Here is a 71,769-nt window from a genome sequence, read left to right as displayed (position 1 = left end):
ACCCCCGTCCCCCCTGTATATACCCCGGCCTCCATCACCGCCCCGTCCCCCCTGTATATACCCCGACCGCACTCCTATCACCCCGTCCCCCCTGTATATACCCCGGCCTCCATCACCGCCCCGTCCCCCCTGTATATACCCCGGCCTCCATCATCACCGCCCCGTCCCCCCTGTATATACCCCGGCCTCCATCATCACCGCCCCGCCCCCCTGTATATACCCCGGCCACACTCCTATCACCCCGTCCCCCCCTGTATATACCCCGGCCTCCATCATCACCGCCCCGTCCCCCCTGTATATACCCCGGCCTCCATCATCACCGCCCCGTCCCCCCTGTATATACCCCAGCCTCCATCATCACCGCCCCGCCCCCCTGTATATACCCCGGCCGCACTCCTATCACCCCGTCCCCCCTGTATATACCCCGGCCACACTCCTATCACCCCGTCCCCCCTGTATATACCCCGGCCTCCATCATCACCGCCCCGTCCCCCCTGTATATACCCCGGCCTCCATCATCACCGCCCCGTCCCCCCCTGTATATACCCCGGCCTCCATCATCACCCGCCCCGTCCCCCCTGTATATACCCCAGCCTCCATCATCACCGCCCCGCCCCCCTGTATATACCCCCGATCGCACTCCTATCACCCCGTCCCCCCTGTATATACCCCGGCCGCACTCCTATCACCCCGTCTCACCTGGACGCCCCCGCTGCCTCCCCGGAGACAGAACTGAGCGACAGGAGGAAAAGCTGACACTCTTATACCTTCAAAGAGCCAATCAGACGACTAGAAATCAGCCCTGCCCACAAGAGGGTCACATGACAGTCCCTGGCACTGGAGCACTTTGGAAACAGCTAACAGCCAATCAGAACAACTAAGAGAAGTCATGTGACATGCCTGCCTGCTTCCTCAGAAGCTGGATGGGCAATGACCAATCAAAGGAGCTCGGGGAGGGGGGGGGGGGGGTCACCTGACACATACCTCCATGCTTGACTTGTGACAACCAATCAGATTTCAGCGCACAGATTTCCAGCTGCATTCTGATTGGTTGAACCATGTGTGTGAGGTAAATCCGGAGATATGACGATAAATCATGATATTCAAGTATGTCAGGAAGCCCTCTCCTGGTGTCACCCCCCCTTTCCTTCACACAACTGGTTTAGCAACAAATCCCATGGCCATCTCCTGTGATATGGAGATGAGGTGGTGTGGGAACAATGGACACAGGATGACTCCCTGCCGTCACCCTGTAACAAGAGTTGTATCTCATTAGCAAGGCTATGGAACTAGCAGACAGAACGACTCCAGTAAAAAATGGTTCATATCTCGCAAGCCATATTTCCGATAAATATGGCAACCATAAAAATGGTGTCTCCGCATGCGGACGATGCCGGCACACCCTTTTTATGGGAGCAGGACATTGGGAAATGCCCCAGGCGTGATATCAGCCCATGGGGAACTGGCAGACAGGTCATGAGTCCCCTCGTTCTGTAGCTAAATTCATAACTGTCACAATGAGAGCATTGGCGTCCGCCTACGACGCTCCCAGGCAAAGTTATGGCCCATATTCCATGTTGGGATATTGTCCATAACTCAAGCCAGGGGTGGAGCAGTGCTCCCTCTGAGGTCACTAAGGTAGGAGGGGACCTGGATTTGCCCAGGTTGATAACCCTACTTCGGCCATTTTCCAGTGTTCTTTTCGCTGGGGGCACGTGTAGGAAACATCTGTGGGAAGGATCCTAGAAACCTGGGTACAGCGCCCCCCTGTGGCCAGACGCAACAAGGTAACTGCTGGAACTGTGTATGCCTGTTTGTAACCCATGCTTTGATTGTAACTGTACTCTGACATATGTATATTCTGTAGATTCCCTATTGTATATATTGTAGTTTCTAGTGTGCTTTAGGCGATTAAATTATATAATTAATCTTGGGCTGTTCTGTTATCTCGATCTTGAATCCCACGTCTGTGTGTTCGGCTAATAGTTACCGTAAATCGGTTGGTGGCAGCGAATTGTGCCAAGGATTATTGTGGGGAGGCCAGTGAGATTCGGGGAGATTTTATATATTCCGCCCGCGGAGGTCGGGGGAATATATACCTTACTCTCACCGGGGACCCTTCAATAATCGGCATAAGTAGTATAGCGGCCTCCTTGCTTATGGTCGGGCAATTCCATAATTGGCCTGACTATAAGAGGGGCGCTAGAGAGCGCGTCACGTGCTCTGTCTGTCGGTCGGGAGGTATAAAGGAGGGGTGACCCCCACTTGTTACCCCCCGATTGTGACGTACTGGTAGCCAGCGCGGGGGATTTCTGAGTGACCCCCCCGGTGGTTTGTGACATATTGGTGGCATAGCGGTGGGATCGAGATAATAGTGTGTGTGAGTGTGAGACCCATACTCCCAGACACTAAAGACTGCCTGCAGCAGCTGTGGCTGCTGGGGTCTTCAGACTAGCTCAACACTAGAGTGTCAGAGTGCAGATACTGTAAGGTGTGTGGAGGCATCAGGTGTCAGTTCTGTGTCAGTGACCAAAAGTCTGCAAGAATGGCTGATGGCACCAGGAGCAGAGCTATGCAACTGGCCAATGCTAAGGCAGGAGCCGAAGAGAGGGAGGACGGTGCTGTGGACAGCAATGAGGAGGTTGCCCACGAGTCCTCCAGGAGCTCGACGCCAGAAAACCGTTCTGCCGAGGACATTGCGCAACCTGGCACTGCTGGACAAGATGAGGAGGAGCTCACCCAAGGTTCCTCAACGAGCCAGATGCCAGCCCTCCGCTCTGAAAGGGACAGTGAATCGCCTAGCTCTGCAGCGTGCCGCAGATCACCACGTGCCATTCCACCGAGCCTGGGAGGCTCGGATAGCCTTCTTCAAATGGCTATGGCCCTTCTCCAGGCTGGAGACCAGAAGGGCTACAAGGAACTCCTGGCAGAGCGCAGGGCAGAGCGGCAGGCAGCGCGTGACGCTGAGGCTGCGGAGCGGCACGCAGAGCGTGAGGCTGCGGAGCGAGAGCGGCAGGCAGCGCGTGAAGAGCGAGAGCGACAGGCAGACCGTGACTACCAGCTGCAGCTAGCTCAGCTCCGGCCCTCATCAGCCACATGTGACCTTCGAGACACCAAACTTCCAAAGGTCCGTGTTGAGGACTTCCAGTGCTGGAGAAGGATGGAGACTTGGACTCTTTCTTGACTGCTTTTGAACGGACTTGCTTGCAGCACCATCTGGACAAGGACCAGTGGGCCAAATACCTGACCCCCCGTTTAAGGGGTAAGGCCCTGGATATCCTTGGGGACTTGCCTGCTGAGGCAGATCAGGGCTACGACACCATCAAGCGGGCCCTGATCCAACAGTACAACCTCACTCCAGAGTCCTACCGCAAGAAGTTCCGGAGCCTACAGAAGGGACCAAAGGACTCCTGGGCTGACCACCGGCGGGCACTTGCCCGAGCTGCCGACCACTGGACCCAAGGCCTGCAGCTTTCCACCGGACCGGAGATCCTGGACTTGTTCATCACGGAGCAACTCTTGTGGAACTGCCCTGAGGATCTCCGCCAGTTCATCCGAGACCAGAAGCCAAAGGGGTCCACGGCTACAGCTGCCCTTGCCGATGACTACACCAACAACCGGGCCCCTGAGGCCAGGAGAGCGGCCACCAGCAGCACCTGGAGAGGGGGTAAGATGAATTCTGCGACTGCCCCCACCTGCCCCTAGACTGCAGGGGGTGTCCCCCTCAACTCCCCTCTCCAGGCCCGTGGCGGAACCAAGACGGTGCCACCAGTGCAACCTACCTGGACACTTCAAGGCCATGTGCCCTCAGCGTCCCAAGGCCCCGGCTCCGTCCCCGTCCCAAGGGCCGCCCAAGGTGTATTGTGTGGGTGGGGGTGGTGGTAGGTCCCTGGACAGCTTCCAACCTGTCACCGTCGGCCGGTCTGTGACCATAGGACTGCGAGACAGCGCCTCGGAGGTGACTCTGGTGCGGCCTGAGATGGTGTCCCCCCAAGACTTGATCCCTGGAAAAACCCTCGCTGTCTCCGGGATTGGAGGCATTGACCCGGCGCTGCCTGTTGCTGACATTTATGTGGACTGGGGCGCAGGGCGAGGGGTGAGGGAGGTGGGGGTAACTGATCGGATCCCTGCAAACGTGCTACTTGGGACAGATTTGGGGCAGATAACCTCCCAGTTTGGGCCCCCCCCAAGGGCTGAACCTTCAGCCAGTACTGACATGACTCCTGACAATGTTAATGTGTTATCTATGAATGATGCTAGAGATGAGGAAACAAAAGGCGCAAATAGGGTCTTACCCGGCAATAACCGTTTAGAAAAACACGAATGAGAACACTCACCTGATGAGGTTGTGCCAGTCACAACCCCTTGAAAAGCCTGTGAGTGTCAGCGTGGTTCCAAGCAGCGGCCCCGAGATGATCGTGACAAAGATTTTTATATATGTATATACATATATGAGAAACGGGTTTATGCCGCGCTCAAGAATCACTGTATCCAAGGAATTTACTTTAAATCTCTTTTTTTATTTCAGTTCCAACGCGTTTCAGAGACATATACCGTCTCCTTCTTCAGGGAAAAGAGAAAATTTTCTCTTTTCCCTGAAGAAGGAGACGGTATATGTCTCTGAAACGCGTTGGAACTGAAATAAAAAAAGAGATTTAAAGTAAATTCCTTGGATACAGTGATTCTTGAGCGCGGCATAAACCCGTTTCTCATATATGTATATACATATATAAAAATCTTTATCTATGAATGATGTAAGGGAGGAGGGAGTGAACTCTGATATTTCTGCTTGCACAGACACCATAGACACACACGCAGCTGCAGCTGTGACAGGAGGGGAGGGGGTCAGATAAAGGTGTGACAATGCCTCTACAAGTAACCAGCCTGTGAGCTGGGATCTGTTGCCCTCTGCAGGGATAAGCAGAGAGCAGGGTGCTGCAGGGGGAGGACCAGTGTGTGGGGTGGGGGCTACCACAGCAAATGTGGGGTCCCCAGAGATTTCACAGCGGGGTTCTGTTGCTGCAGGAGGGGAACAGGCAGGTGAGATTGGGGCCGGTCCAGGAGCGGAAGTGCTCCCAGGTAAGATCTCGGTGCATGGTTCCCCCACAACCGGGGTGTCAGGAAGCCAGGTAGGTCTGCCTGAACCGGCGACTTGGTCAGGAACGGAGGAGGAGCAGGCACGACCCACGGTCGCAGCGGCTGTGGCCGCTGTCACCCGCAGTGGGAGTGCTGGAAGCCAAGGGGCCTCCCGGAGGTCCGATAGCTCTTCCCCTTCTGACCAAGTGGCAGCCGAGTCAGGTGGAGGCCAGGACACAGGTCCCGGGGTACTGACTGAAGATGTGACAGTCTCGTCGATTCTGGCCACATCTAGTCAGGGGTTTCAGGCAGCGTTAGAAGCTGACGACAGCCTGAAAGCTCTTAAGGAGCAGGCGGCACAGCCTCCCTCGGACTCGGACCCGGAGCGAGTGGTCTGGGACCAAGGACGGCTGTACCGGGCCACGGTCCAGCAGGGTTCACCGGAGGCGTGGCCCAGGGACCGACAGTTGGTGGTACCCTATCCGTTCCGGACGGAGTTGTTGCGGATCGCACATGAGATTCCGATGGCCGGACACCTAGGGATCGCTAAGACCAAGGCCAGGTTAAACCAGCATTTCTACTGGCCAAAAATGGGGGCCGATGTGGCTGCCTACTGCCGTTCGTGTGAAACCTGTCAGAGAGTGGGGAAGGCGGGGCCACGCCCCAAAGCCCCACTAGTATCTCTGCCAATCATCGATGAGCCTTTCAGGAGGGTGGCTGTGGATCTGGTCGGCCCGCTGGCCATCCCCAGCAGCTCCGGGAAACGCTTCATACTGACGGTAGTGGACTATGCCACCCGGTACCCAGAAGCAGTGGCCTTGTCGTCCATTCGGGCTGACAAGGTGGCCACCGCATTGCTGGAGATTTTCTCCCGAGTGGGTTTTCCCCAGGAAATGCTCACTGACCGGGGGACCCAATTCATGTCCCAGCTGATGGAGGCCCTCTGTAAGCAAGTCCAGGTGCGACATCTGGTGGCCAGCCCGTACCATCCACAGACTAATGGCCTGTGCGAGCGGTTCAATGGCACCTTAAAGCAGATGCTTAAGATGTTGGTCGACTCCCATGGGCGTGACTGGGAGCGGTATCTCCCACACCTGTTATTTGCTTACCGGGAGGTTCCACAGGCCTCAACAGGATTCTCACCGTTTGAGCTCCTGTACGGGCGACGTGTGCGGGGCCCCCTGGCTCTGGTGAAAGAGGCTTGGGAAGGGGATTTGGCCACCCCTGGAGTGTCGGTTATCGAGTATGTCATGCGCTTCCGGGACAAAATGCAGGCCTTGACGCAACTGGTACACGACAATATGGCTCAAGCCCAGGCCGATCAGAAGCGTTGGTACGACCAGAACGCTTGTGAGAGGACCTACCAAGTGGGTCAAAAGGTGTGGGTACTGGTCCCCGTACCACAGGACAAGCTTCAGGCAGCCTGGGAAGGCCCATACCTCGTGTACCAGCAGCTCAACCCTGTAACGTACCTGGTCACCCTGGACCCTGCCCGTGGAAGGCGGAAGCCCTTCCATGTGAACATGATGAAGGCACATCATGAGCGGGAGGCATGTGCGCTCCCCGTGTGCAACCTGCCCGAGGAGGGAGAAGCGGAAACCCTCTTGGATATGCTAGCCCAGGTTAGGGCAGGCGGATCCATTGAGGATGTGGAGGTTGGCCACCAGCTCTTGGAGGACCAACGGTCCCAGCTGTGGGCCACCCTACACCCCTTCCGGGGGTTGTTTACCAACCAGCCCGGAAGGACTGACTTGGCTGTCCATCACGTGGACACTGGGGATCATCCCCCGATCCGGCGTTCAGCATATCGGGTCTCCCTGGAGGTGCAGCAACACATGCGCCAGGAGATTGACGAGATGCTGAAGCTGGGGGTGATCCAGGCATCCAACAGCGCTTGGGCCTCGCCTGTAGTCCTCGTCCCTAAGAAGGACCGAACCACTCGGTTCTGCGTGGACTACAGGGGGCTCAATGCTGTCACGGTCGCCGATGCGTACCCAATGCCACGCATCGATGACCTGCTCGATCAGTTGGCCGGGGCTCAGTACCTGACCATCATGGATCTGAGCCGGGGATATTGGCAGATCCCCCTGACTCGCAAGGCCAGGGAACGCTCTGCCTTTATTACCCCATTTGGACTGTACGAGTCCACGGTGATGCCATTCGGGATGAGGAATGCCCCTGCCACTTTCCAGCGGATGGTCAACACCCTGCTCAAGGGACTTGAAGGGTACGCGGCCGCGTACCTGGATGACATTGCCGTCTTCAGTCCCACCTGGGAGGACCACCTAGAGCATCTAGCACAGGTGCTCAGGCGGATCCACCGGGCAGGTTTGACCATCAAGCCGGGAAAGTGTCAGCTGGCCATGAGCGAGGTCCAGTACCTCGGTCACCGGGTAGGTGGGAGAACACTGAAGCCCGAGCCTGAGAAAGTGGAAGCCATCGCATCCTGGCCCACCCCCAGGACCAAGAAGCAGGTGATGTCCTTCTTGGGGACCGCTGGGTACTATAGGAGGTTTGTTCCATGCTATAGTAGCCTGGCAAAGCCCTTGACGGACCTCACCAAGAAGAAGCTGCCCTCTGCAGTCGATTGGACAATGGACTGCGAGACAGCCTTCCGGGCCCTAAAGGACGCCCTGTCCAGCCCGCCCGTGCTACAGGCAGCCGACTTCACGCGGCCGTTTGTAGTACAGACCGACGCCAGTGACTTCGGCCTCGGTGCGGTGCTCAGCCAGGTGGACTCTGCGAGCCAAGAGCACCCAGTCTTGTACCTGAGCAGGAAGCTGTTACCAAGGGAAGTTGCCTATTCCACGATGGAGAAGGAGTGCCTGGCCATAGTGTGGGCCCTGCAGCGTCTGCAACCCTATCTATACGGGCGCCACTTCATCGTGGAGACGGACCACAATCCCCTCAGCTGGTTGCACACCGTCTCTGGGACGAATGGGCGATTGTTGCGATGGAGCCTTGCGCTCCAGCAATACAACTTCACCATTCGCCACAAAAGGGGCCGTGACCACGGTAACGCAGACGGGCTGTCCCGACAAGGAGAGGTCGCGGACGGGCGCACGGGGGAACACCGGAGTGTGCTGCCCCCTAGCGCCCTCAAAAGGGGGGAGGTGTGAGGTAAATCCGGAGATATGACGATAAATCATGATATTCAAGTATGTCAGGAAGCCCTCTCCTGGTGTCACCCCCCCTTTCCTTCACACAACTGGTTTAGCAACAAATCCCATGGCCATCTCCTGTGATATGGAGATGAGGTGGTGTGGGAACAATGGACACAGGATGACTCCCTGCCGTCACCCTGTAACAAGAGTTGTATCTCATTAGCAAGGCTATGGAACTAGCAGACAGAACGACTCCAGTAAAAAATGGTTCATATCTCGCAAGCCATATTTCCGATAAATATGGCAACCATAAAAATGGTGTCTCCGCATGCGGACGATGCCGGCACACCCTTTTTATGGGAGCAGGACATTGGGAAATGCCCCAGGCGTGATATCAGCCCATGGGGAACTGGCAGACAGGTCATGAGTCCCCTCGTTCTGTAGCTAAATTCATAACTGTCACAATGAGAGCATTGGCGTCCGCCTACGACGCTCCCAGGCAAAGTTATGGCCCATATTCCATGTTGTGGATTGTCCATAACTCCAGCCAGGGGTGGAGCAGTGCTCCCTCTGAGGTCACTAAGGTAGGAGGGGACCTGGATTTGCCCAGGTTGATAACCCTACTTCGGCCATTTTCCAGTGTTCTTTTCGCTGGGGGCACGTGTAGGAAACATCTGTGGGAAGGATCCTAGAAACCTGGGTACAGCGCCCCCCTGTGGCCAGACGCAACAAGGTAACTGCTGGAACTGTGTATGCCTGTTTGTAACCCATGCTTTGATTGTAACTGTACTCTGACATATGTATATTCTGTAGATTCCCTATTGTATATATTGTAGTTCTAGTGTGCTTTAGGCTGATTAAATTATATAATTAATCTTGGGCTGTTCTGTTATCTCGATCTTGAATCCCACGTCTGTGTGTTCGGCTAATAGTTACCGTAAATCGGTTGGTGGCAGCGAATTGTGCCAAGGATTATTGTGGGGAGGCCAGTGAGATTCGGGGAGATTTTATATATTCCGCCCGCGGAGGTCGGGGGAATATATACCTTACTCTCACCGGGGACCCTTCAATAATCGGCATAAGTAGTATAGCGGCCTCCTTGCTTATGGTCGGGCAATTCCATAATTGGCCTGACTATAAGAGGGGCGCTAGAGAGCGCGTCACGTGCTCTGTCTGTCGGTCGGGAGGTATAAAGGAGGGGTGACCCCCACTTGTTACCCCCCGATTGTGACGTACTGGTAGCCAGCGCGGGGGATTTCTGAGTGACCCCCCCGGTGGTTTGTGACAATGTGTTTATGCGTTTCCTATGGAGGGTTGTTTATGTGTCACCACGACAACCACAGACTGCAGGAATGGCCCCGCCCCTGCTGGTGAGCCGCCTGTGTAGGGAGCGACGCTCTGCAGCCGACCGGTGATGCTATGAGTCACAGCACGTCTGGCCGGGGGCAGCGGAGCCGGGTGTGCGCCAGCGCTGGTATGTGGAAACTATTCCACCCCTCAAGGCGCGGAAAATGTGTCACAGAAGAAACGTGGAGCGCAGCTCCGAAGCCACAGCGCAGCACACACGTGGAGCGCAGCTCCGAAGCCACAGCGCAGCACACACGTGGAGCGCAGCTCCGAAGCCACAGCGCAGCACACACGTGGAGCGCAGCTCCGAAGCCACAGAGCAGCACACACGTGGAGCGCAGCTCCGAAGCCACAGAGCAGCACGAGGGAGAGCATGCAGGCCAAAACCAGTCACCAGGAGTCCAATCTCCCACCCAGACGATGCCCTCCCGGCCACAGTCTACACGGCGGCGGCGCTGCTGCCCTCCCGGCCCCGGGTTCTAGACTCTACACCAGTGCTCCCCAGCTCCGGTCCTCTACACCAGGGCTCCCCAGCTCCGGTCCTCTACACCAGGGCTCCCCAGCTCCGGTCCTCTACACCAGGGCTCCCCAGCTCCGGTCCTCTACACCAGGGCTCCCCAGCTCCGGTCCTCTCCACCAGGGCTCCCCAGCTCCGGTCCTCTCCACCAGCGCTCCCCAGCTCCGGTCCTCTCCACCAGCGCTCCCCAGCTCCGGTCCTCTCCACCAGTGCTCCCCAGCTCCGGTCCTCAGGAGTCTCCGGCAGAGTCTCAGGATTTCCTTGCAGATGGATAAATGATCACCTGTGCAACAGTAAAGAAATCTCTGCCGGAGGCTCCTGAGGACCGGAGCGGGGGGAGCGGAGCGCTGCACCACACAATCTACTGGGCTCTTACACCCCTCATTTTTATCCCCAGTTTCTCTTCCCCCCTCCACTAATCCCTCTTATCCTCCCCCCCCCGGTCTCTGTTAATGGCGCCCGCTGCTCCCCGGTCTCTTTCCCCCCCTCCTCCGTTATTCCCCGGTCTCTTTCCCCCCCTCCTCCGTTATTCCCCGGTCTCTTCCCCCCCTCCTCCGTTATTCCCCGGTCTCTTCCCCCTCCTCCTCCGTTATTCCCCGGTCTCTTCCCCCCCTCCTCCGTTATTCCCCCGTTTCTTCCCCCCCCTCCTCCGTTATTCCCCCGTTTCTTCCCCCCCCTCCTCCGTTATTACCCCGTTTCTTCCCCCCCTCCTCCGTTATTCCCCCGGTCTCTTCCCCCCCTCCTCCGTTATTCCCCGGTCTCTTCCCCCCCTCCTCCGTTATTCCCCGGTCTCTTCCCCCCCTCCTCCGTTATTCCCCGGTCTCTTCCCCCCCTCCTCCGTTATTCCCCCGTTTCTTCCCCCCCCTCCTCCGTTATTCCCCCGTTTCTTCCCCCCCCTCCTCCGTTATTACCCCGTTTCTTCCCCCCCTCCTCCGTTATTCCCCCGGTCTCTTCCCCCCCTCCTCCGTTATTCCCCGGTCTCTTCCCCCCCTCCTCCGTTATTCCCCGGTCTCTTCCCCCCCCTACTCCGTTACTCCCCGGTCTTCCCCCCCCCCCTCCTCCGTTACTCCCCGGTCTCTTCTTCTCCTCCTCCTCCGTTATTCCCCGGTCTCTCCCCCCCCCCCTCCGTTACTCCCCGGTCTCTTCTTCTCCTCCTCCTCCTCCTCCATTATTCCCTGGTCTCTTCTCCCCCTCCTCCATTATTCCCGGGTCTCTTCCCCCCCTCCTCCGTTATTCCCGGGTCTCTTCCCCCCTCCTCCGTTATTCCCCGGTCTCTTCCCCCCCTCCTCCGTTATTCCCCGGTCTCTTCCCCTCCTCCTCCTCCGTTATTCCCCGGTCTCTTCCACTCCTCCTCCTCCGTTATTCCCCGGTCTCTTCCCCTCCTCCTCCTCCGTTATTCCCCGGTCTCTTCCCCTCCTCCGTTATTCCCCGGTCTCTTCCCCTCCTCCTCCTCCGTTATTCCCCGGTCTCTCCCCTCCTCCTCCTCCGTTATTCCCCGGTCTCTTCCCCTCCTCCTCCGTTATTCCCCGGTCTCTTCCCCCCCTCCTCCGTTATTCCCCGGTCTCTTCCCCCCTCCTCCGTTATTCCCCGGTCTCTCCCCTCCTCCTCCGTTATTCCCCGGTCTCTCCCCTCCTCCTCCGTTATTCCCCGGTCTCTTCCCCTCCTCCTCCGTTATTCCCCGGTCTCTTCCCCCCCTCCTCCGTTATTCCCCGGTCTCTTCCCCTCCTCCTCCGTTATTCCCCGGTCTCTTCCCCTCCTCCTCCGTTATTCCCCGGTCTCTTCCCCTCCTCCTCCGTTATTCCCCGGTCTCTTCCCCTCCTCCTCCGTTATTCCCCGGTCTCTTCCCCTCCTCCTCCGTTATTCCCCGGTCTCTCCCCTCCTCCTCCGTTATTCCCCGGTCTCTCCCCTCCTCCTCCGTTATTCCCCGGTCTCTCCCCTCCTCCTCCGTTACTCCCCGGTCTCTCCCCTCCTCCTCCGTTACTCCCCGGTCTCTTCCCCTCCTCCTCCGTTATTCCCCGGTCTCTTCCCCCCCTCCTCCGTTATTCCCCGGTCTCTTCCCCTCTCCTCCGTTATTCCCCGGTCTCTTCCCCTCTCCTCCTCCGTTACTCCCCGGTCTCTTCCCCTCCTCCCTCCGTTACTCCCCGGTCTCTTCCCCTCTCCTCCTCCGTTATTCCCCGGTCTCTTCCCCTCCTCCCTCCGTTACTCCCCGGTCTCTTCCCTCCTCCGTTATTCCCCGGTCTCTTCCCCCCCCTCCTCCGTTATTCCCCGGTCTCTTCCCCTCCTCCTCCGTTATTCCCCGGTCTCTTCCCTCCTCCGTTATTCCCCGGTCTCTTCCCCCCCCTCCTCCGTTATTCCCCGGTCTCTTCCCCTCCTCCTCCGTTATTCCCCGGTCTCTTCCCCTCCTCCTCCGTTATTCCCTGGTCTCTTCCCCTCCTCCGTTATTCCCCGGTCTCTCCCCTCCTCCTCCGTTATTCCCCTCTCCTCCTCCGTTATTCCCCGGTCTCTTCCCCCTCTCCTCCGTTACTCCCCGGTCTCTTCCCCTCTCCTCCTCCGTTATTCCCCGGTCTCTTCCCCTCTCCTCCTCCGTTATTCCCCGGTCTCTTCCCCTCTCCTCCTCCGTTATTCCCCGGTCTCTCCCCCCCTCCTCCGTTATTCCCCGGTTCTCTCCCCTCCTCCTCCGTTATTCCCGGTCTCTCCCCTCCTCCTCCGTTATTCCCCGGTCTCTCCCCTCCTCCTCCGTTATTCCCCGGTCTCTCCCCTCCTCCTCCGTTATTCCCCCGGTCTCTCCCCTCCTCCTCCGTTATTCCCTGGTGTCTCCCCTCCTCCTCCGTTATTCCCTGGTGTCTCCCCTCCTCCTCCGTTATTCCCCGGTCTCTTCCCCTCTCCTCCTCCGTTATTCCCCGGTCTCTTCCCCTCTCCTCCTCCGTTATTCCCCGGTCTCTTGCCCCCCTCCTCCGTTACTCCCCGGTCTCTTCCCCTCTCCCCCTCCGTTATTCCCCGGTCTCTTCCCCTCTCCTCCTCCGTTATTCCCCCGGTCTCTTCCCCCCTCCTCCGTTATTCCCCGGTCTCTTCCCCTCTCCTCCTCCGTTACTCCCCGGTCTCTTCCCCTCTCCTCCTCCGTTATTCCCCGGTCTCTTCCCCTCTCCTCCTCCGTTATTCCCCGGTCTCTTCCCCTCTCCCCCTCCGTTACTCCCCGGTCTCTTCCCCCCCTCCTCCGTTACTCCCCGGTCTCTTCCCCTCTCCCCCTCCGTTATTCCCCGGTCTCTTCCCCCCCTCCTCCGTTATTCCCCGGTCTCTTCCCCCCCTCCTCCGTTATTCCCCGGTCTCTTCCCCCCCTCCTCCGTTATTCCCCGGTCTCTTCCCCCCCTCCTCCGTTATTCCCCGGTCTCTTCCCCCCCTCCTCCGTTATTCCCCGGTCTCTTCCCCCCCTCCTCCGTTATTCCCCGGTCTCTTCCCCCCCTCCTCCGTTACTCCCCGGTCTCTTCCCCACTCCTCCTCCGTTACTCCCCGGTCTCTTCCCCTCTCCCCCTCCGTTATTCCCCGGTCTCTTCCCCCCCTCCTCCGTTATTCCCCGGTCTCTTCCCCCCCCCCTCTTCCGTTATTCCCCGGTCTCTCCCCTCCTCCTCCGTTATTCCCCGGTCTCTCCCCTCCTCCTCCGTTATTCCCCGGGTCTCTTCCCCCCCTCTTCCGTTATTCCCCGGTCTCTCCCCTCCTCCTCCGTTATTCCCGGTCTCTTCCCCTCTCCCCCTCCGTTACTCCCCGGTCTCTTCCCCCCCTCCTCCGTTACTCCCCGGTCTCTTCCCCTCTCCTCCGTTATTCCCCCGGTCTCTTCCCCTCTCCTCCTCCGTTATTCCCCGGTCTCTTCCCCCCCCCTCCTCCGTTATTCCCCGGTCTCTTCCCCTCTCCTCCTCCGTTATTCCCCGGTCTCTTCCCCTCTCCTCCTCCGTTATTCCCCGGTCTCTTCCCCTCTCCTCCTCCGTTATTCCCCGGTCTCTTCCCCCCCCTCCTCCGTTATTCCCCGGTCTCTTCCCCTCTCCTCCTCCGTTATTCCCCGGTCTCTTCCCCTCTCCTCCTCCGTTATTCCCCGGTCTCTTCCCCCCCTCTTCCGTTATTCCCCGGTCTCTTCTCCCCCTCTTCCGTTACTCCCCGGTCTCTTCCCCTCTCCTCCTCCGTTATTCCCCGGTCTCTTCCCCTCTCCTCCTCCGTTATTCCCCGGTCTCTTCCCCTCTCCTCCTCCGTTATTCCCCGGTCTCTTCCCCTCTCCTCCTCCGTTATTCCCGGTCTCTTCCCTCTCCTCCTCCGTTATTCCCCTCTCCTCTCCGTTACTCCCCGTCTCTTCCCCTCTCCTCCTCCGTTATTCCCCTCTCCTCCTCCGTTATTCCCCGGTCTCTTCCCCTCTCCTCCTCCGTTATTCCCCTCTCCTCCTCCGTTATTCCCCGGTCTCTTCCCCTCTCCTCCTCCGTTATTCCCCTCTCCTCCTCCGTTATTCCCCGGTCTCTTCCCCTCTCCTCCTCCGTTACTCCCCGGTCTCTTCCCCTCTCCCCTCCGTTATTCCCCGGTCTCTTCCCCCCTCCGTTATTCCCCGGTCTCTTCCCCCCCTCCGTTATTCCCCGGTCTCTTCCCCCCTCCTCCTCTGTTATTCCCCGGTCTCTTCCCCTCTCCTCCTCCATTATTCCCCGGTCTCTTCCCCCCCTCTTCCGTTACTCCCCGGTCTCTTCCCCTCTCCTCCTCCGTTATTCCCCGGTCTCTTCCCCTCTCCTCCTCCGTTACTCCCCGGTCTCTTCCCCTCTTCCCTCCTCCGTTATTCCCCGGTCTCTTCCCCCCCTCTTCCGTTACTCCCCGGTCTCTTCCCCTCTCCTCCTCCGTTATTCCCCGGTCTCTTCCCCACTCCTCCGTTATTCCCCGGTCTCTTCCCCTCTCCTCCTCCGTTACTCCCCGGTCTCTTCCCCTCTCCTCCTCCGTTATTCCCCGGTCTCTTCCCCTCTCCTCCTCCGTTATTCCCCGGTCTCTTCCCCTCTCCTCCGTTATTCCCCGGTCTCTTCCCCTCTCCTCCGTTATTCCCCGGTCTCTTCCCCTCTCCTCCGTTATTCCCCGGTCTCTTCCCCTCTCCTCCTCCGTTATTCCCCGGTCTCTTCCCCTCTCCTCCGTTATTCCCCGGTCTCTTCCCCTCTCCTCCTCCGTTACTCCCCGGTCTCTTCCCCTCCTCCCTCCGTTACTCCCCCGGTCTCTTCCCCTCTCCTCCGTTATTCCCGGTCTCTTCCCCTCTCCCCCTCCGTTATTCCCCGGTCTCTTCCCTTTCCTCCTCCGTTATTCCCCGGTCTCTTCCCCTCTCCCCTCCGTTATTCCCCGGTCTCTTCCCCTCTCCCCCTCCGTTATTCCCCGGTCTCTTCCCCTCTCCCCCTCCGTTATTCCCCGGTCTCTTCCCCTCTCCCCCTCCGTTATTCCCCGGTCTCTTCCCCTCTCCCCCTCCGTTATTCCCCGGTCTCTTCCCCCCTCCGTTACTGCCCGGTCTCTTCCCCTCTCCTCCTCCGTTACTCCCCGGTCTCTTCCCCTCCTCCTCCGTTATTCCCCGGTCTCTTCCCCCCCCTCCTCCGTTATTCCCCCGGTCTCTTCCCCTCCTCCTCCGTTATTCCCCGGTCTCTTCCCCTCCTCCTCCGTTATTCCCCGGTCTCTTCCCCCCCCCTCCTCCGTTATTCCCCGGTCTCTTCCCCTCTCCTCCTCCGTTATTCCCCGGTCTCTTCCCCCCCCTCCTCCGTTATTCCCCGGTCTCTTCCCCTCTCCTCCTCCGTTATTCCCCGGTCTCTTCCCCTCTCCTCCTCCGTTATTCCCCGGTCTCTTCCCCTCTCCCCCTCCGTTATTCCCCGGTCTCTTCCCCTCTCCCCCTCCGTTATTCCCCGGTCTCTTCCCCTCTCCTCCTCCGTTACTCCCCGGTCTCTTCCCCTCTCCTCCTCCGTTATTCCCCGGTCTCTTCCCCCCCTCCTCCGTTATTCCCCGGTCTCTCCCCTCCTCCTCCGTTACTCCCCGGTCTCTTCCCCCCCTCCTCCGTTATTCCCCGGTCTCTCCCCTCCTCCTCCGTTACTCCCCGGTCTCTTCCCCCCCTCCTCCGTTATTCCCCGGTCTCTTCCCCTCTCCTCCTCCGTTATTCCCCGGTCTCTCCCCTCCTCCTCCGTTATTCCCCGGTCTCTTCCCCCCCCTCCTCCGTTACTCCCCGGTCTCTTCCCCTCTCCTCCTCCGTTATTCCCCGGTCTCTTCCCCTCTCCTCCTCCGTTACTCCCCGGTCTCTTCCCCTCTCCCCCTCCGTTATTCCCCGGTCTCTTCCCCTCTCCTCCTCCGTTACTCCCCGGTCTCTTCCCCCCTCCGTTACTCCCCGGTCTCTCCCCTCCTCCTCCGTTACTCCCCGGTCTCTTCCCCTCCTCCTCCGTTATTCCCCGGTCTCTTCCCCCCTCCGTTACTCCCCGGTCTCTCCCTCCTCCTCCGTTATTCCCCGGTCTCTTCCCCTCTCCTCCTCCGTTATTCCCCGGTCTCTTCCCCTCTCCTCCTCCGTTATTCCCCGGTCTCTTCCCCACTCCTCCTCCGTTACTCCCCGGTCTCTCCCCTCCTCCGTTATTCCCCGGTCTCTTCCCCTCTCCTCCTCCGTTATTCCCCGGTCTCTTCCCCTCTCCTCCTCCGTTATTCCCCGGTCTCTTCCCCTCTCCTCCTCCGTTATTCCCCGGTCTCTTCCCCTCTCCTCCTCCGTTATTCCCCGGTCTCTTCCCCTCTCCTCCTCCGTTATTCCCCGGTCTCTTCCCCTCTCCTCCTCCGTTATTCCCCCGGTCTCTTCCCCTCTCCTCCTCCGTTATTCCCCGGTCTCTTCCCCTCTCCTCCTCCGTTACTCCCCGGTCTCTTCCCTCTCCTCCTCCGTTATTCCCCGGTCTCTTCTCCTCTCCTCCTCCGTTATTCCCCGGTCTCTTCCCCTCTCCTCCTCCGTTACTCCCCGGTCTCTTCCCCTCTCCTCCTCCGTTATTCCCCGGTCTCTTCCCCTCTCCTCCTCCGTTATTCCCCGGTCTCTCCCCTCTCCTCCTCCGTTATTCCCCGGTCTCTTCCCCTCTCCTCCTCCGTTATTCCCCAGTCTCTTCCCCTCTCCTCCTCCGTTACTCCCCGGTCTCTTCCCCTCTCCTCCTCCGTTATTCCCCGGTCTCTTCCCCTCTCCTCCTCCGTTATTCCCCGGTCTCTTCCCCTCTCCTCCTCCGTTATTCCCCGGTCTCTTCCCTCTCCTCCTCCGTTACTCCCCGGTCTCTTCCCCTCTCCTCCTCCGTTATTCCCCGGTCTCTTCCCCTCCTCCTCCGTTACTCCCCGGTCTCTTCTCCTCTCCTCCTCCGTTACTCCCCGGTCTCTTCCCCTCTCCTCCTCCGTTACTCCCCGGTCTCTTCCCCTCTCCTCCTCCGTTACTCCCCGGTCTCTTCCCCTCTCCTCCTCCGTTACTCCCCGGTCTCTTCCCTCCTCCTCCGTTATTCCCCGGTCTCTTCCCCTCCTCCTCCGTTATTCCCCGGTCTCTTCCCCCCCTCCTCCGTTATTCCCCGGTCTCTTCCCCTCTCCTCCTCCGTTACTCCCCGGTCTCTTCCCCTCTCCTCCTCCGTTACTCCCCGGTCTCTTCCCCTCTCCTCCTCCGTTACTCCCCGGTCTCTTCCCTCCTCCTCCGTTATTCCCCGGTCTCTTCCCCTCCTCCTCCGTTATTCCCCGGTCTCTTCCCCTCTCCTCCTCCGTTATTCCCCGGTCTCTTCCCCTCTCCTCCTCCGTTACTCCCCGGTCTCTTCCCCTCTCCTCCTCCGTTATTCCCCGGTCTCTTCCCCTCTCCTCCTCCGTTACTCCCCGGTCTCCTCCTCCTCCGTTATTCCCCGGTCTCTTCCCCTCCTCCTCCGTTATTCCCCGGTCTCTTCCCCTCCTCCTCCGTTATTCCCCGGTCTCTTCCCCTCTCCTCCTCCGTTATTCCCCGGTCTCTTCCCCTCTCCTCCTCCGTTATTCCCCGGTCTCTTCCCCTCTCCTCCTCCGTTATTCCCCGGTCTCTTCCCCTCTCCTCCTCCGTTATTCCCCGGTCTCTTCTCCTCTCCTCCTCCGTTATTCCCCCGGTCTCTCCCCTCCTCCTCCGTTATTCCCCGGTCTCTTCCCCTCCTCCTCCTCCGTTATTCCCCGGTCTCTTCCCCTCTCCTCCTCCGTTATTCCCCCGGTCTCTCCCTCTCCTCCTCCGTTACTCCCCGGTCTCTTCCCTCCTCCTCCGTTATTCCCTGGTCTCTTCCCCTCCTCCTCCGTTATTCCCCGGTCTCTTCTCCTCTCCTCCTCCGTTATTCCCCGGTCTCTCCCCTCTCCTCCTCCGTTATTCCCCGGTCTCTCCCCTCTCCTCCTCCGTTATTCCCCGGTCTCTTCCCCCCCTCTTCCGTTATTCCCTGGTCTCTTCCCCTCTCCTCCTCCGTTATTCCCCGGTCTCTCCCCTCTCCTCCTCCGTTATTCCCCGGTCTCTTCCCCTCTCCTCCTCCGTTATTCCCCGGTCTCTTCCCCTCTCCTCCTCCGTTACTCCCCGGTCTCTTCCCTCCTCCTCCGTTATTCCCCGGTCTCTTCCCCTCCTCCTCCGTTATTCCCCGGTCTCTTCCCCTCTCCTCCTCCGTTATTCCCCGGTCTCTCCCCCCCTCCTCCGTTATTCCCCGGTCTCTCCCCCTCCTCCTCCGTTATTCCCCGGTCTCTCCCCTCCTCCTCCGTTATTCCCCGGTCTCTCCCCTCCTCCTCCGTTATTCCCCGGTCTCTTCCCCTCCTCCTCCGTTATTCCCCGGTCTCTCCCCCCCTCCTCCGTTATTCCCCGGTCTCTCTCCCCCCTCCTCCGTTATTCCCCGGTCTCTCCCCTCCTCCTCCGTTACTCCCCGGTCTCTTCCCTCCTCCTCCGTTATTCCCCGGTCTCTTCCCCTCCTCCTCCGTTATTCCCCGGTCTCTTCCCCTCTCCTCCTCCGTTATTCCCCGGTCTCTCCCCTCCTCCTCCGTTATTCCCCGGTCTCTCCCCTCCTCCTCCGTTATTCCCCGGTCTCTCCCCTCCTCCTCCGTTATTCCCCGATCTCTCCCCTCCTCTTCCGTTATTCCCCGGTCTCTCCCCTCCTCCTCCGTTATTCCCCGGTCTCTCCCCTCCTCTTCCGTTATTCCCCGGTCTCTCCCCTCCTCCTCCGTTATTCCCCGGTCTCTCCCCTCCTCCTCCGTTACTCCCCGGTCTCTCCCCTCCTCTTCCGTTATTCCCCGGTCTCTTCCCCTCTCCTCCTCCGTTATTCCCCGGTCTCTTCCCCTCCTCCTCCTCCGTTACTCCCCGGTCTCTTCCCCCCCTATCTCTCCCCCGGTCGCTCACCGGGTCTCACGGCGTCTCTGCTCCCGCTCTCGGTGGCGGCCGCGGCTCCGCACAGGCTCAGCAGCAGCAGCAGCGCTCGCAGCCCGGGACGATCCATCTTTCTCGGGCCGGACACTTGCATTATCTCGGCCTCCAGCTGCAGGACAGACCGTAGTTTCAGCCCCGCCCACACGAGGTCGTTCTAGCCAATGACAAGTCGCTACTTATTTTGAGCAGCCAATCTCAGCGCTAAGCGAATTCCTTAAGTTTCGTAACCAGCGAAGGAAGCCTGGGCCAGCCAATCAGGACGCGGCGCTTGTCATATTCAGCCAATGCCGGAAGAGCCGGTCTGGCAGGCGTCCAATCAGCGGGAGGAGCTGCAGCTGCCGAGTACTCAGAGGGTCCAGGCTGAGGGTCCGACTGTGGGGTCTGTGCCACGTCACTGCCGCCCGTGTGTGTCCCTGTGCGGCCCCCGTCCACCAGTGACCGGAGGGGAGGCCTGAACCACACAGGAGACGTCATATCCCGGAAACCTGGGACTTGTAGTCCGCGCTGTGTGACTGAGCAGAGGACGTCACAGACTCACACAGTGTGCTATTCACTGCCAGCAAGCGGAGGAGCCCGAGCTGCCCAGTGCAAAGCTACAGCCTCACAGCGCAAAGCTACAGCGTCACACAGCACCGCGCAAAGCTACAGCGTCACACAGCACCGCGCAAACTACAGCGTCACACAGCACCGCGCAAACTACAGCGTCACACAGCACCGCGCAAAACTACAGCGTCACACAGCACCGCGCAAAACTACAGCATCACACAGCACCGCGCAAAACTACAGCGTCACACAGCACCGCGCAAACTACAGCGTCACACAGCACCGCGCAAAACTACAGCGTCACACAGCACCGCGCAAAACTACAGCGTCACACAGCACCGCGCAAACTACAGCGTCACACAGCACCGCGCAAACTACAGCGTCACACAGCACTGCGCAAAACTACAGCGTCACACAGCACCGCGCAAACTACAGCGTCACACAGCACCGCGCAAACTACAGCGTCACACAGCACTGCGCAAAACTACAGCGTCACACAGCACTGCGCAAAACTACAGCGTCACACAGCACCGCGCAAAACTACAGCGTCACACAGCACCGCGCAAAACTACAGCGTCACACAGCACCGCGCAAAACTACAGCGTCACACAGCACCGCGCAAAACTACAGCGTCACACAGCACCGCGCAAAACTACAGCGTCACACAGCACCGCGCAAAACTACAGCGTCACACAGCACCGCGCAAACTACAGCGTCACACAGCACCGCGCAAAACGACAGCGTCACACAGCACCGCGCAAAACTACAGCGTCACACAGCACCGCGCAAACTACAGCATCACACAGCACCGCGCAAACTACAGCATCACACAGCACCGCGCAAACTACAGCATCACACAGCACCGCGCAAAACTACAGCGTCACACAGCACCGCGCAAACTACAGCGTCACACAGCACCGCGCAAACTACAGCGTCACACAGCACCGCGCAAACTACAGCGTCACACAGCACCGCGCAAACTACAGCGTCACACAGCACCGCGCAAACTACAGCCTCACACAGCACCGCGCAAACTACAGCCTCACACAGCACCGCGCAAACTACAGCCTCACACAGCACCGCGCAAACTACAGCGTCACACAGCACCGCACAAACTACAGCGTCACACAGCACCGCGCAAACTACAGCGTCACACAGCACCGCGCAAACTACAGCGTCACACAGCACTGCGCAAAACTACAGCATCACACAGCAAAGCTACAGCGTCACACAGCACCGCGCAAAACTACAGCATCACACAGCACCGCGCAAAACTACAGCGTCACACAGCCGCGCAAACTACAGCGTCACACAGCACCGCGCAAACTACAGCGTCACACAGCACTGCGCAAACTACAGCGTCACACAGCACCGCGCAAACTACAGCGTCACACAGCACCGCGCAAACTACAGCGTCACACAGCACCGCGCAAACTACAGCGTCACACAGCACCGCGCAAACTACAGCGTCACACAGCACCGCGCAAACTACAGCGTCACACAGCACCGCACAAACTACAGCCTCACACAGCACCGCGCAAACTACAGCCTCACACAGCACCGCGCAAACTACAGCGTCACACAGCACCGCGCAAACTACAGCGTCACACAGCACTGCGCAAAACTACAGCATCACACAGCAAAGCTACAGCATCACACAGCACCGCGCAAAACTACAGCGTCACACAGCACCGCGCAAAACTACAGCATCACACAGCACCGCGCAAAACTACAGCATCACACAGCACCGCGCAAAACTACAGCATCACACAGCACCGCGCAAAACTACAGCATCACACAGCACCGCGCAAAACTACAGCGTCACACAGCACCACGCAAACTACAGCGTCACACAGCACCGCGCAAACTACAGCATCACACAGCACCGCGCAAAACTACAGCCTCACACAGCACCGCGCAAAACTACAGCGTCACACAGCACCGCGCAAACTACAGCGTCACACAGCACCGCGCAAAACTACAGCCTCACACAGCACCGCGCAAAACTACAGCGTCACACAGCACCGCGCAAACTACAGCGTCACACAGCACCGCGCAAACTACAGCCTCACACACACACAGCACCGCGCAAAACTACAGCGTCACACAGCACCGCGCAAACTACAGCATCACACAGCACCGCGCAAAACTACAGCATCACACAGCACCGCGCAAACTACAGCGTCACACAGCACCGCGAAAACTACAGCGTCACACAGCACCGCGCAAACTACAGCATCACACAGCACCGCGCAAACTACAGCGTCACACAGCACCGCGCAAAACTACAGCGTCACACAGCACCGCGCAAAACTACAGCCTCACACAGCACCGCGCAAAACTACAGCCTCACACAGCACCGCGCAAAACTACAGCCTCACACAGCATCGCGCAAACTACAGCCTCACACAGCACCGCGCAAACTACAGCCTCACACAGCACCGCGCAAACTACAGCCTCACACAGCACCGCGCAAACTACAGCCTCACACAGCACCGCGCAAAACTACAGCATCACACAGCACCGCGCAAACTACAGCGTCACACAGCACCGCGCAAAGGCAAAGCTACAGCCTCACTGCGCAAACTACAGCGTCACACAGCACCGCGCAAACTACAGCGTCACACAGCACTGTGCAAACTACAGTATCACACAGCAAAACTACAGCGTCACACAGCACCGCGCAAACTACAGCGTCACACAGCACCGCGCAAACTACAGCGTCACACAGCACCGCGCAACCTACAGTGTCACACAGCACCGCGCAAAACTACAGTGTCACACAGCACTGCGCAAACTACAGCGTCACACAGCACCGCGCAAACTACAGCGTCACACAGCACCGCGCAAAGGCAAAGCTACAGCCTCACAGCGCAAAACTACAGCATCACACAGCACCGCGCAAAACTACAGCGTCACACAGCACCGCGCAAACTACAGCATCACACAGCACCGCGCAAACTACAGCGTCACAAAGCACCGCGCAAACTACAGCGTCACACAGCACCGCGCAAACTACAGCGTCACACAGCACCGCGCAAAACTACAGCGTCACACAGCACCGCGCAAAACTACAGCATCACACAGCACCGCGCAAAGGCAAAGCTACAGCCTCACACAGCACTGCGCAAAACTACAGCGTCACACAGCACCACGTAAACTACAGCGTCACACAGCACCGCGCAAACTACAGCGTCACACAGCACCGCGCAAACTACAGCGTCACACAGCACCGCGCAAAACTACAGCGTCACACAGCACCGCGCAAAACTACAGCGTCACACAGCACCGCGCAAACTACAGCGTCACACAGCACCGCGCAAACTACAGCGTCACACAGCACCGCGCAAACTACAGCGTCACACAGCACCGCGCAAACTACAGCGTCACACAGCACCGCGCAAACTACAGCGTCACACAGCACCGCGCAAAACTACAGCGTCACACAGCACCGCGCAAAACTACAGCGTCACACAGCACCGCGCAAACTACAGCGTCACACAGCACCGCGCAAACTACAGCGTCACACAGCACCGCGCAAACTACAGCGTCACACAGCACCGCGCAAACTACAGCGTCACACAGCACCGCGCAAAACTACAGCGTCACACAGCACCGCGCAAAGGCAAAGCTACAGCCTCACAGCGCAAAGCTACAGCGTCACACAGCACTGCGCAAAACTACAGCGTCACACAGCACCGCGCAAAGGCAAAGCTACAGCCTCAGCGCAAAACTACAGCGTCACACAGCACCGCGCAAACTACAGCGTCACACAGCACCGCGCAAAACTACAGCATCACACAGCACTGCGCAAACTACAGCGTCACACAGCACCGCGCAAACTACAGCCTCACACAGCACTGCGCAAACTACAGCGTCACACAGCACCGCGTAAACTACAGCCTCACACAGCAAAGCTACAGCGTCACACAGCACCGCGCAAACTACAGCATCACACAGCACCGCGCAAAGGCAAAGCTACAGCCTCACAGCGCAAAACTACAGCGTCACACAGCACCGCGCAAAACTACAGCGTCCACACAGCACCGCGCAAAGGCAAAGCTACAGCCTCACAGCGCAAAGCTACAGCGTCACACAGCACTGCGCAAAACTACAGCATCACACAGCACCGCGCAAAACTACAGCGTCACACAGCACCACGCAAAACTACAGCCTCACACAGCACCGCGCAAACTACAGCGTCACACAGCACCGCGCAAACTACAGCGTCACACAGCACCGCGCAAACTACAGCGTCACACAGCACCACGCAAACTACAGCATCACACAGCACCGCGCAAAACTACAGCGTCACACAGCACCGCGCAAAACTACAGCGTCACACAGCACCGCGCAAACTACAGCGTCACACAGCACTGCGCAAACTACAGCGTCACACAGCACTGCGCAAAACTACAGCGTCACACAGCACCGCGCAAAACTACAGCATCACACAGCAAAGCTACAGCGTCACACAGCACTGCGCAAAACTACAGCGTCACACAGCACCGCGCAAACTACAGCGTCACACAGCACCGCGCAAAACTACAGCGTCACACAGCACCGCGCAAGCTACAGCCTCGCACAGCACCGCGCAAAACTACAGCGTCACACAGCACCGCGCAAACTACAGCGTCACACAGCACTGCGCAAACTACAGCGTCACACAGCACTGCGCAAACTACAGCGTCACACAGCACTGCGCAAAACTACAGCGTCACACAGCACCGCGCAAAACTACAGCATCACACAGCAAAGCTACAGCGTCACACAGCACTGCGCAAACTACAGCGTCACACAGCACTGCGCAAAACTACTGCGTCACACAGCACCGCGCAAAACTACAGCATCACACAGCAAAGCTACAGCGTCACACAGCACTGCGCAAAACTACAGCGGCACACAGCACCGCGCAAACTACAGCGTCACACAGCACCGCGCAAAACTACAGCGTCACACAGCACCGCGCAAACTACAGCCTCGCACAGCACCGCGCAAAACTACAGCGTCACACAGCACCGCGCAAACTACAGCGTCACACAGCACTGCGCAAACTACAGCGTCACACAGCACTGCGCAAACTACAGCGTCACACAGCACTGCGCAAAACTACAGCGTCACACAGCACCGCGCAAAACTACAGCATCACACAGCAAAGCTACAGCGTCACACAGCACTGCGCAAAACTACAGCGTCACACAGCACCGCGCAAACTACAGCGTCACACAGCACTGCGCAAACTACAGCGTCACACAGCACTGCGCAAAACTACAGCATCACACAGCAAAGCTACAGCGTCACACAGCACTGCGCAAAACTACAGCGTCACACAGCACCGCGCAAACTACAGCGTCACACAGCACTGCGCAAACTACAGCGTCACACAGCACTGCGCAAAACTACAGCATCACACAGCAAAGCTACAGCGTCACACAGCACCGCGCAAACTACAGCGTCACACAGCACCGCGCAAAACTACAGCCTCACACAGCACTGCGCAAAGGCAAAGCTACAGCCTCACTGCGCAAAACTACAGTGTCACACAGCACCGCGCAAAGGCAAAGCTACAGCCTCACAGCGCAAAACTACAGCGTCACACAGCACTGCGCAAAACTACAGCATCACACAGCAAAACTACAGCGTCACACAGCACTGCACAAAACTACAGCATCACACAGCAAAGCTACAGCGTCACACAGCACCGCGCAAACTACAGCATCACACAGCACCGCGCAAACTACAGCATCACACAGCACCGCGTACACTACAGCATCACACAGCACCGCGCAAACTACAGCGTCACACAGCACCGTGCAAACTACAGCGTCACACAGCACCGCGCAAAACTACAGCATCACACAGCACTGCGCAAACTACAGCGTCTCACAGCACCGCGCAAACTACAGCGTCTCACAGCACCGCGCAAACTACAGCATCACACAGCACCGCGCAAACTACAGCGTCACACAGCACCGCGCAAACTACAGCATCACACAGCACCGCGTAAACTACAGCATCACACAGCACCGCGCAAACTACAGCGTCACACAGCACCGCGCAAACTACAGCGTCACACAGCACCGCGCAAACTACAGCGTCACACAGCATCGCGCAAACTACAGCGTCACACAGCACCGCGCAAAACTACAGCGTCACACAGCACCGCGCAAACTACAGCATCACACAGCACTGCGCAAAACTACAGCGTCACACAGCACCGCGCAAACTACAGCGTCACACAGCACCGCGCAAACTACAGCGTCACACAGCAAAGCTACAGCGTCACACAGCACCGCGCAAACTACAGCCTCACACAGCACCGCGCAAAACTACATAGTCACCGCGCAAACTACAGCGTCACAGCACCGCGCAAAACTACATCATCACCGTGCAAACTACAGCGTCACACAGCACCGCGCAAAACTACAGCATCACACAGCAAAGCTACAGCGTCACACAGCACCTTGCAAAACTACAGCATCACACAGCAAAGCTACAGCATCACACAGCACCTTGCAAAACTACAGCATCACACAGCAAAACTACAGCATCACACAGCACCGCGCAAAACTACAGTGTCACAGAGCACCGCGCAAAACTACAGCGTCACAGAGCACCGCGCAAAACTACAGCATCACCGCGCAAAACTACAGTGCCACACAGCACCATGCAAAACTACAGCGTCACTGCGCAAAACTACAGCGTTACCGCACAAAATTAAAGCAACACAGCAGCGCGCAAAGCTACAGCATTACACTGCACCGCGCAAAACTACAGCATCACAGCACCGCGCAAAACTACAGCATCACACAGCACCTTGCAAAACTACAGCATCACAGCACTGCGCAAAGCTACAGCGTCACCGCGCAAAACTACAGTGCCACACAGCACCGCGCAAAGCTACAGCGTCACTGCGCAAAACTAGTGTCACTTTGTAAAACTACAGCATCGTGCAAAGCTACAGCGTCACTGCGTAAAACTACAGCGCCACACAGCACCACGCAAAACTACAGCGTCACCGTGCAAAACTACAGCGTCACCGTGCAAACGACAGCATCATACAGCACCGCGCAAAACTACAGCGTCACAGCAAAGCTACAGCGTCACACAGCACCTTGCAAAACTACAGTATCACACAGCAAAGCTACAGCATCACACAGCACCACGCAAAACTACAGCATCACACAGCACCGCGCAAAACTACAGCGTCACCGTGCAAAACTACAGTGCCACACAGCAGCACGCGAAACTACAGCTTTGCGCAAAACTACAGCGTAACACTTCACTTAGCAAAACTACAGCGTCAGTTTGTGCAAAACTACAGAGCGACACATTATTCCACAAAACTACACAATCACGCAAACCTGCAGCGTCACCATACAAAACTACAATGTCACACATGACAGAGCAAGACCTGTGCTCGCCTTCTCCTGCGCCCTCTGGAACTCCCAATCAGTGTGTAACTAACTCCCGACATCCACCACCTCCTCCTTTCAAATTCCCGTAGAGATCTTCTGTCTGCACAGGACGACTGTTCACATCCAGTACTCCCCATCGTGCTCCATCCCCCATGCTGCACACTCCCCATCGTGCTCCATCCCCCATGCTGCGCACTCCCCATCGTGCTACACCCCCCATGCTGCGCACCCCATCGTGCTCCATCCCCCATGCTATAATAGTCCTCCTATTATACTCAGAGAGGAATATAATAGGAGGACTATAATAGTAGTCCTGGGGGGAGAGGAGTATAATGCCGGCTCCCTGCACATGTGTATCGGGAGCCGGTGTACGCTGGTAACTATGATACGCATCGTGTAACTAAGGGACCTTAGTTACCCGATGTGTATAATGGTTACCAGCGTTCACCGGCTCCGTCACGATCCCAGCAGCGCAAGGTTATGTCTGGCGATGGTCGGGGTGAGCGGCCAATCCGTGCGGGGGGGTGGGGCCAGGCCGAGATGAGCGACCAATCCGTGGGGGAGGGGGGGGCAGGCCGAGCCAGCGGCCAATCAGACGGTTGTCACCGTAAGGACACAATTTTGGAGCAAGACAGACAGACAGACAGACAGACAGAATAAGGAAATTATATATATAGATATACACAGCTCTGGCAAAATTAAGAGGCCACTTCCAAATTGTCTGTTTTTCTGATTTTTCTATTTTTGAGTAAAATGTGAATTGTTCTTTATTCTATAAATACTGACGTCTCCGAATTTCCAAGCAATACATTCTGTATTTATTTTCTGACAATGAGAAATGGTGAAAATAACAGCACAATGCATTGTATTCACACCTCAAATAATGCAAAGAAAACATCATCATTTACACAACAATATAATAATGATTTACCTCAGGAAGATTCAGAAATCAATATTTTGTGGAATAACCATGATGTGTAATCCCAGCTTTCCTGCATCTTGGCTGCTTTCCACCAGTCTTCACACTGGTTTTGGGTGACCTTATGCCCCTCCTGGTGCAGAAATGTAAGCAGTTCTTCTTTGATGGCTTGTGACTATCCATCTTCCTCTTGATTACATTCCAGAGGTTTTCAATGGGGTTCAGGTCTGGAGATTGGTCTGGCCATGACAGGGTGGGTTTTGATGTGGTGATCCTTCATCCACACATTGATTGACCTAGCTGTGTGGCATGGCGCATTGTCCTGCTGGAGAAACCAGTCCTCAGAGTGGGGGAACATTGCCTGAGCAGAAGGAAGCAGCTGTTCTTCCAGGATAACCTCGTATGTGGCTTGATTTATTCGTTCTTCACAAAGTTTAATCTGCCCGATTCCAGCCTTGCTGAAGCATCCCCAGATCATCACCGATCCTCCACCAAATTTCACATTGGGTGCAGGACACTGGCTTGTACGTCTCTCCAGGTCTCCATCTAACCATTAGATGACCAGGTGTTGGGCAAAGCTGAAAATTGAAGAACATATGTGTAGCACCCACGGAGCAAGGAGTTATAAAACACCTAAAATGACTTTTTTATGTACATTTTAGGTGTTTTATAAGTTTTTATGTGATAATGTGTATATATATATTAATTGATCAGGTCTTAAATACGCGAATTTTTATTTTAACAAAATAACCCCTATTTTATGCCCCAAATTTTTAAAAAAATTTAAGTAAAAAATTGTTTATATATAAATTAAACACGTGATTTTTAATCTTATAAGATAATCCCTATTCTATGCCCTATATTCTTACACATAATTTATTAATTTTTACATACAATATAACACTATTATACATTTTTTATGATACACAGATCATGGACATGCGCACTTGTCTTTTTCCCACGCTTCTGAACTCTTCTCACCCCTTCAATTGTTTCTTGTTACACTCGCTACATATCTAAAGTTGGAGCATGCGCGGTAGTGTTTTTTCCCACGCTCATGACCTAAGTTAAACCCTCACATTATGGAGATGCCTGTCTGTTTTCTGCACCTAAATGCACCCTTAGAGCTCTCTAGCATTCGAGTCACAACACTTATGTATCAAACCGGGCTATAATGCTCGGAGTTTGGTTCACATTAGAAGATTCTACACAGGGTTCACATATGTGTCCTTTTAATTCCCGTGTATCTTACCTGAGATATTTATGTTCCTTTTTTGATTGTGTTTTCTCCTCACTATAAGGGGCTTTCTTATTTCCTCCCCCCAATTGTTTCTCTGTTTTTCTTTTTCTCTGGTATCTCGTGTATTCTTTCACAAATAGTCACAATTTTTTAGCCGACTTTTTTCTTCACTACCAATAATAGTTCCTCTGTGGCTCCGATTATAGCCAGGGAGTACACTTCAGCAACCCTGTCCTAGGTATCATATAATGATGTGGTGTTCTAGGCATTGTTGTGGTATTTCACAGATTTTCACCTTATACATATAGATTTTTATTGACATACATTTATATGACAGAAATAAAATAAAAAAAGAGTCTTCACACGCACATTGCTTTTTTTCATACAGTAAAAAAAGTTTTTATTTTTTATTTTTGATTTGGCTACCGTTGTTCCTAAAAAGGGAAGAAATGGTTTTAAGTGATTTATTCATGAAATTGTATAAAACTAAGTTACTACGTCATTGTATTTTTAAATGTATTGATTCCCGCCGATTTTTTCTAAAAGTGGGTGGATCATGACGTCATCAGTGGGGTATATAGTGCTGTAAGGATTTTCTGGACAGCAGATTTGATGTTTTCTTGCCATCTGGTCCTGAAGAAGGAAGGGGTGCCTTCCGAAACGCGTAGACCTGTAATTGGAATAAAAAGCAACATTAATCTAACAGCTTAACGTGATCGTCATTTGGCGCGGCTTGGAAACCCTCATTCTATTGCTCTCTGTTATCTGCCAAAACCGAGGGACCGCTGCTGTGACTCTGGATTATCTACACACATGCTGTTATAGGAGTTGTGACTGTCACAACCCCTATAGGTGAGTAATATCTCCCTACATTTCTCCCATTGTTATTTGGGTAAGACCCTATTGCGCTTCTTTCCTCCACAGTTTTTTCTCGGCGATCGTCTTGACTCCTGCATCCCACCAGAGTCACCGGTAAACCTGTCTGCTCTTTTCCTCTCCTGTGGGAGAACTGCTGTCGTGTTGGCTCCTCACTCCCACTGGTGGCTGCTCCTTCCCCAGGTCCCTGTCACTAGTGGGTGGCTTCCCTCCATGTTTGGTGACTGCCTTAAGACCCGACCCTAGCCCGGTCCCCATTGGGGAGGGCAACCTGGCTGTGTGCATGAATCTTGTGTGTGTGTGGAACCAGTACCAACCTCCTCTGGATCCAGGATAAGTACCGCACCTTAAGGGAGGTGCAGTACCCTGTGGCAACTGAAGCCTCAGGGGTGCCACATATGAATCAAGCTGCATACAAGGTTAGCTTTCTTCTGCCATATACAGTGCCTTGCAAAAGTATTCGGCCCCCTTGAATTTTTCAATCTGTTCCCACATTTCAGGCTTCAAACATAAAGATAAAATGTGAATGTTCTGGTGAAGAATCAACAACAAGTGACACAATTGTGAAGAGGAAGGAAATCTATTGCTTATTTTACACTTTTATAAACAATAAATAACTGTAAATTGTGGCGTGCAATATTATTCATCCCCTGTAAGTGAATCCTTTGTAGCGCCCCCTTTTGCTGCGATTACAGCTGCAGTCTCTTGGGGTATGTGTCTATCAGTTTTGCACATGGAGAGGTGAAATTCTCGCCCATTCTTCCTTTGTAAACAGCTGGAGCTGAGTGAGGTTGGATGGAGGCGTTTGTGAACAGCAGTTTTCAGCTCTTTCCACAGGTTCTCGATTGGGTTCAGCTCTGGACTGTGACTTGGCCATTCTAACACCTGGATACGGTTATTTGTGAACCATTCCATTGTAGATTTTGCTTTATGTTTGGGATCATTGTCTTGTTGGAAAACAAATCTCCGTCCCAGTCTCAGGTCTTTTGCAGACTCCAACAGGTTTTCTTCAAGAATGGTCCTGTATTTGGCTCCATCCATCTTCCCATCAATTTTAACCATCTTCCCTGTCCCTGCTGACGAAAAGCAGGCCCAAACCATGATGCTGCCTCCACCATGTTTGACAGTTGGGATGGTGTGCTCAGGGTGATGAGCTGTGTTGCTTTTACGCCAAACATATCGTTTGGCATTATGCCCAAATATTTTGTTATTTTTGTTTCATCTGAGCAGAGCCCCTTCTTCCACATGTTTGGTGTCTCCAGAGGCTTGTGGCAAACTTTAAACAACACTTTTTATGGATATCTATGAGAAATGGCTTTCTTCTTGCCACTCTTCCATAAAGGCCAGATTTGTGCAGTGTACGACTGATTGTTGTGCTATGGACAGACTCTCCCACCTCAGCTGTAGATCTCTGCAGATCATCCAGAGGGATCATGGGCCTCTTGGCTCCATCTCTGATCGGTCTTCTCCTTGTGTGAGATGATAGATTGGACGGACGGCCGGGTCTTGGTAGATCTGTTTCCTCCCTTTTCTGCTCTATGAAGCCATTACTGGCAATTGAAGAAGGCGGGTGGAGTGGAAGGAGAGAAAACAAGCAGGTGGGAAGGTGTTCTCAATGACACATGGATCCAGCAGGACTCTGCCGCCGCTCTCTGGTGGTCTCCAGTTGTCACATACCCCTCTTGTGACTTTATATCCCCTCTCCCCATCGGCCGCTCATCTTCCTGTCACCTCCTCTCTCCTTTCCTATTTACTATCTCTCCTACATGAAGATGGCGATACGCTGGACCTGATCTTCTCCAGGGCCGGCTTGACTTGGTGTACGACCTTACTATCTCCGCTCTCTGACACTCTGCTCTCCTCTGTCAGTAACTATGGCCCCTCTCAGGACGCCCCCCCTTATCGCACATGCAGAAGTCTACGGCCCTCAATACCCAGCCGCTTATGAACAATCTGCAGTCGTCTTAGCTCCGATCTCCAGACTCCGCTTTCTCACATTATGATAAGACGTTGCAGAGCGTTCCGGATGAATCAGCTCCTCACAGAACGAGCCGGCGCAGAGGACGGCAGCCCTGGCCATGCTGCAGACACGTCTCCTCCAGCGGAGCTACAGGGGCCGAGCGTCAGTGGTGAAAATCACTCATAACTCTGCTCTCCATCCCACCAAATCATCGCCTTCTCCGCCCTCCTTACATCACTGTCTGACAATCCACAATGACAAACTTTCCACTCCCTCCTGAGCCCTAAACTGCCGGCCCCGATCTCCGACCTCACAATCTGGTCATGTATTGCCAAGGAAGAAATCAGCCGGAGTCAGATCTGTCCTTCACTCTCCATATCCAATCACTCGCTCGTGTCTCCTTCACCGCAAGAACATCTCCAGAATCCGACCAGTTCTCACGTCTGAAAGTGCAAAATCTCTTCTGTCGCTCTTATTCATTCTCGTCTGGATTACTGCACCTCTCTACTGATCGGTCTCCATCTACCCAACTCTCCCCTCTACAATCCATCCTAAAGGCGGCAGCCAGGGTCCTATTTCCTTCCAGCCGCTACATCGATGCCTCCACCCTGTGCCAGTCATTGCACTGGTTACTCATCCACTATAGAATCCAATATAAACTTATCACTGGCCCCTACAAAGCTCTTCAAAGCTCTGCACCGCCCTATATGTCCTCTCTCATCTCTACCACCCTACCCATCCTCTCCACAGCTCTATACCACCCTACATCTCCTCTTATCTGTCTACCACCCTACCTGTACTCTCCACAGTTCAGCACTGCCCTACATCTCCTCCTCAGTTCTGCCTGTTAGCCTACCTGTCCTCTCCACAGGGCTACACCACCATACATCTTCTCATCTCTGCCTATCACCCTATCTGTCCTCTCCATAGTTCTGCACCTTCGTACTTCTCATCTCTATCACCCACCCATCCTCTCCACAGTTCTGCACCTCCCTATATCTCCTAATCTCTGTGCGTCACCCTACAAGTCCTCTCCACAGTTTTACACCACCCTACATCTCCTCCTCATCTCTATCACCCTACCCGTCTTCTCCACAGTGCTTTACCTCCCTACATAACCTCTTCCTTTTTGTCTATCACCCTACGCATCCTCCCCACAGTTCTGTACTGCCCTACCTCTACTCCTCATCTCTGTGTATCACCCTACCCATCCTCTCCACAGTTCTGCACAGCCCTACATCACCTCTTCTTTTCTGTCTATCACCCTACCCATCCTCCCCACAGTTCTGTACTGCCCTACCTCTACTCCTCATCACTATGTAACACCCTACCTGCCCTCTCCACAGTACTGCACCACCCTACATCTCATCATCTCTATCACCCTACTCGTGCTCTTCACAGTTCTGCACCATCCTACTGTCATGCTAGGTATGGGGAAGCACCAAGCAAATGGTCAAAAGAAAGGGAAACCCTATGTCTAGGGAAGGGGGAGATGGTGACCCCTCACCAAGCCTAAAGCTGGGCCCTTGGTTCCCTGACCACCCTAGATAGGTTCCGCACCTGTGCGCCGAGCCGGATACCTGACCCTAGGCTGACCCTGATCTGGGCCATAGGTAAGGAGCAGATGGGATGAGCTCTTCATCAACCCCACTGGGCGCTAAAGGACACACGGGGACAACAAACAAGGGAAAATAATAAACACCTTATCTCCAGGTGACTCAGGGAGAGAAGCTGCAACAACCAGCAAGTGTCTCCAGATGTATGCAAAGCCACTTCTAGCACTGAAGACTTCATAAAGATATATGAAATATCAGCAACACTAAGTAATAGGAAGTGAAGGTATATAAAGACAAGGGAAGTGCTGATGAACAGCAGCTGACAGGCTAAGGAAATCTGCAGGGTCCTAAAAGGGAAAGGGATGAAAACCAAGCAGAAATAATAGGTCAGGGAGCAGCTTGCCCAGCCAAACACTGTGACTTTCTGTAGCCAGACACCACAGGACTGTCACTCGTTACAGTACATCCCCTTTTATGAGTGGTCTTTGGACTGTTATGATTCAGTGATCAAGGAGGATCAAAGGGGTAGAACCTAGGAAACCCAAAGAAATACCAGAGTGGTTGGAAACTCAGCTGACTGCAGACCTCTAACTGACAACACAACTAGAAGTAGCCATGGGACGAGCCTACGATGACCTGCTCACCTCGACACAGCCGGAGAGCTATTTGTTCCTAAAGAGAGAAAAATAAGGAAAGCTAATCTGCCTCGGAGCAGTTCCCCAAACATATAAAACCAGGGAGACAAGATGAAAGACAGTACACAGGTAGAGAACAGATTCAGCAAAGATGAGGCACAAACTATCTATATAGGAAAGGACAGAAAAGAGCACAGTCTGCAGCTGCGCAATACCCTAACAAACAACCAACACACCTGATATGAAAAAAGCTGAGACAGCACGATCTCTCCCCCACTATATCAGTACTCTGGTGTTACTGGGATCCAAGCAAAACACTAATACAGAGGAAGGACTGAAATTAATATCAAGCATGACAGAACAAAAATACATTGCAGAATATGGAGCAAGGTACACAGACATTCCCAGCAGGGAATGATCCGACTCCACCCAGGACTCCACACAAACAGAAACCAGGAAACAAGCCTTAGTACCACAAAAATAAAAACGACAAGAAACTGAAAACAAACCAGCAAATGGTACAAAGACAAAACTTATCTGCAAGGAGTTCTGGTGGAAACAGAAGATTGGTGCTGGGGACATTCTGGAGCCTGCCCTAAGGAGACAACATTGATCACCGGCCCATATCAAGAGAACACTACTCAGTTATATAGGCCCAGTCTGAGCAGCCTGATTTCCAATCATCATCAGCTGTCTGGCTTAGCAGACTAACTCTACTGCCAGCACTGGCCACAAGAGGGAGCCCCAAACCGGAACCCAGTCCAAATGTGTTCACAACACCGGGACACTCAGGACCAGGCCTATCTGGATGGGCAGCATGAAATAAATGAACCAATTTTGTGGCTTTCACATCAGATGCTTGGACCCACATCCTCTCTTCCGGTCCATAACCCCTTCAGTGCATCAAGTATTGAAGGAAATGATATAGAAAACGAGAATCAACAATCTTAGCTATTTAAAACTCTAAATTATCATCAACGATGGCCAGTAGCAAGGGAGACAGCTCTAAGGGTACCACATAATTCTTAAACAGGGACTTGTGGAACACATTGTGGATCCTAAGAGCCTGACGTAACTCCAGATTTAATGCTAATGGGTTATTGACAGCGATTACTTTATAGGGACTAATAAACCTATGTCCCAGCTTCCAGTGAGGAACCTTCAACTTGATATTCCCGGTAGAAAAACCACACAGTCATTCACACTTAGGTCCGGACCTGGCAAGCGTTTGTCAGCTATACCTTCATTGTCTCCCATCAGCTTGCCATAAACAAGAGAGTGATGAGGCAAAACGCTCCTCCTCAGGAACCCCTGAAGCCCCCCTACCACTAAAGGTACCAAATTGCAGATGAACACCGTATGCACCGAAGAATGGTGACTTGCCAGTAGACTCCTGATGACTACTGTTTATAGCAAATTCGGCCAATGGTAAAATTCCCAGTTCTCCTGGTTCTCAGTGACAAAGCACCTGAGGTACGTTTCCAAATTTTGTGCGCTTTGTCTGCCCTTTCGACTGAGGATGGAAGACAGAAGAGAAACAACTGCACCCCCAGTCGATGACAAAACGCTTTCCAAAACTTGGAAAAAACTGGGTTCTCCGATCTGAGACCACATCGGAAGGAACCTCGTGAAGCTTCACAATCTCATTGATGAACACCTGAGTCTTGGCTGTGCAATGAAATATACCCTCTTACTGAACACATCCACAACCACCAAAACCACAGTCTTTCTCGAAGACAAAGGTAGGTCAGTAATGAAGTCCATTGATAAATGCATCCAAGGTCTACTTGGGATATCCAAAGGCAGGAGAGAACCAGATGGCAGAGTATGTGTGACCTTGGAAAGTGCGCATATACTGCAACCGGATACATAGTGAACCACATCCTGCACCAACCCCGGCCACCAAAAGCGACGAAAAAGGGGATCCGAGGTTGATTTACTACCCGGATGACTCACAAGTACAGAGTTGTGATGTTCTCCAGTTATTTTACAGCACAAATTAGGTGCCACAAACAACCTCCCTGGAGGGCAAAAGGCCGGGGCGTCCCCCTGAACCTCTAATACCTCCCCCTCCAGGTCTGGGCACAAGGCCAAGATGACCACCCCCTTCTACAAAATGGAGACAGACGTCACATGATCACTACCACGAGGAAAGCTCCGGGACACTGCATCTGCTTTGACGTTTTTTAACCCCTGGACAGTAAGTGACAATAAAATAGTGAGTCCGACCATTTAGAGAAATCTGTCCCATTCTTTACCGAATAAGGGTGGCATTACACGGTACGATATTTCAGGCGATATGTCGTCGGGGTCACGGAATTCGTGACGCACATCCGGCATCGTTGGAGATGTCGTACCATGTGACACCTCCGAACGACTGTGAACGAGCAAAAATACCTTTTCGATGCTCGTTGACACGTCGTTCATTTTCAAAATGTCGGTCCTCCTTCTGTGCTCCGGTTGTTCATCGTTCCTGCAGCAGCACGCATCGCTACGTGTGACACCCCGGGAACGACGAACACAACTTACTTGCGTCCTGCCGGCATTGCGGAAGGAAGGAGGTGGGCGGGATGTTACGGCCGCTCATCTCCGCCCCTCCGCTTCTATTGGCTGGCCGCTGTGTGACGTCGCTGTGACGCTGAACGTCCCTCCCCCTTCAGGAAGAGGATGTTCGCCGCCCACAGCGAGGTAGCCTGGGAGGTAAGTCCGTGTGACAGGGGGTTAACGACTTTGTGCGCCATGGGCAACTAATTGCCCGTGACGCACAAACGACGGGGGTGGGTGCGATCGCTCGTGCGAACGCACGATAAATCGTATCGTGTGACGCTGCCCTAATTCTGAATAAATTTCCATTAAAAATTGGTAAACCCAAGAAAGCGCTGTAATGCCTTCAGGTTTTCCGGTCGATCCCAGTCAGGTACAGCATGGACCTTCTCAGGATCCATCCAAAAACCTGAAGACGACAACAGGTATCCCAAAAATTATACCTTTTGGACAGTGAAAACACACTTCTCCAGTTTGGTATACAGTTTGTTATCTCTGAAGATCTGTAATACCTGTTTTACATGTATCTGATGTGTCTCCATATCAGGTGAGTAGATCAAGATATCGTCCAAATATCCCACCACAAACCTGCCCACCAAATGGTGACAAATACCATTCACAAAATACTGGACAACAGCAGGGGCATTAGTGAGGCCAAATGGCATGACCAGATTCTCACAATTACAAAATGCATACAGCCGCACACTAAATGCCATCAATGTATAAGGGAACTCTGGTACTGCATTACTGCTATATGAAAAAATGAGATTTTTAGTTTATGAATTGGCCAATGCATGTAAGCCCGGAAACCAAACGGCAAGGTAAATCTCAATATTCCGGGTCCCTAACTAAAATGCCACTGTCTAGGTTAAAAACATCCTTGTCTGAGCAGCTAGACTAAAAATCTAACTTGAAATGCCACTATCTGGACTAACCTCCATGTCTGGGCAGCAAGGACTCCTGGTATAAGGACTGTGAACACAGCCTGTGTGCGGCTGTATCCATTTTGTATTTGCTAGGTTTTTTCAGCTGGCACCTATACACACTTGTAGGATGTGCGGGTCAGTCTTTTGAAATATTTGCAGTGAGTTTTTTTCTGACTGAGCACTCCGCCCTATAAACCAGGCTGTGTTCACAATCCTTATACCAGGAGTCCTAGCTGCCCAGACATGGAGGTTAGTCCAGATAGTGGCATTTCAAGTTAGATATTTAGTCTAGCTGCTCAGACAAGGATGTTTTTAACCTAGACAGTGGCATTTTAGTTAGGGACCCGGAATTTTGAGATTTACCCTGCCGTTTGGTTTCCGAGCTTACATGCATTGGCCAATTCATAAACTAAAAATCTCATTTTTTCATATAGCAGTAATGCAGTGCCAGAGTTCCCTTATACATTGATGGCATTTAGTGTGCGGCTGTATCCATTTTGTATTTGCTAGGTTTTTTCAGCTGGCACCTATACACACTTGTAGGATGTGCAGGTCAGTCTTTTGAAATATTTGCAGATTCTCACAATGTCCCTCAGGTGTATGAAAGCCGTTTTCCATTCACCCCTTCTCTGATTCTAACCAGATTGTAGCCCTAAAAGTCCAACGTGGAACCACTGAGCTCCCATAATCTGAATAAATCTGGAATCATAGGGAGAGGATAAGGGTCTTGGACAGTCATCTGATTCAATTCCCGAAAATCCAACAAGGATGGAGAGCCTCATCTTTCTTCTTAATGAAGACCCCTGCCACCACGGGTGAAGAGGAGGGTCTGATATGTCCCTTCTCCAGACTCTCCAGACTCTCAGCAATGTAATCTTCATGGCTGGTCTCTCTGGACCAGAAAGATTATAGAGTCTGGACTTGGGAAGTTTTACTCCAGGAATCAGATTAATGGGACAGTCATGTACATGATGGGGGCAAATGCTGACACCCCCTCTCCGAAAATACATCCTCAAACCCAGATAAAAATGCAGGTAAGGAGACCATAGAGACCGTAGAGAGGGAAGTGTTCAGACAATTATCAATACAGTAGTTTCCTAAATCCACAATTTCCCTGGATTGCCAATCCACTACTGGATTATGCTTCACCAACCAGGGTAGACCCAATACAATGGGAGTGGGAAGACCCTATAGGACATGGCAGGAAATTACTTCATAATGCAGGGTCCTACCCTCAGTCTTATACCATGTACCTTCTGTGTCAGGCATCCCTCAGCAAGTGGTGCTGAGTCAATGGCAAAGATGGAGATGGAGTTAGGTAACAGACTGCAGGTAAAGGGTGCTTTACACGCTGCGAAATCGCTAACCCGGCGCTGTTAGCGACATTGCAGCGCGTGACACCAAAGAGCGACGATCAACGAGCACAAAAACGTGAAAAATCGCTGCTCGTTGACACGTCGCTCCTTTTCCAAATATCGTTGCAGCTGCAGGTACGATGTTGTTCGTCGTTCCTGCGTCATCACACATCGCTATGTGTGACACCGCAGGAACGACGAACATCTCCTTACCTGCCTCCACTGGCAATGAGCAAGGAAGGAGGTGGGCGAGATGTTCCGGCCGCTCATCTCCGCCCCTCCTCTGCTATTGGACGGCTGCCGTGTGACGTCGCTGTGACGCCGCACAAACCGCCCCCCCCCCTTAGAAAGGAGGCGGATTGCCGGCCAGAGAGACGTCGCAGGGAATGTAAGTTCGTGTGACGGGTGTTAGCGATGTTGTGCGCAACAGGCAGCGATTTGCCCGTGATGCACAACCGACGGGGGCAGGTATGCTCGCTAGCGATATCGGTACCGATATTGTGACGCCCTGGACTAGCCAGGTAGTCACAGGTAGGCCCTTGCACAAACACCCGTCCCCTAACAAAGGTAACAGCAGCCAACCTAAAAACCCTGAGTCACCCCTCTCAGGTCTTGACATTCACACCAGGGGGCGGAGCCAGACGGTTGGCCACGACCACCGAGGAGTTCGGATAGCCTGAGGCGGGAAAACACAACAGAGGAGATGAAGTTAGGGAGGAGAGTAGTAGACAAGAAAAAATGTCTGTCAGGGATCTGGGTCGTAGCCCAGATACCCTGTGACCAGGAGGCAGACGGTGGTTGCCGCCTGCAGGAGCCGGGCAGATGGCTGGTGGAACTGTAAGGGACCGGGACAGGGTAGTGGCCCGCCGGTACCGAAACGGGGAACCAACTGGAAACCGGAACACCAGGAGGGGTACTCAGATCCAGAACGAGGTTCAGAAGCCACTGGACCACGTCGAATTTACTGATTGAGGTCTGGACCTTAGGTCCTTTCCCGTCCCAAGACCCGAAAGACGGCAACAGCCCACCGAGGGGGATAGAAAGCCACCGCACAGGCAGAGAGATCCCACGGGCCAGCGCCTGCGGGCAAATGGGTTCCCCGACACACATAAAGCCGGGGAGCGGACTACCATCGCTGAGGCGTAGGCAGTCAAAATCTACAAAAATGAGGTGCAGGAGAAAGGCGGGAACCACCGAACCGGGTGGGGGACCAGATGCAGCCGGCTGCGGGCACCGACCACCATCCTTTTGGTTTACCAGAGACTCTGGTGTATCTGTCATAGTGAGTACAACAGTGCCCTCGGGCTGCACACCGCACCGCACCAACACGCCCGTACCTCGCAACCACCGGGCGCCGGGACCATCACTCACTGCCCACGGAGGGGTCAACACCAGGCTGCACCAACACTGTCCCCGGGAGCCTAGTTAACGGCAGCGGTGGTGTCCACATTCACCACAACCTGTGGGTGGCGTCACGAACTTACATCCCTAAACACCACGGCCTCGGCCATGAACCTCCCCACCGAAGATCCCCCTTGCGTAGCGCCAGCTTCCCTTCAGAGCGACGTGACCCCTGGGTCCGGAGACGCTCGAGCCACCCACCAAACGAGCCCGGACCCGAGCGGCTCGGCTGCCGGCCGAGCCCCGGGGCGGTACACATAGACTCTTCTGGCGTCACGAACAGGATTGAACCCATCCACTTACCGGTGGAAGTGCGCCTTGAAGTAGAAGTCAGCGGTGACCCGTTGAAAAATTTCAGAATCCGCCATCTTGTCACTATCCCTTGGCGCGAAGTTTCCCGCCAGACCCGTCTTCCCCACGAAAAGAGCGCGAGAGTTGAAGCCCCGCCCCCTGGGAACAGAGCGGTGCAGAAGTTTGTGCGGCTGAAAAGTGAAACTGAGAAGAAAGAGCGCTGAGTGCCGCGAAAAGACCAAGGGGGAAGGGGGGGGGGGCGGGTGAAGACCCTGTTCCATGTGACAGAGTGGATAAAGGGCAGGGACTCCAGAACTCGGCCACCCGTTTGGTTCCTGGACCCCAAGGCAACAACATGTCCGCCCCGTCCGGCAAGCCAGAATTCCTGGAGCCCGCGCCCGGAACAGCAGCGTGGGTGGAAGCCCGGACGACTCTGATGTGCTGCCGATTGCAAGCGCAGGTGAGATACCTCATGGAACGATGGGCGGCCGAGATGGAGGAGATAGCTTCGGCTGTGCGGGCACGTGAGATGGAGGCGAATTTGGAGGAGCGGGCGAGCGACCCACGCCCCTATGTCCCCGAGGGACCGGAAGGCGCGGCTGAGGGACCCGGTCTGCCCCTGCCTCCCCTGTTGACTCCTCCACCTCCCGTACCAGTTGTCGCTGCTTCCCCGCTCAGTCCGCTGCCCCCGACACCGGAGCCCGTCCCATCAGCCTGTGAGGGTCCGCCAGTGGAGGCAGCCCGCGGACGGCCGCTTGTTCGGCCTGTACCGATCCCGCTGCCATGGAAGGTGCCCGTTCCCATAGCGGACCCGTCGGTCCCGGAAGTGACCGTGCCCCAGAAGGTCCAGGCCCCGGCAGTCCGCCCGGCCAAGATGGAGGTGGATGTTGCCCGGAGACCCGCCCAGCAGGCAGAGCTGGCTGCTCCCCGATCCCAGGCCTTGGCTGAGGCGTGGCAGGGTTGTCGCTGCAAGGCAGCACAGCAGGTCACGACACAGCGGGGTTCCCCAGTGAAGGTGTCGGTCGTAGCCGGCACGGGGGAGCTCCGGCTGGGCCCAACCTTCGCACAAAAGGAGCAGGCAGACGCTCCATATTGGGAGCGGCAGCAGCGCCAGCTGGGCCGGGAGATTGCGGCCCGGGAGAAGAAGAAAGCAGAAGTGCTGGCCCGGACCATTAAAGAAAAGGAAAACCTCTGGAGTGCCACCTACCGGGTACAGGGCCCAACTCACGAGGGCCAGGTCCGGCGTTTTGACCCCCAGCATGGATGGGGGTTCATCTTTGAACCGGGCCTGGAGGCAGAGATTTTCGTTTCCCATCGGGATGTCTATCCTCACCTCCCGATGGACCATCCGGATCGAGATCTGGTGCCCGGCGACCTAGTCATTTACACCCGGCACTGCGGGGAGAGGGGCTGGTTTGCCCTCAACGTCAGAAGAAGGGTAAGCCGTGATGTCCAGAGGCGGCCCCAGTCTCCTCCCCCACCGTACAGCTCCGAGGTCGTGGTTGAGGAAGAATATGAAGAAGCGGAGTAAAATGGCTACCCCATTTATTGTTGGCCCCCGTTGGGACCCTGTTTGTACTGTTTACCCATAGACAAGGCCGAGAACTTGCAGGCCACCCAATAACTTTTGGGTTTGTAAATAAGTCCCGGACCACCCTTTAGGTCCCACCGCCTGCGGAGAGGCAGACTGGAGGAAGGGCCTGCGGGAATGTGATGGCCAAGGCCCTGTCACCAATGCAGCCAGTGACGACCCTCCGGGTCAGGGGTCCCCTGGACGTGGGGCCTCTTTTTACCCGGCCCGTTTGGGCAACACCTGGACCCATTCATGTTCCTGGAAAAGGCATGCTGCCTGTTTCTTAGAGGCAGCATCAAGGCTAGGTTTGCTTGGGTGGGCAACTGGAAAGACCTGGTCCCGTTTCCCGTTAATAAAAATGTTTTATTTATGTACAACGTTCAAGAATGTGCCTCCCGCAAGGGATGATTTCCAAATCTGCTTGAATGTAAAAAGTTTAGTATACTAGTACCCATTTTTCCTGTTTATCTTTTATAGCAAACAAAAATAAACTGGTGGTGGTCGGGCAGCCCGCGGACGGTCTGCATTAAACCAAGGGGGAATGTGACGCCCTGGACTAGCCAGGTAGTCACAGGTAGGCCCTTGCACAAACACCCGTCCCTTAACAAGGTAACAGCAGCCAACCTAAAAATCCTGAGTCACCCCTCTCAGGTCTTGACGTTCACACCAGGAGGTGGAGCCAGGCGGTTGGCCATGCCCACAGAGGAGTTCGGATAGCCTGAGGCGGGAAAACACAACAGAGGAGATGAAGTTAGGGAGGAGAGTAGTAGACAAGAGAAAACATCTGTCAGGGATCTAGGTCGTAGTCCAGATACCCTGTGACCAGGAGGCAGACGGTGGTTGCCGCCTGCAGGAGCCGGGAAGGCGGCTGGTGGAACTGTAAGGGACCGGGACAGGGTAGTGGCCCGCCGGTACCGAACCGGGGAACCAACTGGAAACCGGAGCACCAGGAGGGGTACTCAGATCCAGAACGAGGTTCAGAAGCCACTGGACCACGTCGAATTTACTGATTGAGGTCTGGACCTTAGGTCCTTTCCCGTCCCAAGACCCGAAAGACGGCAACAGCCCACCGAGGGGGATAGAAAGCCACCGCACAGGCAGAGAGATCCCATGGGCCAGCGCCTGCGGGCAAACGGGTTCCCCGACACACAGAAAGCCGGGGAGCGGACTACTGTCGCTGAGGCGTAGGCAGTCAAAATCTACAAAAACGAGGTGCAGGAGAGATGTGGGAACCACCGAACCGGGTGGGGGACCAGACGCAGCCGGCTGCGGGCACCGACCACCATCCTTTTGGTTTACCAGAGACTCCGGTGTATCTGTCATAATGAGTACAACAGTGCCCTCGGGATGCGCACCGCACCAACACACCCGCACCTCGCAACCACCGGGCCCCGGGACCATCACCCCCTGCCCACGGAGGGGTCAATACCAGGCTGCACAACACCGTCCCCGGGAGCCTAGTTAACGGCAGCAGTGGTGTCCACACTCAGCACAACCCGTGGGTGGCGTCACGAACTTACATCCCTAAACACCACGGCCTCAGCCGTGAACCTCCCCACCGAAATCCCCTGACACAGTGCCAGCACCCCTTCAGAGCGACGTAACCCCAGGTCCGGAGGTGCTCGAGCCACCCACCAAATGAGCCCGGACCCGAGCGGCTCGGCTGCCGGCCGAGCCTTGGGGCGGTACAATATTGCAGCGTGTAAAGTACCCTTTAGTGTCAGTGCCCATCTACGAAAACTGAACAATAACTCTCCGCTGACTGATCCCCCGGCTGGAGGTGACGCAGCCTGAACTCAGCCAAGAAGACTCAGTCAGGATCATCAAAGATGAGATCCAAGGCCTCAAAAATCCAACCACCGACCGGAGACAACAAGAGCCATGTGGTAGAGAAAGCCCAGGATGGCAGATCCCCTGCATCAGTGAGATCACAATCCCCACCCGCTGCTCCTCATCTCCAGAGGAGAAGGCCGAAGCCTAAAGGACAAACTTCAGGCCTAATTGAAAACTAAGAATTTGTTTCTACACCCCTGCAAACCTGTCTGGGAGCAATTCTGGGCTCCGGCTGAACCTGTCTACTACCCTCAGACTCCCCAACATTGGGAGCCTGTGACCGCTGCTGCTGATCAGGTCACGTGAGGCCTGCAACCTCCAGAGACCAGGGACTGACCCTGCAGCCGCTCACTCAGAACAATGACGGGATCCATAGAGAAAACAAAACAAAAATCTACAACAACCAAAGAAAATAATAATCCGCGTGTCAGTTTTTTCTTTCTTCCTCATTTGTGTGGCCGGTGAGAATGTCACGCTAGGTAAGGGAAAGTAACAAGCAAACGGCGAAAGGGAAGGGAAACCCTATATGTAGGGGAAGGGGAGCTGATGACTCATGACTGACCCTGCTGCTGGGCCCGGGGTTCCCTCACCGCACCGAGCCGGATACCTGACCCTGATCTGCGCCATAGGTAAGGAGCAGATGCGACAAGCTCTTCATCAACACAACTAGACACTAAAGGACACACGGGGACAACAAACAAGGGAAAATAGCAAACACCTCATCTCCAGGTGACCCAGGAGAGAAGCTGCAACAACCAAGTGTCTCCAGATGTATGCAGAGCCACAGCTAGCACTGAAGGCATAAAGATATATGAAATCTCACCAACACCGAGTAATAGGAAGTGATGGTATATAAAGACAAGGGAAGTGCTGATGAACAGCGGCTGAATGGCTGAGGAAATCTACAGCGACCTTCTATAGCCGGACACCACAGGACTGTGCACCTGTGACACCTACATCTCATTTCAATCTATCACCCACCCGTCCTCTCCACAGTTCTGCACCTCCCTACATCTCTTCCTCATCTCTATCACCCACCCGTCCTCTCCACAGTTCTGCACCTCCCTACATCTCCTCCTCATCTCTATCACCCACCCGTCCTCTCCACAGTTCTGCACCTCCCTACATCTCCTCCTCATCTCTATCACCCACCTGTCCTCTCCACAGTTCTGCACCTCCCTACATCTCTGTCTATCACCTACCCAACCTCTCTGTTCTGTGGATGATCTAACACTCACATCGTCCATAATCTGGGCCTCTCACTCCTCTCTCTAGGACTTCTCTCGTGCTGCTCCAGTTTTCTGGAATGAACTACGGACGACCAGATTAATACCTAGCCTCCACATTATTAAGCCTTTCCCTAAAAACACCTCTCTAGACCGGCCGATCACCGCTCCTCACTAATGTAACTCTCCCCCGTTCTCCTGTTATGGCGGCCATCTTGGGTGACATGTAACTTCCGCTGTCACGCCTGATCCGGTGATCGCTGGGAGCGGATGGTCCCTGCAGGCCTCCGTAGCTCCCCTCTCAGTCCTCAGTCCCCCACACATCGGGCTTCATAGGTGAGTTGATCGCAATGTTAAGTCCCTCGAGGAAAACAAAACAAATAAAGTAAAATGAGGAAAAATATGAAAAAACCTTTCAGGATATAAAAGGTTAAATCACCTTTGTCGTTGTTTGACAATAACATGGACGATGGAACAGTGATATCACTAATAGGAAGAAAAAACAAGTGTCCTGAGGGGTCACTGAGGTGTGCAGCCCCCGAGCCCCCGAGCCCCCGAGCCCCCGAGCCCCCGAGCCCCCGAGCCCCCGAGCCCCCGAGCCCCCGAGCCCCCGAGCCCCCGAGCCCCCGAGCCCCCGAGCCCCCGAGCCCCCGAGCCCCGTCCACCACACGTCTGCCCTCAGACTCTGCGCCGCGCTGCTTATATATAGAGGGACAGCCAATCACAGCACGGCTCTCATACAGGAACTGACAGGAAAAATGAATCCCACAGACTTATTGGTTGTTATATGCCACACCCCTTGTACTGAACAAATGAAACTGAACTCTGATTGGCTTCTGTGGAGAAATATACGCTAAATTCTGTTTGGTTGCTATGTAGGATAAATAACTGACAACTTATGATTGGTGGGATAAAAGGCACGTGGTGATTGGTCGGGCGCCGGGAGTTGTGATTGGCTGGCTCCCCGCTGTACGGAGTCTCTGTCACTGCGGAGGTTTCCATATTCTGGTAGACCCGGGAGCAGGAGGTGCGCGCGGTGTCTGCTGCCCTCTGGTGGTGGAGCCGCACACAGACAGCGCTGGAAAGTTAGTCTCTGTGACACGCATGCGTTGTATGGTCTTTGGTTGGTCCTTTCTGAGCATGCGCAGCTGCATTCCTGCGTCTCCCTCTTCGCGCACGCGTAGTTCGGTCTGAACGGAGGCTTTAGGAATCCACAACCGGCATGCTGGAGAAAAAACTGTCAGGTGAGGCCGGTACCGGCAGCGGGAGGAGCCCTGACTGCACAGCACCGGGGACATGTCCTGTGTGTGACGGAGAGCGCCCGGGGTCAGAGGTCACTGCACTGTCACGTGATCACTGCTGTATCTAAGCACGTGACGTGCGATACTCTGCACAGAGCAGTACAGCGTTCATGTTCTGCTGAGCTGTGTATCTAATCCTCTCCTGTGTGATACTGTCTGCAGAGCTGTGTATCTAATCCTATCCTGTGTGATACTGTCTGCTGAGCCGTGTATCTAATCCTCTCCTGTGTGATCCTGTCTGCTGAGCTGTGTATCTAATCCTCTCCTGTGTGATACTGTCTGCAGAGCTGTGTATCTAATCCTCTCCTGTGTGATACTGCCTGCTGAGCCGTGTATCTAATCCTCTCCTGTGTGATACTGTCTGCTGAGCCGTGTATCTAATCCTCTCCTGTGTGATACTGTCTGCTGAGCTGTGTATCTAATCCTCTCCTGTGTGATACTGTCTGCTGAGCTGTGTATCTAATCCTCTCCTGTGTGATACTGTCTTCTGAGCCGTGTATCTAATCCTCTCCTGTGTGATACTGTCTGCTGAGCTGTGTATCTAATCCTCTCCTGTGTGATACTGTCTGCTGAGCTGTGTATCTAATCCTCTCCTGTGTGATACTGTCTTCTGAGCCGTGTATCTAATCCTCTCCAGTGTGATACTGTCTGCTGAGCTGTGTATCTAATCCTCTCCTGTGTGATACTGTCTGCTGAGCTGTGTATCTAATCCTCTCCTGTGTGATACTGCCTGCTGAGCTGTGTATCTAATCCCCTCCTGTGTGATACTGTCTGCTGAGCTGTGTATCTAATCCCCTCCTGTGTGATATTGTCTGCTGAGCTGTGTATCTAATCCTCTCCTGTGTGATACTGTCTGCTGAGCTGTGTATCTAATCCTCTCCTGTGTGATACTGTCTGCTGAGCTGTGTATCTAATCCTATCCTGTGTGATACTGTCTGCTGAGCTGTGTATCTAATCATATCCTGTGTGACACTGTCTGCTGAGCTGTGTATCTAATCCTCTCCTGTGTGATACTGTCTGCTGAGCTGTGTATCTAATCCTCTCCTGTGTGATACTGTCTGCTGAGCTGTGTATCTAATCCTATCCTGTGTGATACTGTCTGCTGAGCTGTGTATCTAATCCTATCCTGTGTGATACTGTCTGCTGAGCTGTGTATCTAATCCTCTCCTGTGTGATACTGTCTGCTGAGCTGTGTATCTAATCCTATCCTGTGTGATACTGTCTGCTGAGCTGTGTATCTAATCCTATCCTGTGTGATACTGTTTGCTGAGCCGTGTATATAATCCTCTCCTGTGTGATACTGTCTGCTGAGCTGTGTATCTAATCCTATCCTGTGTGATACTGTTTGCTGAGCCGTGTATATAATCCTCTCCTGTGTGATACTGTCTGCTGAGCCGTGTATCTAATGCTCTCCTGTGTGATACTGTCTGCTGAGCCGTGGATCTCATCCTCTGAGGCGTGGTACTGTTCTGTACCTCACCCCTGCCGTATCCCATCCCATACTGTACCTCCGGTCTGCTGTATCTCATCCCTCTCTGTACCTCCTCCCCCCCATTCCATTCCTCTCTGTACTTCCTCCGCGCCGTGTCTCATCTCGCACTGTACCTCACCCCTGCGGTATCCCATCCGGCACTGTACTTCTTCCCCGCCGTGTCTCATCCCTTGCTGTACCTTCTCCCCTTTGTAGACAAAAAAGAGAGAAGCATGATTAAGACTCACGTCGAAACGCGTAGCTTTGTGGGGTCCTATTAACATCCATGTATTTTTGCTGACTGCCTGTAAACTCCTACTTTTAAGGATTAAACAATAAAGATGATTTTTTATACGAGAATTTGGACCGCGCTGGATATTTTTCTTCCTTGATTTCTCCCCTTTGTGTCTCATACCGCATTCTACTTCCTCCCTGCCGTATCCCATGCCTCTCTACACCTCCTCCCCGCTGTATATAATCCCTCTCTGCACCTCCTCCCCGCTGTATATAATCCCTCTCTGCACCTCCTCCCCGCTGTATATGATCCCTCACTGCACCTCCTCCCCGCTGTATATAATCCCTCTTTGCACCTCCTCCCCGCTGTATATAATCCCTCTCTGCACCTCCTCCCCGCTGTATATAATCCCTCTCTGCGCCTCCTCCCCGCTGTATATAATCCCTCACTGCACCTCCTCCCCGCTGTATATGATCCCTCACTGCACCTCCTCCCCGCTGTATAGAATCCCTCTCTGCACCTCCTCCCGCTGTATATAATCCCTCTCTGCACCTCCTCCCCGCTGTATATAATCCCTCACTGCACCTCCTCCCCGCTGTATATAATCCCTCTCTGCACCTCCTCCCCGCTGTATATAATCCCTCTCTGCACCTCCTCCCCGCTGTATATAATCCCTCTCTGCACCTCCTCCCCGCTGTATATAATCCCTCTCTGCACCTCCTCCCCGCTGTATATAATCCCTCTCTGCACCTCCTCCCCGCTGTATATGATCCCTCTCTGCACCTCCTCCCCGCTGTATATGATCCCTCTCTGCACCTCCTCCCCGCTGTATATGATCCCTCTCTGCACCTCCTCCCCGCTGTATATGATCCCTCACTGCACCTCCTCCCCGCTGTATATGATCCCTCACTGCACCTCCTCCCCGCTGTATATAATCCCTCTCTGCACCTCCTCCCCGCTGTATATAATCCCTCTCTGCACCTCCTCCCCGCTGTATATGATCCCTCTCTGCACCTCCTCCCCGCTGTATATGATCCCTCTCTGCACCTCCTCCCCGTTGTATATGATCCCTCTCTGCACCTCCTCCCCGCTGTATATGATCCCTCTCTGCACCTCCTCCCCGCTGTATATGATCCCTCTCTGCACCTCCTCCCCGCTGTATATGATCCCTCTCTGCACCTCCTCCCCGCTGTATATGATCCCTCACTGCACCTCCTCCCCGCTGTATATGATCCCTCACTGCACCTCCTCCCCGCTGTATATGATCCCTCTCTGCACCTCCTCCCCGCTGTATATGATCCCTCACTGCACCTCCTCCCCGCTGTATATTATCCCTCACTGCACCGCCTCCCCGCTGTATATGATCCCTCTCTGCACCGCCTCCCCGCTGTATATGATCCCTCTCTGCACCTACTCCCCGCTGTATATGATCCCTCACTGCACCTCCTCCCCGCTGTATATAATCCCTCTCTGCACCTCCTCCCCGCTGTATATGATCCCTCACTGCACCTCCTCCCCGCTGTATATTATCCCTCACTGCACCTCCTCCCCGCTGTATATGATCCCTCTCTGCACCTCCTCTCCGCTGTATATGATTCCTCACTGCACCTCCTCCTCGCTGTATATGATCCCTCTCTGCACCTCCTCCCCGTTGTATATAATTCCTCTCTGCACCTCCTCCCCGCTGTATATGATCCCTCTCTGCACCTCCTCCCCGCTGTATATGATCCCTCTCTGCACCTACTCCCCGCTGTATATGATCCCTCTCTGCACCTCCTCCCCGCTGTATATGATCCCTCTCTGCACCTCCTCCCCGCTGTATATGATCCCTCACTGCACCTCCTCCCCGCTGTATATTATCCCTCACTGCACCTCCTCCCCGCTGTATATGATCCCTCTCTGCACCTCCTCTCCGCTGTATATGATTCCTCACTGCACCTCCTCCCCGCTGTATATAATCCCTCTCTGCACCTCCTCCCCGCTGTATATGATCCCTCACTGCACCTCCTCCCCGCTGTATATTATCCCTCACTGCACCTCCTCCCCGCTGTATATGATCCCTCTCTGCACCTCCTCTCCGCTGTATATGATCCCTCTCTGCACCTCCTCCCCGCTGTATATGATTCCTCTCTGCACCTCCTCCCCGTTGTATATAATTCCTCTCTGCACCTCCTCCCCGCTGTATATGATCCCTCTCTGCACCTCCTCCCCGCTGTATATGATCCCTCTCTGCACCTTCTCCCCGCTGTATATGATCCCTCTCTGCACCTCCTCCCCGCTGTATATGATCCCTCACTGCACCTCCTCCCCGCTGTATATGATCCCTCTCTACACCGCCTCCCCGCTGTATATGATCCCTCTCTGCACCTCCGCCCCGCTGTATATGATCCCTCTCTGCACCTCCTCCCCGCTGTATATGATCCCTCACTGCACCTCCTCCCCGCTGTATATAATCCTTCTCTGCACCTCCTCCCCGCTGTATATGATCCCTCACTGCACCTCCTCCCCGCTGTATATAATCCTTCTCTGCACCTCCTCCCCGCTGTATATGATCCCTCATTGCACCTCCTCCCCGCTGTATATAATCCCTGTCTGCACCTCCTCCCCGCTGTATATAATCTCTCTCTGCACCTTCTCCGCGCTGTATATAATCCCTCTCTGCACCTTCTCCCCGCTGTATATGATCCCTCTCTGCACCTCCTCCCCGCTGTATATGATTCCTCACTGCACCTCTGCCCCGCTGTATATGATTCCTCACTGCACCTCCTCCCCGCTCTATATGATCCTTCTCTGCACCTGCTCCCCGCTGTATATAATCCCTCTCTGCACCTTCTCCCCGCTGTATATGATCCCTCTCTGCACCTCCTCCCCGCTGTATATGATTCCTCACTGCACCTCTGCCCCGCTGTATATGATTCCTCACTGCACCTCCTCCCCGCTGTATATGATCCCTCTCTGCACCTCCTCCCCGCTGTATATGATCCCTCTCTGCACCTCCTCCCCGCTGTATATGATCCCTCACTGCACCTCCTCCTCGCTGTATATGATCCCTCTCTGCACCGCCTCCCCGCTGTATATGATCCCTCTCTGCACCTCCTCCCCGCTGTATATGATCCCTCACTGCACCTCCTCCCCGCTGTATATGATCCCTCTCTGCACCGCCTCCCCGCTGTATATGATCCCTCTCTGCACCTCCTCCCCGCTGTATATGATCCCTCACTGCACCTCCTCCCCGCTGTATATGATCCCTCTCTGCACCTCCTCCCCGCTGTATATGATCCCTCACTGCACCTCCTCCCCGCTGTATATGATCCCTCACTGCACCTCCTCCCCGCTGTATATGATCCCTCTCTGCACCTCCTCCCCGCTGTATATGATCCCTCTCTGCACCTCCTCCCCGCTGTATATGATCCCTCACTGCACCTTCTCCCCGCTGTATATGATCCCTCTCTGCACCTCCTCCCCGCTGTATATGATCCCTCTCTGCACCTCCTCCCCACTGTATATGATTCCTCACTGCACCTCCTCCCCGCTGTATATGATTTTTCACTGCACCTCCTCCCCGCTGTATATGATCCCTCTCTGCACCTCCTCCCCGCTGTATATGATCCCTCTCTGGACCTCCTCCCTGCTGTATATGATTCCTCACTGCACCTTCTCCCCGCTGTATATAATCCCTCTCTGCACCTCCTCCCCGCTGTATATAATCCCTCTCTGCACCTCCTCCCCGCTGTGTATAATCCCTCTCTGCACCTCCTCCCCGCTGTATATGATTGTTCACTGCACCTCCTCCCCGCTGTGTATAATCCCTCTCTGCACCTCCTCCGCGCTGTATATAATCCCTCTCTGCACCTCCTCCCCGCTGTATATGATCACTCACTGCACCTCCTCCCCGCTGTATATGATCCCTCTCTGCACCTCCTCCCCGCTGTATATGATCCCTCTCTGCACCTCCTCCCCGCTGTATATGATCCCTCTCTGCACCTCCTCCCCGTTGTATATGATCCCTCTCTGCACCTCCTCCCCGTTGTATATGATCCCTCTCTGCACCTCCTCCCCGTTGTATATGATCCCTCTCTGCACCTCCTCCCCGTTGTATATGATCTCTCTCTGCACTCCTCCCCATTGTATATGATCCCTCTCTGCACCTCCTCCCCGCTGTATATGATCCCTCTCTGCACCTCCTCCCCGCTGTATATGATCCCTCTCTGCACCTCCTCCCCGCTGTATATGATCCCTCTCTGCACCTCCTCCCCGCTGTATATAATCCCTCACTGCACCTCCTCCCCGCTGTATATGATTCCTCACTGCACCTCCTCCCCGCTGTATATTATTCCTTACTGCACCTCCTCCCCGCTGTATATAATCCCTCTCTGCACCTCCTCCCCGCTGTATATGATCCCTCTCTGCACCTCCTCCCCGCTGTATATGATTCCTCTCTGCACCTCCTCCCCGTTGTATATGATTCCTCTCTGCACCTCCTCCCCGCTGTATATGATCCCTCTCTGCACCTCCTCCCCGCTGTATATGATCCCTCTCTGCACCTCCTCCCCGCTGTATATGATCCCTCTCTGCACCTCCTCCCCGCTGTATATGATCCCTCTCTGCACCTCCTCCCCGCTGTATATGAGCCTTCTCTGCACCTCCTCCCCGCTGTATATGATTCCTCACTGCACCTCCTCCCCGCTGTATATGATCCCTCTCTGCACCTCCTCCCCGCTGTATATGATCCCTCTCTGCACCTCCTCCCCGCTGTATATGATCCCTCTCTGCACCTCCTCCCCGCTGTATATGATCCCTCTCTGCACCTCCTCCCCGCTGTATGATTCCTCTCTGCACCTCCTCCCCGCTGTATATGAGCCTTCTCTGCACCTCCTCCCCGCTGTATATGATTCCTCACTGCACCTCCTCCCCGCTGTATATGATTCCTCACTGCACCTCCTCCCCGCTGTATATGATCCTTCTCTGCACCTGCTCCCCGCTGTATATGATCCCTCTCTGCACCTCCTCCCCGCTGTATATGATCCCTCTCTGCACCTCCTCCCCGCTGTATATGATCCCTCACTGCACCTTCTCCCCGCTGTATATGATCCCTCTCTGCACCGCCTCCCCGCTGTATATGATCCCTCTCTGCACCTCCTCCCCGCTGTATATGATCCCTCTCTCCACCTCCTCCCCGCTGTATATGATCCCTCTCTGCACCTTCTCCCCGCTGTATATGATCCCTCTCTGCACCTCCTCCCCGCTGTATATGATCCCTCTCTCCACCTCCTCCCCGCTGTATATGATTCCTCACTGCACCTCCTCCCCGCTGTATATGATTCCTCACTGCACCTCCTCCCCGCTGTATATGATTCCTCACTGCACCTCCTCCCCGCTGTATATGAGCCTTCTCTGCACCTGCTCCCCGCTGTATATGATCCCTCTCTGCACCTCCTCCCCGCTGTATATGATTCCTCACTGCACCTTCTCCCCGCTGTATATAATCCCTCTCTGCACCTCCTCCCCGCTGTATATAATCCCTCTCTGCACCTCCTCCCCGCTGTGTATAATCCCTCTCTGCACCTCCTCCCCGCTGTATGATTCCTCACTGCACCTCCTCCCCGCTGTATATGATTCCTCACTGCACCTCCTCCCCGCTGTATATAATCCCTCTCTGCACCTCCTCCCCGCAGTATATAATCCCTCTCTGCACCTCCTCCCCGCTGTATATGATCACTCACTGCACCTCCTCCCCGCTGTATATGATCCCTCTCTGCACCTCCTCCCCGTTGTATATGATCCCTCTCTGCACCTCCTCCCCGTTGTATATGATCGCTCTCTGCACCTCCTCCCCGTTGTATATGATCTCTCTCTGCACTCCTCCCCGTTGTATATGATCCCTCTTTGCACCTCCTCCCCGCTGTATATGATCCCTCTCTGCACCTCCTCTCCGCTGTATATGATCTTTCTCTGCACCTCCTCCCTGCTGTATATGATCCCTCTCTGCAGCTCCTCCCCGCTGTATATAATCCCTCACTGCACCTCCTCCCCGCTGTATATGATTCCTCACTGCACCTCCTCCCCGCTGTATATAATCCCTCTCTGCACCTCCTCCGCGCTGTATATTATTCCTCACTGCTCCTCCTCCCCGCTGTATATGATTCCTCACTGCACCTCCTCCCCGCTGTATATGATCCCTCTCTGCACCTCCTCCCCGCTGTATATGATTCCTCTCTGTACCTCCTCCCCGTTGTATATGATTCCTCTCTGCACCTCCTCCCCGCTGTATATGATCCCTCTCTGCACCTCCTCCCCGCTGTATATGATCCCTCTCTGCACCTCCTCCCCGCTGTATATGATTCCTCACTGCACCTCTGCCCCGCTGTATATGATTCCTCACTGCACCTCCTCCCCGCTCTATATGATCCTTCTCTGCACCTGCTACCCGCTGTATATGATCCCTCTCTGCACCTCCTCCCCGCTGTATATGATCCCTCTCTGCACCTCCTCCCCGCTGTATATGATCCCTCACTGCACCTCCTCCCCGCTGTATATGATCCCTCTCTGCACCGCCTCCCCGCTATATATGATCCCTCTCTGCACCTCCTCCCCGCTGTATATGATCCCTCTCTGCACCTCCTCCCCGCTGTATATGATCCCTCTCTGCACCTCCTCCCCGCTGTATATGATCCCTCACTGCACCTCCTCCCCGCTGTATATGATCTTTCTCTGCACCCCCTCTCCGCTGTGTATGATCCCTCTCTGCACCTCCTCCCCGCTGTATATGATCTTTCTCTGCACCTCCTCCCCGCTGTATATGATCCCTCACTGCACCTTCTCCCCGCTGTATATGATCCCTCTCTGCACCGCCTCCCCGCTGTATATGATCCCTCTCTGCACCGCCTCCCCGCTGTATATGATCCCTCTCTGCACCTCCTCCCCGCTGTATATGATCCCTCTCTGCACCTCCTCCCCGCTGTATATGATCCCTCTCTGCACCTCCTCCCCACTGTATATGATCCCTCTCTGCACCTCCTCCCCGCTTTATATGATTCCTCACTGCACCTCCTCCCCGCTGTATATGATTCCTCACTGCACCTCCTCCCCGCTGTATATGAGCCTTCTCTGCACCTGCTCCCCGCTGTATATGATCCCCCTCTGCACCTCCTCCCCGCTGTATATGATTCCTCACTGCACCTTCTCCCCGCTGTATATAATCCCTCTCTGCACCTCCTCCCCGCTGTATATAATCCCTCTCTGCACCTCCTCCCCGCTGTGTATAATCCCTCTCTGCACCTCCTCCCCGCTGTATATGATTCCTCTCTGCACCTCCTCCCCGCTGTATATGATCCCTCTCTGCACCTCCTCCCCGCTGTATATTATTCCTCACTGCACCTCCTCCCCGCTGTATATAATCCCTCTCTGCACCTCCTCCCCGCTGTATATGATCCCTCTCTGCACCTCCTCCCCGCTGTATATGATTCCTCTCTGCACCTCCTCCCCGCTGTATATAATCCCTCTCTGCACCTCCTCCCCGCTGTATATAATCCCTCTCTGCACCTCCTCCCCGCTGTATATAATCCCTCACTGCACCTCCTCCCCGCTGTATATGATCCCTCACTGCACCTCCTCCCCGCTGTATATTATTCCTCACTGCTCCTCCTCCCCGCTGTATATGATTCCTCACTGCACCTCCTCCCCGCTGTATATTATTCCTCACTGCTCCTCCCCCCCGCTGTATATGATTCCTCACTGCACCTCCTCCCCGCTGTATATGATCCCTCTCTGCACCTCCTCCGCGCTGTATATAATCCCTCTCTGCACCTCCTCCCCGCTGTATATGATCCCTCTCTGCACCTCCTCCCCGCTGTATATGATCCCTCTCTGCACCTCCTCCCTGTTGTATATGATTCCTCACTGCACCTCCTCCCCTCTGTATATGATCCCTCTCTGCACCTCCTCCGCGCTGTATATAATCCCTCTCTGCACCTCCTCCTCGCTGTATATGATCCCTCTCTGCACCTCCTCCTCGCTGTATATGATCCCTCTCTGCACCTCCTCCCCGCTGTATATGATCCCTCTCTGCACCTCCTCCCCGTTGTATATGATCCCTCTCTGCACCTCCTCCCCGTTGTATATGATCCCTCTCTGCACCTCCTCCCCGTTGTATATGATCCCTCTCTGCCCTCCTCCCCGTTGTATATGATCCCTCTCTGCACCTCCTCCCCGCTGTATATGATCCCTCTCTGCACCTCCTCCCCGTTGTATATGATCCCTCTCTGTACCTCCTCCCCGCTGTATATAATCCCTCTCTGCACCTCCTCCCCGCTGTATATAATCCCTCTCTGCACCTCCTCCTCGCTCTATATAATCCCTCTCTGCACCTCCTCCCCGTTGTATATGATCCCTCTCTGCACCTCCTCCCCGCTGTATATAATCCCTCTCTGCACCTCCTCCTCGCTGTATATAATCCCTCTCTGCACCTCCTCCCCGCTGTATATAATCCCTCTCTGCACCTCCTCCTCGCTGTATATAATCCCTCTTTGCACCTCCTCCCCGTTGTATATGATCCCTTTCTGCACCTCCTCCCCGTTGTATATGATCCTTCTCTGCACTCCTCCCCGTTGTATATGATCCCTCTCTGCACCTTCTCCCCGCTGTATATGATCCCTCACTGCACCTCCTCCCCATTGTATATGATCCCTCTCTGCACCTTCTCCCCGCTGTATATAATCCCTCTCTGCACCTCCTCCCCGCTGTATATGATTCCTCACTGCACCTCCTCCCCGCTGTATATGATTTTTAACTGCACCTCCTCCCCGCTGTATATGAGCCTTCTCTGCACCTGCTCCCCGCTGTATATGATCCCTCTCTGCACCTCCTCCCTGCTGTATATGATTCCTCACTGCACCTCCTCCCCTCTGTATATGATCCCTCTCTGCACCTCCTCCCTGCTGTATATGATTCCTCACTGCACCTTCTCCCCGCTGTATATAATCCCCCTCTGCACCTCCTCCCCGCTGTATATGATTCCTCACTGCACCTCCTCCCCGCTGTATATAATCCCTCTCTGCACCTCTTCCCCGCTGTGTATAATCCCTCTCTGCACCTCCTCCCCGTTGTATATGATTGTTCACTGCACCTCCTCCCCGCTGTGTATAATCCCTCTCTGCACCTCCTCCGTGCTGTATATAATCCCTCTCTGCACCTCCTCCCCGCTGTATATGATCACTCACTGCACCTCCTCCCCGCTGTATATGATCCCTCTCTGCACCTCCTCCCCGCTGTATATGATCCCTCTCTGCACCTCCTCCCCGCTGTATATGATCCCTCTCTGCACCTCCTCCCCGTTGTATATGATCCCTCTCTGCACCTCCTCCCCGTTGTATATGATCCCTCTCTGCACCTCCTCCCCGTTGTATATGATCCCTCTCTGCACCTCCTCCCCGCTGTATATGATCCCTCTCTGCACCTCCTCCCCGTTGTATATGATCTCTCTCTGCACTGCTCCCCGTTGTATATGATCCCTCTCTGCACCTCCTCCCCGCTGTATATGATCCCTCTCTGCACCTCCTCCCCGCTGTATATGATCCCTCTCTGCACCTCCTCCCCGCTGTATATGATCCCTCTCTGCACCTCCTCCCCGCTGTATATAATCCCTCACTGCACCTCCTCCCCGCTGTATATGATTCCTCTCTGCACCTCCTCCCCGCTGTATATGATCCCTCTCTGCACCTCCTCCCCGCTGTATATGATCCCTCACTGCACCTTCTCCCCGCTGTATATGATCCCTCTCTGCACCGCCTCCCCGCTGTATATGATCCCTCTCTGCACCTCCTCCCCGCTGTATATGATCCCTCTCTCCACCTCCTCCCCGCTGTATATGATCCCTCACTGCACCTCCTCCCCGTTGTATATGATCTCTCTCTGCACTCCTCCCCGTTGTATATGATCCCTCTTTGCACCTCCTCCCCGCTGTATATGATCCCTCTCTGCACCTCCTCCCCGCTGTATATGATCTTTCTCTGCACCTCCTCCCCGCTGTATATGATCCCTCTCTGCAGCTCCTCCCCGCTGTATATAATCCCTCACTGCACCTCCTCCCCGCTGTATATGATTCCTCACTGCACCTCCTCCCCGCTGTATATAATCCCTCTCTGCACCTCCTCCGCGCTGTATATTATTCCTCACTGCTCCTCCTCCCCGCTGTATATGATTCCTCACTGCACCTCCTCCCCGCTGTATATCATCCCTCTCTGCACCGCCTCCCCGCTGTATATGATCCCTCTCTGCACCTCCTCCCCGCTGTATATGATTCCTCTCTGCACCTCCTCCCCGTTGTATATGATTCCTCTCTGCACCTCCTCCCCGCTGTATATGATCCCTCTCTGCACCTCCTCCCCGCTGTATATGATCCCTCTCTGCACCTCCTCCTCGCTGTATATGATCCCTCACTGCACCTCCTCCCCATTGTATATGATCCCTCTCTGCACCTTCTCCCCGCTGTATATGATTCCTCACTGCACCTCTGCCCCGCTGTATATGATTCCTCACTGCACCTCCTCCCCGCTCTATATGATCCTTCTCTGCACCTGCTACCCGCTGTATATGATCCCTCTCTGCACCTCCTCCCCGCTGTATATGATCCCTCTCTGCACCTCCTCCCCGCTGTATATGATCCCTCACTGCACCTCCTCCCCGCTGTATATGATCCCTTTCTGCACCGCCTCCCCGCTATATATGATCCCTCTCTGCACCTCCTCCCCGCTGTATATGATCCCTCTCTGCACCTCCTCCCCGCTGTATATGATCCCTCTCTGCACCTCCTCCCCGCTGTATATGATCCCTCACTGCACCTCCTCCCCGCTGTATATGATCCCTCTCTGCACCCCCTCTCCGCTGTGTATGATCCCTCTCTGCACCTCCTCCCCGCTGTATATGATCTTTCTCTGCACCTCCTCCCCGCTGTATATGATCCCTCACTGCACCTTCTCCCCGCTGTATATGATCCCTCTCTGCACCGCCTCCCCGCTGTATATGATCCCTCTCTGCACCGCCTCCCCGCTGTATATGATCCCTCTCTGCACCGCCTCCCCGCTGTATATGATCCCTCTCTGCACCGCCTCCCCGCTGTATATGATCCCTCTCTGCACCTCCTCCCCGCTGTATATAATCCCTCTCTGCACCTCCTCCCCGCTGTATATGATCCCTCTCTGCACCTCCTCCCCGCTGTATATGATCCCTCTCTGCACCTCCTCCCCACTGTATATGATCCCTCTCTGCACCTCCTCCCCGCTTTATATGATTCCTCACTGCACCTCCTCCCCGCTGTATATGATTCCTCACTGCACCTCCTCCCCGCTGTATATGAGCCTTCTCTGCACCTGCTCCCCGCTGTATATGATCCCTCTCTGCACCTCCTCCCCGCTGTATATGATTCCTCACTGCACCTTCTCCCCGCTGTACATAATCCCTCTCTGCACCTCCTCCCCGCTGTATATAATCCCTCTCTGCACCTCTTCCCCGCTGTGTATAATCCCTCTCTGCACCTCCTCCCCGCTGTATATGATTCCTCTCTGCACCTCCTCCCCGCTGTATATGATCCCTCTCTGCACCTCCTCCCCGCTGTATATGATCCCTCTCTGCACCTCCTCCCCGCTGTATATGATCCCTCTCTGCACCTCCTCCCCGCTGTATATGATTCCTCTCTGCACCTCCTCCCCGCTGTATATGATCCCTCTCTGCACCTCCTCCCCGCTGTATATGATCCCTCTCTGCACCTCCTCCCCGCTGTATATGATTCCTCTCTGCACCTCCTCCCCGCTGTATATGAGCCTTCTCTGCACCTCCTCCCCGCTGTATATGATTCCTCTCTGCACCTCCTCCCCGTTGTATATGATTCCTCTCTGCACCTCCTCCCCGCTGTATATGATCCCTCTCTGCACCTCCTCCCCGCTGTATATGATTCCTCTCTGCACCTCCTCCCCGCTGTATATAATCCCTCTCTGCACCTCCTCCGCGCTGTATATAATCCCTCTCTGCACCTTCTCCCCGCTGTATATGATCCCTTACTGCACCTCCTCCCCGCTGTATATGATCCCTCTCTGCACCTCCTCCTCGCTGTATATGATCCCTCTCTGCACCTCCTCCCCGCTGTATATGATCCCTCTCTGCACCTCCTCCGCGCTGTATATAATCCCTCTCTGCACCTTCTCCCCGCTGTATATGATCCCTCACTGCACCTCCTCCCCGCTGTATATGATCCCTCTCTGCACCTCCTCCCCGTTGTATATGATCCCTCTCTGCACCTCCTCCCCGTTGTATATGATCTCTCTCTGCACCTCCTCCCCGCTGTATATGATTCCTCACTGCACCTCCTCCCCGCTGTATATAATCCCTCTCTGCACCTCCTCCCCGCTGTATATGATCCCTCTCTGCACCTCCTCCCCGTTGTATATGATCCCTCTCTGCACCTCCTCCCCATTGTATATGATCCCTCTCTGCACCTCCTCCCTGCTGTATATGATTCCTCACTGCACCTCTGCCCCGCTGTATATGATTCCTCACTGCACCTCCTCCCCGCTTTATATGATCCTTCTCTGCACCTGCTCCCCGCTGTATATGATCCCTCTCTGCACCTCCTCCCCGCTGTATATGATCCCTCTCTGCACCTCCTCCCCGCTGTATATGATCCCTCACTGCACCGCCTCCCCGCTGTATATGATCCCTCTCTGCACCGCCTCCCCGCTGTATATGATCCCTCTCTGCACCTCCTCCCCGCTGTATATGATCCCTCTCTGCACCTCCTCCCCGCTGTATATGATCCCTCTCTGCACCTCCTCCCCGCTGTATATGATCCCTCACTGCACCTCCTCCCCGCTGTATATGATCCCTCTCTGCACCTCCTCCCCGCTGTATATGATCCCTCTCTGCACCTCCTCCCCGCTGTATATGATCCCTCACTGCACCTTCTCCCCGCTGTATATGATCCCTCTCTGCACCGCCTCCCCGCTGTATATGATCCCTCTCTGCACCTCCTCCCCGCTGTATATGATCCCTCACTGCACCTCCTCCTCGCTGTATATGATCCCTCTCTGCACCTCCTCCCCGCTTTATATGATCCCTCTCTGCACCTCCTCCCCGCTGTATATGATCCCTCTCTGCACCTCCTCCCTGCTGTATATGATCCTTCTCTGCACCTCCTCCCCGCTGTATATGATCCCTTTCTGCACCTCCTCCCCGCTGTATATGATCCCTCTCTGCACCTCCTCCCCGCTGTATATGATCCCTTTCTGCACCTCCTCCACGCTGTATATGATCCCTCTCTGCACCTCCTCCCTGCTGTATATGATCCCTCTCTGCACCTCCTCCCCGCTGTACATGATCCCTCAGTGCACCTCCTCCCCGCTGTATATGATCCCTCAGTGCACCTCCTCCCCGCTGTATATGATTCCTCTCTGCACCTCCTCCCCGCTGTATATGATCCCTCTCTGCACCTCCTCTCCGCTGTATATAATCCCTCACTGCACTTCCTCTCCGCCGTGTCTCATCCCTCACTGCACCTCCTCCCCGCTGTATATGATTCTTCACTGCATCTCCTCCCCGCTGTATATGAGCCTTCTCTGCACCTGCTCCCCTCTGTATATGATCCCTCTCTGCACCTCCTCCCCGCTGTATATGATTCCTCACTGCACCTCCTCCCCGCTGTGTATAATCCCTCTCTGCACCTCCTCTCCGCTGTATATGATTCCTCACTGCACCTCCTCCCCGCTGTGTATAATCCCTCTCTGCACCTCCTCCGCGCTGTATATAATCCCTCTCTGCACCTCCTCCCCGCTGTATATGATCACTCACTGCACCTCCTCCCCTCTGTATATGATCCCTCTCTGCACCTCCTCCCCGCTGTATATGATCCCTCTTTGCACCTCCTCCCCGTTGTATATGATCCCTCTCTGCACCTCCTCCCCGTTGTATATGATCCCTTTCTGCACCTCCTCCCCGCTGTATATGATCCTTCTCTGCACCTGCTCCCCGCTGTATATGATCCCTCTCTGCACCTCCTCCCCGCTGTATATGATCCCTCTCTGCACCTCCTCCCCGCTGTATATGATCCCTCTCTGCACCTCCTCCCCGCTGTATATGATCCCTCTCTGCACCTCCTCCCCGCTGTATATGATTCCTCTCTGCACCTCCTCCCCGCTGTATATGATCCCTCTCTGCACCTCCTCCCCGCTGTATATGATCCCTCTCTGCACCTCCTCCCCGCTGTATATGATTCCTCTCTGCACCTCCTCCCCGCTGTATATGAGCCTTCTCTGCACCTCCTCCCCGCTGTATATGATTCCTCTCTGCACCTCCTCCCCGTTGTATATGATTCCTCTCTGCACCTCCTCCCCGCTGTATATGATCCCTCTCTGCACCTCCTCCCCGCTGTATATGATTCCTCTCTGCACCTCCTCCCCGCTGTATATAATCCCTCTCTGCACCTCCTCCGCGCTGTATATAATCCCTCTCTGCACCTTCTCCCCGCTGTATATGATCCCTTACTGCACCTCCTCCCCGCTGTATATGATCCCTCTCTGCACCTCCTCCTCGCTGTATATGATCCCTCTCTGCACCTCCTCCCCGCTGTATATGATCCCTCTCTGCACCTCCTCCGCGCTGTATATAATCCCTCTCTGCACCTTCTCCCCGCTGTATATGATCCCTCACTGCACCTCCTCCCCGCTGTATATGATCCCTCTCTGCACCTCCTCCCCGTTGTATATGATCCCTCTCTGCACCTCCTCCCCGTTGTATATGATCTCTCTCTGCACCTCCTCCCCGCTGTATATGATTCCTCACTGCACCTCCTCCCCGCTGTATATAATCCCTCTCTGCACCTCCTCCCCGCTGTATATGATCCTTCTCTGCACCTCCTCCCCGTTGTATATGATCCCTCTCTGCACCTCCTCCCCATTGTATATGATCCCTCTCTGCACCTCCTCCCTGCTGTATATGATTCCTCACTGCACCTCTGCCCCGCTGTATATGATTCCTCACTGCACCTCCTCCCCGCTTTATATGATCCTTCTCTGCACCTGCTCCCCGCTGTATATGATCCCTCTCTGCACCTCCTCCCCGCTGTATATGATCCCTCTCTGCACCTCCTCCCCGCTGTATATGATCCCTCACTGCACCGCCTCCCCGCTGTATATGATCCCTCTCTGCACCGCCTCCCCGCTGTATATGATCCCTCTCTGCACCTCCTCCCCGCTGTATATGATCCCTCTCTGCACCTCCTCCCCGCTGTATATGATCCCTCTCTGCACCTCCTCCCCGCTGTATATGATCCCTCACTGCACCTCCTCCCCGCTGTATATGATCCCTCTCTGCACCTCCTCCCCGCTGTATATGATCCCTCTCTGCACCTCCTCCCCGCTGTATATGATCCCTCACTGCACCTTCTCCCCGCTGTATATGATCCCTCTCTGCACCGCCTCCCCGCTGTATATGATCCCTCTCTGCACCTCCTCCCCGCTGTATATGATCCCTCACTGCACCTCCTCCTCGCTGTATATGATCCCTCTCTGCACCTCCTCCCCGCTTTATATGATCCCTCTCTGCACCTCCTCCCCGCTGTATATGATCCCTCTCTGCACCTCCTCCCTGCTGTATATGATCCTTCTCTGCACCTCCTCCCCGCTGTATATGATCCCTTTCTGCACCTCCTCCCCGCTGTATATGATCCCTCTCTGCACCTCCTCCCCGCTGTATATGATCCCTTTCTGCACCTCCTCCACGCTGTATATGATCCCTCTCTGCACCTCCTCCCTGCTGTATATGATCCCTCTCTGCACCTCCTCCCCGCTGTACATGATCCCTCAGTGCACCTCCTCCCCGCTGTATATGATCCCTCAGTGCACCTCCTCCCCGCTGTATATGATTCCTCTCTGCACCTCCTCCCCGCTGTATATGATCCCTCTCTGCACCTCCTCTCCGCTGTATATAATCCCTCACTGCACTTCCTCTCCGCCGTGTCTCATCCCTCACTGCACCTCCTCCCCGCTGTATATGATTCTTCACTGCATCTCCTCCCCGCTGTATATGAGCCTTCTCTGCACCTGCTCCCCTCTGTATATGATCCCTCTCTGCACCTCCTCCCCGCTGTATATGATTCCTCACTGCACCTCCTCCCCGCTGTGTATAATCCCTCTCTGCACCTCCTCTCCGCTGTATATGATTCCTCACTGCACCTCCTCCCCGCTGTGTATAATCCCTCTCTGCACCTCCTCCGCGCTGTATATAATCCCTCTCTGCACCTCCTCCCCGCTGTATATGATCACTCACTGCACCTCCTCCCCTCTGTATATGATCCCTCTCTGCACCTCCTCCCCGCTGTATATGATCCCTCTTTGCACCTCCTCCCCGTTGTATATGATCCCTCTCTGCACCTCCTCCCCGTTGTATATGATCCCTTTCTGCACCTCCTCCCCGCTGTATATGATCCTTCTCTGCACCTGCTCCCCGCTGTATATGATCCCTCTCTGCACCTCCTCCCCGCTGTATATGATTCCTCACTGCACCTCTGCCCCGCTGTATATGATTCCTCACTGCACCTCCTCCCCGCTGTATATGATTCCTCACTGCACCTCCTCCCCGCTCTATATGATCCTTCTCTGCACCTGCTCCCCGCTGTATATGATCCCTCTCTGCACCTCCTCCCCGCTGTATATGATCCCTCTCTGCACCTCCTCCCCGCTGTATATCATCCCTCACTGCACCTCCTCCCCGCTGTATATGATCCCTCTCTGCACCGCCTCCCCGCTGTATATGATCCCTCTCTGCACCTCCTCCCCGCTTTATATGATCCCTCTCTGCACCTCCTCCCCGCTGTATATGATCCCTCTCTGCACCTCCTCCCCGCTGTATATGATCCCTCACTGCACCTCCTCCCCGTTGTATATGATCCCTCTCTGCACCTCCTCCCCGCTGTATATGATCCCTCTCTGCACCTCCTCCCCGCTGTATATGATCCCTCACTGCACCTTCTCCCCGCTGTATATGATCCCTCTCTGCACCGCCTCCCCGCTGTATATGATCCCTCTCTGCACCTCCTCCCCGCTGTATATGATCCCTCACTGCACCTCCTCCCCGCTGTATATGATCCCTCTCTGCACCTCCTCCCCGCTTTATATGATCCCTCTCTGCACCTCCTCCCCGCTGTATATGATCCCTCTCTGCACCTCCTCCCTGCTGTATATGATCCTTCTCTGCACCTCCTCCCCGCTGTATATGATCCCTCTCTGCACCTCCTCCCCGCTGTATATGATCCCTCTCTGCACCTCCTCCCCGCTGTATATGATCCCTTTCTGCACCTCCTCCACGCTGTATATGATCCCTCTCTGCACCTCCTCCCTGCTGTATATGATCCCTCTCTGCACCTCCTCCCCGCTGTACATGATCCCTCAGTGCACCTCCTCCCCGCTGTATATGATCCCTCAGTGCACCTCCTCCCCGCTGTATATGATTCCTCTCTGCACCTCCTCCCCGCTGTATATGATCCCTCTCTGCACCTCCTCCCCGCTGTATATAATCCCTCACTGCACTTCCTCTCCGCCGTGTCTCATCCCTCACTGCACCTCCTCCCCGCTGTATATGATTCCTCACTGCACCTCCTCCCTGCCGTGTCTCATCCCTCACTGCACCTCCTCCCCGCTGTATATACCTCACTGCATCTCCTCCCCGCTGTATATGATTCCTCACTGCACCCCCTCTCGCCGTGTCTCATCCCTCACTGCACCTCCTCCCCGCTGTATATACCTCACTGCACCTCCTCCCCGCTGTATATGATCCCTCACTGCACCTCCTCCCCGCTGTATATGATCCCTCTCTGCACCTCCTCCCCGCTGTATATGATCCCTCTCTGCACCTCCTCCCCGCTGTATATGATCCCTCACTGCACCTCCCCCCCGCTGTATATGATCCTTCACTGCACCTCCTCCCCGCTGTAAATGATCCCTCTCTGCACCTCCTCCCCGCTGTATATGATCCCTCTCTGCACCTCCTCCCCGCTGTATATGATCCCTCTCTGCACCTCCTCCCCGCTGTATATAATCCCTCACTGCACTTCCTCTCCGCCGTGTCTCATCCTTCACTGCACCTCCTCCCCGCTGTATATGATTCCTCACTGCACCTCCTCCCTGCCGTGTCTCATCCCTCACTGCACCTCCTCCCCGCTGTATATACCTCACTGCATCTCCTCCCCGCTGTATATGATTCCTCACTGCACCCCCTCTCGCCGTGTCTCATCCCTCACTGCACCTCCTCCCCGCTGTATATACCTCACTGCACCTCCTCCCCGCTGTATATGAATCCTCACTGCACCTCCTCCCCGCTGTATATGATCCCTCACTGCACCTCCTCCCCGCTGTATATGATTCCTCACTGCACCTCCTCCCCGCTGTATATGATTCCTCACTGCACCTCCTCCCCGCTGTATATGATTCCTCACTGCACCTCCTCCCCGCTGTATATGATTCCTCACTGCACCTCCTCCCCGCTGTATATGATTGCTCACTGCACCTCCTCCCCGCTGTATATGATTGCTCACTGCACCTCCTCCCCGCTGTATATGATTCCTCACTGCACCTCCTCCCCGCAGTGCGCTCTAATGACCCCTCGCAGCGGAGGGTCTTGGACTCGGCCACGCGGCAGCGGCGTTTGACCCGGCAGTTGGAGGCGCTGGAGAAGGACAACTTCCAGGACGACCCTCACGCCAACCTCCCCCAGCTGAAGAGGCTGCCGCAGTTCGATGACGACCACGAGACAGGTGAGGCTGATAACAGAGGACAATAGCTGTGGTGAGGGGAGAGAACTCCCATCCTCCGCACATGACGGGTGGCGGCTGCAGTATAAGCGCAGGAGCAGCGAGAGCGCTGCTGCCACCCAGTGGTGAGAAAGCAGAATAACAGCTGTGATTACATCCACAGGGAAGAAGAAGAAGAAGACGCGCGGGGACCACTTCAAGCTGCGATTCCGCAAGAACTTCCAGGCGCTTCTAGAGGAGCAGGTGCGGGTCACATGTCACCCTGCAGGGGGCGGAGCTGTCACCCCAGTGCTGCCTGTGTCACCCTGCAGAGGGCGGAGCGGTCACCCCAGTGCTGCCTGTGTCACCCTGCAGGGGGCGGAAATGAGTCAACCCAATACTGCCTGTGTCACTTTGCAGAGGGTGGAGCGGTCACCCCAGTGCTGCCTGTGTCACCCTGCAGGGGGCGGAAATGAGTCAACCCAATACTGCCTGTGTCACCCTGCAGAGGGCGGAGCGGTCACCCCAGTGCTGCCTGTGTCACCCTGCAGAGGGCGGAGCGGTCACCCCAGTGCTGCCTGTGTCACCCTGCAGAGGGCGGAGCGGTCACCCCAGTGCTGCCTGTGTCACCCTGCAGAGGGCGGAGCGGTCACCCCAGTGCTGCCTGTGTCACCCTGCAGAGGGCGGAGCTGTCACCCCAGTACTGCCTGTGTCACCCTGCAGGGGGCAGAGCTGAGTCACCCCAGTACTGCCTGTGTCACCCTGCAGGGGGCAGAGCTGAGTCACCCCAGTACTGCCTGTGTCACCCTGCAGAGGGCAGAGCTGAGTCACCCCAGTACTGCCTGTGTCACCCTGCAGAGGGCGGAGCTGTCACCCCAGTACTGCCTGTGTCACCCTGCAGGGGGCAGAGCTGAGTCACCCCCGTACTGCCTGTGTCACCCTGCAGAGGGCAGAGCTGAGTCACCCCAGTACTGCCTGTGTCACCCTGCAGAGGGTGGAGCTGTCACCCCAGTACTGCCTGTGTCACCCTGCAGAGGGTGGAGCTGTCACCCCAGTACTGCCTGTGTCACCCTACAGAGGGCAGAGCGGTCACCCCAGTACTGCCTGTGTCACCCTGCAGAGGGCGGAGCTGTCACCCCAGTACTGCCTGTGTCACCCTGCAGAGGGCGGAGCTGTCACCCCAGTACTGCCTGTGTCACCCTGCAGAGGGCGGAGCTGTCACCCCAGTACTGCCTGTGTCATCCTGCAGAGGGTGGAGCTGTCACCCCAGTACTGCCTGTGTCACCCTGCAGAGGGTGGAGCTGTCACCCCAGTACTGCCTGTGTCACCCTGCAGAGGGTGGAGCTGTCACCCCAGTACTGCCTGTGTCACCCTGCAGGGGGCGGAGCTGTCACCCCAGTGCTGCCTGTGTCACCCTGCAGAGGGCGGAACTGTCACCCCAGTACTGCCTGTGTCACCCTGCAGAGGGCAGAGCTGAGTCACCCCAGTACTGCCTGTGTCACCCTGCAGGGGGCAGAGCTGTCACCCCAGTACTGCCTGTGTCACCCTGCAGAGGGCGGAGCTGTCACCCCAGTACTGCCTGTGTCACCCTGCAGAGGGCGGAGCTGTCACCCCAGTACTGCCTGTGTCACCCTGCAGAGGGCGGAGCTGTCACCCCAGTACTGCCTGTGTCACCCTGCAGAGGGTGGAGCTGTCACCCCAGTACTGCCTGTGTCACCCTGCAGGGGGCAGAGCTGAGTCACCCCAGTACTGCCTGTGTCACCCTGCAGAGGGTGGAGCTGTCACCCCAGTACTGCCTGTGTCACCCTGCAGAGGGCAGAGCTGAGTCACCCCAGTACTGCCTGTGTCACCCTGCAGAGGGCGGAGCTGTCACCCCAGTACTGCCTGTGTCACCCTGCAGAGGGCAGAGCTGAGTCACCCCAGTACTGCCTGTGTCACCCTGCAGAGGGTGGAGCTGTCACCCCAGTACTGCCTGTGTCACCCTGCAGAGGGTGGAGCTGTCACCCCAGTACTGCCTGTGTCACCCTACAGAGGGCGGAGCGGTCACCCCAGTACTGCCTGTGTCACCCTGCAGAGGGCGGAGCTGTCACCCCAGTACTGCCTGTGTCACCCTGCAGAGGGCGGAGCTGTCACCCCAGTACTGCCTGTGTCACCCTGCAGAGGGCGGAGCTGTCACCCCAGTACTGCCTTTGTCATCCTGCAGAGGGTGGAGCTGTCACCCCAGTACTGCCTGTGTCACCCTGCAGAGGGTGGAGCTGTCACCCCAGTACTGCCTGTGTCACCCTGCAGGGGGCAGAGCTGAGTCACCCCAGTACTGCCTGTGTCACCCTGCAGGGGGCAGAGCTGTCACCCCAGTACTGCCTGTGTCACCCCAGTGCTGCATGTGTCACCCTGCAGGGGGCGGGGCCTTTTCCTGATGACCTTTCCTGTCTTCCAGAACCTGAGTATCTCGGAGGGTCCTAATTACCTGACCGCCTGTTCCCCGCCCTCCGGCTTCCCGCAGCGCCACTTCTGCTCGGTGTGTGGCTTCACCTCGCACTACTGCTGCGTGTCCTGCGGGGCGCGGTACTGCTGTGTGAAGTGTCTGGGGACGCACCAGGAGACCAGGTGAGGAAGCTCCGCCCTCCATGCCCCGCCCCCGTGCTCCGCCCCCTCGCCCGCTCTTGTTAACCCTTCCTCCTCTGTGTCCCAGGTGCCTGAAGTGGACGGTGTGACGCAGCGAGGAGCCGCCTGTAAATACCAACATTTGTGTCCGGAGATTTTATTTGTGAATAAACGTCAATGTTTTGTTACTTGTGTCACTTCTCTGGGGAGCAGAAAATGTCAGCCATCGCCCCGCCGTTCCTCCACCCCCGCCACACCGCGTTGTTTGTTCCCCCCCGCGCCCTGTTGTTTGGTTCCCCCCCCGCGCCCCGTCGTTTGGTTCCCCCCCGCGCCCCGTCGTTTGGGTCCCCCCCGCGCCCCGTCGTTTGGTCCCCTTCCGCGCCCCGTCGTTTGGTCCCCCCTCGCGCCCCGTCGTTTGGTCCCCCCCGCGCCCCGTCGTTTGGTTCCCCCCCGCGCCCCGTCGTTTGGTTCCCCCCCGCGCCCCGTCGTTTGGTTCCCCCCCGCGTCCCGTCGTTTGGTTCCCCCCCCGCGCCCCGTCGTTTGGTTCCCCCCCCCTGCACCCTGTCGTTTGGTTCCCCCCCCTGCGCCCTGTCGTTTGGTTCCCCCCCCTGCGCCCTGTCGTTTGGTCACCCCCCGCGCCCCGTCGTTTGGTCCCTCCTCCTCCCCCGTCGTTTGGTCCCTCCTCCCCCGTCGCCCGGTCCTCTTCCCCCTACCCCCGTCACACGGTCTTCTTCCCCTGCCTCCCCGTCGCTCATTCCTCAACAGCAAGCAGAGATTGTCATGCTCGCCGCCGAGGATGGAGCCATGGCGAGCTGAGGTGGACCCACTGGTCCACAGGGAGATCCTAGACCTACCCTTTTGTGGCAGCTGACCCCTAGGCTAGGGGCAGACGCAGGAGCAACCAGGGCCGAGTCTTAAGTGTAAACAGGGACAACGAGGGTAGCAGGGTCAGATGGTCAGATAATTATAATTAATAAAGTGGATAGGCAGTCTCTGGTGTGGCAAGGGCCATCGATGTAGCTGACCCTGGAGGTACGGCCGGGGCGGACAGGCACAATCTCTGGTGTGGTGAGGGCCACCGGTGTAGTTGAGGCTGGAAGCATGGTCGGGGCGGACAGGCACAGTCTCTGGTGTGGTGAGGGCCACCGGTGTAGTTGAGGCTGGAGGCATGGTCAGGGCGGACAGGCACAGTCTCTGGTGTGGTGAGGGCCACCGGTGTAGTTGAGGCTGGAGGCATGGTCGGGGCGGACAGGCACAGTCTCTGGTGTGGTGAGGGCCACTGGTGTAGTTGAGGCTGGAGGCATGGTCAGGGCGGACAGGCACAGTCTCTGGTGTGGGGAGGGCCACCGGTGTAGTTGAGGCTGGAGGCATGGTCGGGGCGGACAGGCACAGTCTCTGGTGTGGTGAGGGCCACCGGTGTAGTTGAGGCTGGAGACATGGTCGGGGCGGACAGGCACAGTCTCTGGTGTGGTGAAGGCCACCGGTGTAGTTGAGGCTGGAGGCATGGCAGGGACAGTAGCACCGACGGGACAGAAACAACAGGTAAGGAACCAACAGGACTGAACAGACAAAAGACAGACAAGGGCAGCTGACAACTAGCTGGAGTACTGGTCACTAACTAGCTAAGCTAGGGTTTTGAACAGGCATCTTCCCTAGTGGGAGCT

The 71,769-nt window shown here is 55.5% G+C and overlaps 2 protein-coding genes across 2 annotated transcripts in view; one reads left to right on the top strand and one right to left on the bottom strand.

The window, feature by feature from the left end:
- The window catches only part of PLOD3 (procollagen-lysine,2-oxoglutarate 5-dioxygenase 3), a 68,964-nt gene extending 49,392 nt beyond the window's left edge, over positions 1–19,572 (bottom strand). The window contains exon 1 of the mRNA XM_075346731.1: positions 19,403–19,572. Coding sequence (XP_075202846.1) covers positions 19,403–19,523 — 121 coding nt within the window. The 5' untranslated portion in view covers positions 19,524–19,572. The remainder of the gene's footprint in view (positions 1–19,402) is intronic.
- A 27,288-nt stretch (positions 19,573–46,860) lies between these two features.
- On the top strand, positions 46,861–70,293 carry ZNHIT1 (zinc finger HIT-type containing 1). The gene is made up of 5 exons (XM_075343263.1): positions 46,861–46,969; positions 67,358–67,525; positions 67,686–67,765; positions 69,939–70,108; positions 70,194–70,293. Exons 1-5 carry the CDS (start codon positions 46,948–46,950, stop codon positions 70,213–70,215), a joined length of 462 nt encoding a protein of 153 aa, XP_075199378.1. The 5' UTR covers positions 46,861–46,947; the 3' UTR covers positions 70,216–70,293.
- The last annotated feature ends 1,476 nt before the right edge of the window (positions 70,294–71,769 follow it).

The sequence above is a fragment of the Anomaloglossus baeobatrachus genome, chromosome 4 (assembly GCF_048569485.1).
Source record: "Anomaloglossus baeobatrachus isolate aAnoBae1 chromosome 4, aAnoBae1.hap1, whole genome shotgun sequence".
NCBI lineage: Eukaryota > Metazoa > Chordata > Amphibia > Anura > Aromobatidae > Anomaloglossus > Anomaloglossus baeobatrachus.
Note: the sequence above shows the minus strand (reverse complement) of the source record. Positions and strands in the feature narration are given on the sequence as shown.

Bases quoted from the DNA above. Each gene is read 5' to 3' on its own strand.
- ZNHIT1 (XM_075343263.1), top strand. From the start codon at position 46,948: ATGCTGGAGAAAAAACTGTCAG. The intron at 67,766-69,938 runs GTGCGGGTCACA...CCTGTCTTCCAG, and splicing joins AGGCGCTTCTAGAGGAGCAG to AACCTGAGTATCTCGGAGGG. The intron at 70,109-70,193 runs GTGAGGAAGCTC...TCTGTGTCCCAG, and splicing joins GGGACGCACCAGGAGACCAG to GTGCCTGAAGTGGACGGTGT.